Below are 71,275 nucleotides of genomic sequence, written 5' to 3'. Positions count from 1 at the left end.
GAGATCGACGATCCGGGCAGAATGGATCGGATCTGCGGATTGAGCATAATGGATAGGACTCCGATCCAATATGCTCAATCTGCAGATCCGATCCATCCTGCGGGGACGTCGGCTTTCTTTACAACTTACCTTTTTCTGGAGCGGGTCCAGGACAACTGTGCATGCAGGCACGATCAATCGATGATAGCAGTAGTTCTATCATTGATTGATCGTGCCTGAAACCGGGACATGCACAGTTGCTTCAGGGGGACATATCTACATGGGAGACACATCTTGCCAATACACCGGTGTCACCCCGCAGGATCGTCCACGTGCAACCTATACTGGGTGACACCGGACCCGTTCCAAGAAAAGGTAAGTTGCAAAGAGAGCCGACGATCCCCACAGGATGGATCCATCCGTCAGGGATTGGATCCATCCTGTGGGGATCGTCAGCTTGCTTTACAACCTACCTTTTTGTGGAGTGGATCCATGAACAAGATATGTCTAAGCCAGCAGGTCAAAAACTAGACTGTACAGTACATATCATTGCAGAAATGGTATTACTTTCTTATTTTTATACCAAAATGTATCAGTTTCCCACCAAGCAAGGAAAAAACCCAGACAGAATATCATCAGGGCTATCCACAACGCAGGATAAAGAAAAACAATACTGCATTTAATGACACTCCGTGTGTTTCCTTCCATGTTTCATCAAATTCTTCCATTTCTCTCTCCTCTCAAGGTGTCTCCAAGAAAAAACATTCATGCAAATCTAAAAGACGAGCTCAGGGTGAAGGGTCCCAGGATAGATCGCACATGAAACGTACAGATGAGCATGTACCTTGTCTATCTGTAGGAGGTGATCTTAGTTTGGCGACAGGTAATACAAGTGGTGGTAACAGTACCTCTAATGCCACATTGAATGGTGATGGATCTTCTCCTCGTTCTTCTAACACAGGTTCTTCACCAGATAGTCAGGCACATGTTACTTCACAGACAGGGATTGTCTTAGGTCAGGAACACAACAACCAACATACATCAAAAGGACTGTCACAGGGAAGGGGGTGGAGGGGGTGAGGGGTGCTAAACATGTTACACCTTAAATACAGGTGTAACATGTAACATGTTTAGAATGCTGAGAGGCTGCATGAAAGCATTCCTAAAGATAAACACAGCTGTGCCGAGAGTGCGGGCCCTGCGTACTACCGGCACAGTCACCAACGGCTAACGGAAAGCTTCCAATCTATATTTGCAATCAGGAGCTTTTCGATCATGTGACCACTGTGACAGCCAATCACGGTGGTCACATGATCTGAATCCCTGCCCCACCTCCCCTTATCTGAAACCCCTTAAAGGGCTGGGAGGCGCCGGTGGGAATATAGAATGCAGCAGTCAGGATGAGAGGAGGGAAAGAGGGGGGCAAAAAGAAAGGTAGAGGGGAAGAAAGGAGGGGGGGGGGAGAGAAGGGGAAAGAGAGGGGAAGAGGGTGGGGAGGGAGAGAGGGGAAGAGATAGGGGGAGGGAGAAGGGGGAGAGAGGAGGGGGAGGGAGAGAAGGGGAAAGAGAAGGGGGAGGGAGAGGAGGAGGAGAGAGAGGGGGGAGGGAGAGGAGGAGAGAGAGGTTGAGAGGAGGAGAGAGAGAGGGGGGGAGGAGAGGGGGAGAAGGAGAGAGAGGGGGGTGATGAGGAGAGAGAGAGAGGGGGGAGAGGAGGAAAGAGAGAGAGGGGGGAGGGAAAGAAGATGAGAGAGATAGGGGGATGGAGAGGAGGAGGAGAAAGAGAGGGAGAGAGAGGAGGAGAGAGAGGGGGGGAGGGTGAGGAGAGAGAGAGGGGAGAGGGAGAGGAGGAGAGAGAAGGGGGAGGGTGAGAAGGAGAGAGAGAGGGGGGAGAGGGAGAGGAGAGAGAGGGGGAGGGAGAGGAGGAGAGGGGGAGATAAGGAGAGAGGGGGAGGGAGGGGGGAGGGAGAGGAGAAGAGAGAGGGGGGTGGGAGAGAGAGGGGGGAGAGAGAGAGGGGAGGGAGAAAAAGAGGGGAGCAGGAGAGATGTGGGCACAGATGGGTGTACAAAGGTCTTCCAGTGGTATCTATACAGTGGTTACTCCTTCCATAGGACTCCGCTTTTTCCTCCTTCTGGACTCTTTCACACATGTGGTTGAGCCGTGATTTAGCTGACAGGGCAGTGGCTAGAGGTGTACATATGCTGAAGCTGAGATGCTTTGCTTTGGGGTTGCGTCAGTAATTATACCCCCTGTCACGGGTGTACGGACATTACCACCCACTGAACATGACCTATCCAAGTGAAAAGGGTTGTGCTACCACTGCGCTGCATCTGCCTGTAATGCATGTGGTTGCAGGGCAGTGGTGAAGCATTTAGGGGGTCAAAACAGGCAGTGAGGAGGTGACATATTGCCACCTCACCACCTGTCAAATGCTTCTGAAAAGTGATCTGAGTGTGGAAGGCTTTTCAAAAGGAGCGGCACTCTTTCCTGCACCTCAAAGCTCATTCATATGTGTGGAGAGATCTGCAAATGTCAAGAATGGGTATTCAGTATATATGTACTCACCAATTACTTCAATTGATAAAAAGAAAAAAAGGTGCTACTACCCATCTAAAGCTCATCCCAGGAACTAGGCCGGTGCATGATCCACAGTTGCTTATCCGTTCCAGAATTAAATGAAATCGATCCGCACTCCCGCCATTGTTCTAAAATCTTCGTTTTATTAAATCAACCACAGTAAAAACATCACAGGTACAAAACTTGATGCGTTTCTGCTTAACAAGCCTTAGTAATAACCCATGGGTTCCTCTATGGTTCCTGGGTCACTGGGAAAGCCATGCCAATGGATGCTGGGGCCCAATGTGACTCTGGCAGCCATCTTGGGTCGGGCATAGCCTTTTTAAGGCCCTGGATCCCAGGTTTGGCATTCATTTGCCAGCTGGTAAAGTAGGGACATGTACCCAGCCTTTTAGGGACAGAACTAGTAGTAGGGAAAGGTTCCTGATGGTTCCAAAGCTTGTAGACTTCACCTCCGCAACATCTCCAAGATACGCCCGTTCTTAACCTCGGAAACTACTAAGCAACTTATTCCCTCCCTGGTTATCTCTCGCCTTGACTATTGTAACTCCCTCCTCATTGGCCGACCTCATCGCAGGCTATCCCCTCTTCAGTCTATCATGAATGCTGCTGCCAGACTCATCCACCTTACTAACCGTTCTGTATCTGCCACCCCTCTCTGCCAATCCCTCCACTGGTCTCCACTCGGTGTCCTCCACCCCTCTCTGCCAATCCCTCCACTGGCCTCCAATCAGTGTCCTCCATCCCTCTCTGCCAATCCCTCCACTGGCCCCCATTCAGTGTCCTCCATCCCTCTCTGCCAATCCCTCCACTGGCCCCCATTCAGTGTCCTCCATCCCTCTCTGCCAATCCCTCCACTGGCCTCCAATTGCCCAATGGATAAAATTCAAAACATTAACAATAACATATATATTTATAACTCCGCCCCAAATTACATCACCAATCTTGTCTCCAAATATCACCCACACCGTCCTCTCCGCTCCTTGCAGGACCTCCTGCTCTCTAGCTCCCTTGTCTCCTCCTCCCATGCTCATCTCCAGGACTTCTCCAGAGCTTCCCCCATCCTCTGGAACTCTCTAGTCCAATTTATCAGACTATCGCCTACTCGGCTCACTTTTAGGCGATCTCTGAAAACCTCTCTCTTCAGGGAAGCCTATCCTGCCTTCAGCTAATAATGGAATCTTCTATTCCTCCTACCAGTCCATCCCCCACAGTTATTACCTTTTGTACCACTAGCCCCTCCCTCTTAGATTGTAAGCTCCCAGGATCAGGGCCCTCCTAATGCTCTTGTATTATTATTATTATTATACAGTATTTATATAGCACCAAAGGGTTTGCTCAGCGCTGTACAATAGCAAGGGGGACAGAACATGAGACAAGACAGAAACAATATAATACACGAGGGGTTCGAGGGCCCTGCTCTTTTGAGTTTACAATCTAGGAGGGAGGGGAAAGTGGTGCAGGAGGAAATGGCTGTGGGGAATGAAGTGGTGGGAGGAGTGGAGGAGGTCAGCTGCTAGGTGAGGGTGGGGTAGGCTTCCCTGAAGAGGTGGGTCTTCAAGGTGCGCCTGAAGGTGATGAGGGTAGGTGACAGTCTGATGGATTGGGGTAGGGAATTCCAGAGGATGGGGGAAGTCCTAGAGAAATCCTGCAATCGGGCGTGGGAGGAGGAGACCAGGGAGCTAGAGAGTAGGAGGTCCTGTGAGGAGCGGAGGGCACGGGTAGGGTAGTATTTGGGTATCAGGTCAGTTATGTAGTTTGGGGCGGCGTTGTGAATGGCTTTGTAGGTCAGGGTTAGCAGTTTGAATTTGATGCGCTGGGCAATCTGGAGCCAGTGAAGGGATTGGCAGAGGGGGGAGGCAGATGTGGAGCGGTTGGTGAGGTGGATGAGTCTCGCCGCTGAGTTCAGGATCCACTGGAGTGGGGATAGCGTTCGTTTGGGTAGGCCGGTGAGAAGGGAGTTGCAGTAGTCCAAGTGTGAGATAATGAGGGAGTGTACGAGTTGTTCAGTAGTGTCTGGGGTGAGGAACGTACGTATCTTGGAGATGTTGCGGAGGTGGAGCCTTCATGATCTTGATAGCAGCATTGTTGCTGTATTGTCTCTCGTTATATTGTAAAGTGCTGAGCAAACTGCTGGCGCTATATAAATCCTGTATAATAATAATAATAGGGACATGTACCCAGCCTGGTAGGGACAGAACTAGCAGTAGGGAAAGGTTCCTGATGAGAAGGGAAATCTTGCAACTTGGACCCCTGCCTGTTTGGGCAAAAGACAGCCAGGCAATGGTCTTCTCCCCTCTACAGAAGCTGACAGTTTGGCTGCATCCTGCTCTCCACCTGCTATTGAAACCATGAGTGTTTCCAGTTGGGCTGCCTTCCCACCGGGTTCTTCATGAACTGTCTGCATTATTTCAATACAAGTTCTCTCATTGCACTGGGACCGCGTTATTCCCGCCGCACCGTGCTGCACCCCACCTACAGACTAACGTCGTCATTTTGTCACAAACTAATGTTAACCTCCCTAGCGGTATGATTATTTCAGATTTTTGGTGCTGAAAGCGGTACCATTTTTTTTGCATGGAAATATGTTTTTTTTTTATTGTAGGCTGTAATTTTTAGGAATAACTCACTGAAATCTGTACAAACAAGAGTCTAGTAAACATCCCGGGGATGATAAAATTTGAAACACGAAATCATAAATTATAATATAATAAATAATCATAAAAATAATAATATAATAATAATAAATGTAATTCAATAATATAATCAAACCAAAAACACTTAAATTTGAAATAGAGCGCCAAGTTCGCACATCGCTGAGCAAAGTCGCAAAATCGTTTTCACTGTTTGATGACGAATTTCCCCCACCAATCATTATCACTCAATTCTGCAAGTGGTTCTGATTTACTATCGCTGTTCTCTAGCCGGTCTAAAACCGCGTCTGACCTAAAGGGACGCTTTTTGGACGCCATGGACGTTTCTCAGTTTCCAGGCAGAAAGAACAGTAAAAATGCAGGCAGGGCGCCGGACAAAGCACTCGGGACAAAATGTATGTGAAATGGTTTGATACAGGAATGTTATACTATGTGATTTTAGTGTATTCAGTGAATGTCACTTTTTGTCATTTTTGAATTTGACGCCGTTCCATCCCCCGTACGTCCCGATGCTCACAGGGGACGGAACCCAGATGACAGATGCCGGCATCCGCCGGATTACATTGCCGGGGACACTGCAGGAGGAACATCGCGGGAGCGCAGGACAAGGTAAGTGATCGAAGGATCGTGGAGCAGCGCCGTATAGTATTCCCGAGTGTAGCTCGGGGTTACCGCTTGTGGTACTGAAACCTTACCCTGAGCTACACTCGGGAATACCACCAGGGGGGTTAATGTACTTTCATTGGAAGAACTGCTATGCTAACTTTTTTTTTCATATATACTCCTCTTGTGTCCTCCTCGGAAGCTACTGCTGATCTTCTGCTGTGTACCAAAGAGGAGAGGAATTTGTGATTAGTCAAAACTAAACTGGGCTGGGCAGTTGGATCAGTGCGCAGAAAAGTAACCTGCACTTCTATATCCCAGAGCCAGCAATCAAAGTAATGTTTCAATACTAAGAAGACACTGATGAATATGACGCATGGGCAGTCTTTTCAGACATAGGGGTTGATTTACCAAAGGCAAATAGACTGTGAACTCTGCAAGAGCAAGAGCTTAGTAAATGAGGTGAAGCTTCCCTTTGCCAAGAATACCCAATCACATGAAAGGAAAATAAAAAAAGGGCATTTTTGCTTGCACGTGATTGGACGATGGAAGCCAGCAGAGCTTTTGCTCATTTACTAAGCTCTGGAGCAACTGCACTTGCAGAGTGCAATTGCACTTTGCAAAGTGCACAGTCTAATTGCCTTTAGTAAATTAACTCCATAGGGGTTGATTTACTAAAGGCGAATAGGCAGTGCACCATACAAGGTGCAGTTGCACTCTGCAAGTGCCATTGCTCCAGAGCTTTGTAAATGAGATAAAGATTCACTTTGCAAGGAATACCCAATCATGTGCAAGGAAAAGGGAAACAAAGCACTTTTGCTTGCAAAGAATTGAATGATGGAAGTCAGTAGAGCTTCTGCTCATTTACTAAGCTCTGGAACAACTGCTCTTGCCGAGTGCAACTGAACTTTGCAAAGTGCACAGTCTATTTGTGTGACGGGAGTCACTTTGGGTGGGGGGCCCATAGAACAAAGCTCACTTTGGAGAGGTGGGGAGACCCCCGTCTCAGCTCCCCATATCCCTATTATGTGTAAGTCACCCTGTGCCTGTTAGGGGTAGAGGGTGATCTGTCCTAATATTGGGGTGGGGGGTTGTGGATTGTTTAATGCCATGTGGTTGCATCCCATTGTTCTATTGTGTGTCTTGCTTGAGAGCAAACTATTATAAGATGTATGTGTTTATGTGTATTGGCTTGGTGGGGGGTGTCTACAGCAGCCCTCCCTTCTGATGGGACTGTCTGTTTGTGTGTCTCTTGTTACTAAATGTAGATTGCCCCGCCCTGTTCCATTATGCAGGGGGGGGTTGTTCCCTTGAATGTATATATCTTGTATCTGTGTTGAAATAAACTAGTCTACCTCCTGGTTTACTTCAAGACTGGTGTCGTCTAGTCTTGTATGGTCGGCTGTGGTGTCTGTGGTCGGTGTGCGGACAGGGAAGCGGTATCCTAACGGAAGTACCCAAGCGCAGTCTGGGTCGGTTCCGTTACAATTTGCCTTTAATAAATCGCCCCCATGGTCTCTGCTTACTCTGTCCCAGGCTCTGCAGCTGCTGCATTAGGTGCAATGGCTGTAGTTACAGCTTTGGCTGTATTATATTTTCCAGTACATGAACATTTCATTTGTAGACTAGCTGGTAATGTTGGATTAGATTGTAAAATGTAATATTTATTTTCTTACAGAACCTCATCGATTGTCTATTCAGAAAAATAATTTTGAGAATATACAGATCAATTATCAAAACCTGATTGAAGAAAAAATCACTGATCTCCTGATGAGGTGTCGGGAGAAGAATCAAAAGCCGAGTGATAACAAATTAAAGAAGGAATTTGAGAAGATGTGGAAGAAGACACTGAGAGATCTACAGAGAGGGAAATCCAAAACCCGCGTTGTCAAATCTATGTTTCAGCAGCTGATGAATGACATGAGCAATAAAGGATTAGCTTTAAATCAAGACTTACTGGGCATGAAGGACTTGGCTGATGTCCCGCAACCTGATTTCAAGATGGATGAGAAATATATTGACAGTGGATGGGTCAAGAAACTGAACAATTCACTTTTAGATGTATTTGGTATTAGGCAGAGAAAGGAGCAATTTAACAAAATAAATGATTTTGCTCATTCGCTTATAGGTAAGTGTAACAAATATATCAGAGGGAAGGTGGGCACTGGAGAGGACTATAATGACAACTTCTGCCAGGAATTACTTCATATGATCAACACAGAGTTTTCTAAACAGTTCAAAAGTCTTGGATTTTCCATGCAGTTTGAGCTGAATATCAAGATGCACATTCTGGGAAAGGCTTCCAGAGAGTTTCAAGAGATGCATGATAAATCCAGTACAGAGAACAGTCCAAAAGTGCGTTTGGGGAGACTGAAGCCTGGATATTTGAAAACATTTATAGAGACATTTCAGGAGAAAGATGTAAGCCAGACTAAAGCCAAAGAATTTATCGATCAATGCCTAAAACCAGCAATGAAAGATTATGTTGTTAGACATCTCGGGCAGAAAATAGTGGATATAGTGGTAAGCAACGGTCATCAGAAATTCAGCAAAAGATCGTTCTTACACCGTTTCTTCCTAGAGGAGCTCCTGGAAGAAATGTCATTCCAGAAATTCGTGCAGTTTATAGGCTCGTATGAGGAGTATACAAAAGACTGGATATTAAACTGCATTGAGCGACATGCAACACCACAAACCCTAAAGCCATTACAAGAAAACCTGCTTGGTGACGTGTACAAGAACATAAGAGCAGCTCTTGGGGAAGACACATGTCTCAATAGTTCCTCAGCCTCTGACCTTCTGAAAAGTGTATGTGAGATACTGAAGGAAGAATTAGTAATCCCACAGGATGCGGTGCAAGCGGTCGATTTCCTGAACACGGCTGATGTTGGCCAATTTTCATCTGATATTCAGCTCTTCCTCCAAGATACAGAAACAGAAGTCTTATCAGAGCTGCAATCTATGGATATAAAGTCTGTACTCTCCGGGATGCTGGTGAAGCCTCAGGATGAATTGTTCAAGAAGGTGGTTGGCTGTGGGAAGCAATGTCCATTCTGTGGTGTCCCCTGTCAGGCCAATGATGTGGAACACGAGGAACACTTTGCTACCGTCCATAGACCCGAAGGCCTGGGAAGACGCAGACTGACATTTAGCGGAGACTTATCTACTGATACATGTACAACATCCGTCACATCTGATGATACATTTAGCAATTTAGACACAGGATACCAATCACACCCATACAGGGAGTATCGTACATACTATCCGGACTGGGCCATCCAACCAGATCCCAGCATTGAGTGCTCAGATTACTGGAAATATATACTTGTGAGTTTTAATGAGGAGTTTACTAAAGAATACAAAGTAAGACCAGCAACAATACCAGATGACTGGAGGAGCATCACAAAAGAAAAAGCTCTGGAGAGCCTAAAGAATATGTAAACCCAACATTCCATGTCCCTGATATGTGCCTGTCGTATCATGTACTTGTATGAGAAAGTCTCCCGTTCTCTTTGTATTGCTTCCTTTGTGTGAAATCCCCGGAGTTCCTGCCAGTTCCTCTGTTTTCCTATCAAAAACTGACCACACTAAGCAGAAGAACACACCATGGTCAGTTCTCTAGTTGTGCTGGAAACTCAGCCAGCTCTCCTTCACTGATCAGACTTGTACTGACAACCCCCCTCCTACACAACCATTCATTGGGAAGATCAGTGTGCTGCTGTTTCTCCTCTCCCAGTTCTCTAAGCTTCCTATGCAGCTGTGATCACTAAAGAAAGGCTGTACTGTACTTTTTTTATATTTATGTATATACACAAATGTTTTACCTTTCATTTCTATTTTAAATTGAATGGGTTGTTTTATAAGGTGAAGGTTCACATATACTTTGAATAAACGTTTCCGAACATTTTTATATAAAAAAAAAATTAAACTATAATGTCTCATCCAAAAATGTAATTGCAGATAATTTGATTTTGCTGAAAATGTTCATGTTTACTGAAATGATAAATTAATCTTTGATATTTTACATATAAAGGTATGCGGTGTTATGAAAACCCTGAACATCTGATCACCTCTCACTGTACTACAGAATAAAGCAGAACTTCAATTCAGCATCCGTGTTGATAGATTTTATGAGCTGCGCCAAAACAGGCCATGTCAGTATCTACAGAACAGAAGCGGGTAAAAGTCTGCAACAAAGGTGCTCCAGTGCTCCATGTATCCTCGTCTCATGCATCTCTACTGGGATGCAGTGGCTGCGCGGACACAGCTGCTGATTCCTATTTGACAGTCATGCAAGTGTGGGTGCAAGTTCCCAAATGCAAACAGTATGCGATTGAGGATATGCACCTGCATGGCTGTCAATGTATAACCAGTTCAGGGGCGGACTGATCATTTGGAAACTCGGGTCAGTAGGGGGCCCCATGAGATGCCCCTGCTACCTTTTTCATAGGTTTTTTTGAGTTTGGGCAAAGACACAGGGGCCCCATGATCCCCTATTGCCCGGGACCAGTTGTTGTGTCTGTGCAACCACTACATTCCGGTAGACATGCATTGGACTGCCAGCATTTGGATGCAAGGAGCACCTGTACATCTAGGCGGCCCTTCATACGGGTGTACACTTTGGTACCAGCATATACGCTCCCAAAATTCTGCGCTCCGGCAAAAAATACAGTCTGGAAAAAGCCGCCTGCACATACTGCTCTATTATTGTGAACTAAACAAAGTACCTTGTCCCTTTTAAAACGTATATAAACAACTCAAGTGCATAAAAAGGCATGCATAAAATATTACTTTAAAAGAATACAAAAAAGGCATCATAGATGATATGTACAGTATATCAATGAAAGTAATGTGCAGAGGGCTGCTGTTAGAAACCATGGGGCCCCATACAGCCAACCTGACAGGGCCCCCTTCAAAAAAAACAAAACACAGTTTACTATGCTTCAGTTAGGAATGAACACCGTGAGTGATCAGTGCTGATCACTCAATTGTGTTCATTCAGGAAAGGAAGGGGCTAGTTAATGTGACAGATTTATCAGACCCTTCCCCCACTGTTCATTCTGAAGGATGCTATTGTGTGCTTGCAGCTGCCGGTGGGAAGGAGAGAAGGGAAGCCGGCATTGTGGGGGCCCAGGCAGCTGGGTGAATCTCAGATGTGTACAGGAAGGGTGATCGGCATAGTGGGTGTGGAGGAGGGCAATTACTGTAACCAATCCCCTGTATGGCTCTCGTTGCAGCAGCTAAAAACCAGTGGGAGGGGTCATCATTGATGTCACATGGGGTGGGGTCACATGCGTGATGTTCCCGAGTGGCACCGCCCCTTCCATTTTAAGAAATATCAAACAACCGGAGCAGGCAGATGGTGGAAGCCATCGTCGGGAGCGGAGCCTTTCTTTTAAGATCCTTTTTTCGGGGCAGCAGCGGCAGTGATGGCGGGCATCGTGATTGACGTTGGATCTACTGCGGGGGGAAATTCTTTGTTTTTTCTTTAATAAAAGACTGTCTTTTTTCACACTACACTTTTTGTTTTTTTGTGAATGTGTAGGGGTACCATGTACCCCATACTCATTCACATGGGGGGAGGGATCTGGGGGCCCCTTTTTTAAAGGGGGCTTCTAGATTCTGATAAGCCCCCTGCCCGCAGACCCCCACAACCACCGGCCAGGGATGCGGGGAAGAGGCCCTTGTCCCCATCAACATGGGGACAAGGTGCATTGGGGGGGAGCCCCCTTAGCTCCAAAGCAGCCCCCCATGTTGAGGGCATGTGGCCTGCTATGGTTCAGGGGGGGGCGCTTGTCCCCCCCCTTTCCTGACCTGCCAGGCTGCATGCTCAGATAAGGGTCTGGTATGGATTTTGGGGGGGAGCCCCACGCCATTTTTTTGTTTAAATTTTGGCGCGGGAGTTCCCTTCAAAATCCATACCAGACCCGAAGGGCTTGGAATGGATGGCAGGGGGGACCCCACGCCGTTTTTTATTATTATGGTGCTGGTTTTTAAATGTAATTACTGCTTTGTTTTCTTCTTCACTATAGCTCAGAAATTCAGCTGTCACTTTCTCCCCAGCTAAAAGAAAGAAAGTTTTCTTTTAGTTTATTTCCCTGGAGTTAATAGAAACAATGTTTCCTTTTAGTTTCTTGAAAGAAACTAAGTTTCTGTTAACTCCGGGGAAAGTGACAGCTAACTCTGTGAGCTATAGTGAAGAAAAAAAAAGCCGGTAATTGCATTTAAAAATCGGCACCGACATACACTTCGTATTGCGAAAAAAATTTGTAAAAAATGTGTACACCGAGGCATTGTTATTCAATAGATTTTCATTTGTAAACTGAAATTTACGTTAACCGAGGCGTTTGTAAACCGCGGTGCTCCTGTATATGGTATCGCTGCGATCGTCAAGAGTTGGAAAATTTATTTTGGGTTGTTCTCTGGTGGCAGCTATATTTAAAAAAAACTTTTTTTTCTACTATTTTGGGCCAGTTTTCCTTTCATAATAAAAAAAAATCAGGAGATATCCATTACCATTTACCACCAAATGAAGGCCCAATTTGTCCTGAAAAAAACACGGTATAATTCACCTGGATATACAGGAATTGTTATGATACGGACGGTTTTACTAACACAGGTCAAAGTTGCAAAATTGTGCTTAGGCATTTAGATTTGTTTTACCCTTAGGCGTGAAAGGGTTAAACTGCTAACAGCTATCCTAGGCACAACCCTGATAACCTGAGACCTGTCAAGGGGCCTAATCATAAATAATCAGGGATTTTTTCCTCCGAGAATAGGTACAGGTACTCATGGCTCGTCTCCACCCTCTACCCACCTCCGAGCACTGTCCTTCGGTTCCACCCCCTACCCACCCTGCAGTACCGCTCCTGTTAGACAACACAGAACCAAGTATCATTTTGTGGTGCTAAGTAATTTTTATGGAATTTGTTAATGATAACAAGAAAGTCAGTTAGATAGATCCCCTGCAGCTGGCAGCAATAGATCCCCCCAGCAACAATAGACCATTTCAGCAACAATAGACTCCTGCAGCAACAATAGTGTCAAGGTCCTACCTTTTTACCAGAGATTATGTTACTCCATGTGCTGGCATCCATCTTGGATTTCTGCAGAGCATGGTGGGAATCTTTTATGCCTTCAGGTCTCTGAGGTCCATCCCCCAGAGGGGTGTGGCTGATTACATATAAGCCTGTGTTCCGCACATGCTCTTTGCACTTGTGTCTTGGTGTCGCTGGTACTCTGTTCTGACTCTCGTGACTCTCCTGGAATCTGACTCGGTTTGTGACCTGACCATTCTTTGTGTTCTCCTTTGATCTGACCCTCCGTTGCTGAACCCGGCTTGTGACCTGTGATTCTCGTCTGCTGTCCTGTACCGGTTTTGTCTCGTTGTTGTTGACCCGGCCTGTCTGACTACTCTATTGTCTTTACCACTAGCTACACGCCATTGGCGGTGGCCATTACCGCAGCTGGGGTGCCTCGGGGGCCGCGACCTGGTTCCTGGCTGTGTCAAGTCCATCCCCACCATCAGGGGCCCTGGTGAAGGGCAGCCTGGGACTTAGACTCCGCGCCCTGAGGGACTTCGGTCTGTGGGTGGTGGTTGTCGTCAGCCTGTGCGTTACATTGATATTAGGCCTGCCTGTCCGTTTCCCAGCTCCTGCCCTGACAAATAGACCATTTCAGCAACAATAGACTCCTGCCAGCAATAATAGACCATCTCAGCAACAATAGACTCCTGCAGCAACAATAGACCATTTCAGCAACAATTGACTCCTGCCAGCAACAATAGACCATCTCAGCAACATTAGACTCCTGCAGCAACAATAGACCATCTCAGCAACATTAGACTCCTGCAGCAACAATAGACCATTTCAGCAACAATTGACTCCTGCCAGCAACAATAGACCATCTCAGCAACAACAGACTCCTACCAGCAATAATAGACCATCTCAGCAACAATAGACTCCTGCCAGCAACAATAGACTCCTGCCAGCAACAATAGACTCCTGCCAGCAACAGTAGACTCCTGCCAGCAACAGTAGACCATCTCAGCAACAATAGACCATCTCAGCAACAATAGATCATCTCAGCAACAATAGACTCCCTCAGCAACAATAGATCATCTCAGCAACAATAGACCATCTCAGCAACAATAGACCATCTCAGCAACAATAGATCATCTCAGCAACAATAGATCATCTCAGCAACAATAGATCATCTCAGCAACAATAGACCATCTCAGCAACAATAGACTCCTGCCAGCAACAATAGACCATCTCAGCAACAACAGATCTTCCAGCAGCCAACATCAGTAGACCTCTCCCTCAACAGTTGATCCCTCCCAACAACAACTGACTCCCCAGCAACAAAAGCCCTCCCCCCGAAACAATAGATCCAACAATGGCAGCAATAGACCCTCTTCAACAAAATATCCCCCGTTCAGTAACAATAGGTTCCCTCCAACAGTCAGCTTCAATAGACCCTCCAGCACCCTCCAACAACTCTTACCATTGGAAACGTTCAGTGCTAAAGGTGCCGGGACTGCGTTCCCCCACATTCCCGCTAAAAAAAATACGCTGTAAATGACTAATTGGAGGCAATAAAATCAGTTATCAGGAGTCACTCTATCCAGACCTACTAATGGATCGTAAAAGGTCACACCTAAGCATTTTCCACAGCATTTTGCAGAAACGCACTACAATCCATTTAACATGATTTCTTATGAGACACATTCACATCTCCGCGTTTTTTGGAAAGGGTCAGGGATGGACTTTTTTAAATGCAAAAAGTTGAGTTTTTGGATCTATAGACTTCAATGGAAACGCTGCAGAAAAGCATGTAGTGCGTTTTTGCTGCATTTTGCATTTTAATCTGCCTAGCAACAAGAAGAAAAAATGCAAAATGCATAGAAAATGTGTCAAAAACGCATGTGCAAAAATGCAAAACGCACCGCAAAAAGCACTGCAGAAACAGATCAATGGAAACTGCATAGGTGTGAACCTAGCCTTAAAGCGGAGCTCCACCCAAAAGCAGAAGTTCCGCTTTAAGGACTGCTCCCCTGCTCCCCATTAAGGATTGGCACCTTTGGGGAGCGGAGGGGGAGCGGGTACCCGAATTTGACAGGTACCCGCTCCCACTTCCGGTCCGATCGCCTAGGCGATCGGAAGTGGAAGGTGCCCTCCCCCCCTCCCTCCCTGTAGTCTTTTGGGACACGTGACAGATCCCAGAAGGCTACAGGACCATTCATGAAGTGCAGTGCTACTCACGCATGTGCAGTGGGTACCCGGCTGTGAAGCCGCAAGCTGTCACAGCCAGGTGCCCACACTAAAGATTCCGGCCTCCTGGAATACAGGACAGCCAGTGAAACGGGCTGCGGGGGACACACTGTGGGACCGAGGGACAGGTAAGTGGTTGTTTTTTAACCACCACCCGCCCGCCATATAGTAATATGACGGGCGCAAGGTAGTTTTTTCATTTTGGGAGGATGTCATATGACATCCTCCCATTCTCACCGTGCATGCGTGGCTCAGGGAGCACGCAGCGCGGCGATCGGCGGTGCGCTGTGTCCCTCAGACACAGCGGATCACCGATCCACAGAAAGAGCCGAAGATGTCGGTCATGTGATCAGCTGTGTCCAATCACAGCTGATCACATGTAAACAGGGAAATGAGGGAATCACCATTTCTCTCCTCACAAGCTGTCCCACTGACAGAGGAGAGCCGGTAATCGGCATTCTGCGGAGGGGACATCTACACTGATCATCAGGGCACTGATGATCAGTCTGCCCTGATGATCAGTGTAGCCCCAGCAGTGCCACCTGTCAGTGTCCATCAGTGCCAGCTGTCAGTTCTAAACAGTGCCACGTGCCAGTGCCACATCAATGCCGCATACCAGTGCACATCAATGCCACATATCAGTGCCAATCTGAGCTGCCGTTCAGTGTCACCATCAGTGCCAGTCAGTGCCACCTATCAATGCCAATCAGTGCCACCTATCAGTGCTGACAATCAGTGCCACCTATCAGTGCCAGTCAGTGCCGCCTATTAGTGCCAGTCAGTGATGCCTGTCAATGCCCATCAGTGCCACATACCAGTGCCTCCTCATCAGTGCCCATCAGTGCAGCCTATCAGTGCCCATCACTGCAGCCTGATTAGCGCACATCAGTGAAGGAGAAAAATCACTTATTTAGAAAATTTTATATCAAAAACTAAGAAAAAATTTTTTTTTTCAAAATTTTCAGTGGTTTTTGGTTTGTTTAAGAAAAAATAAAAAAAACCCCAAGGTGATTAAATACCACCAAAATAAAGCTCTATCTGTCACAAAAAATGATAAAAATTTGATATGGGTACAGTGTTGCATGACCGCGCAATTGCCATTCAAAGTGTGACAGTGCTGAAAGCTGGAAATTGGCCTGGGCAGGAAGGGGGGGAAGTGCCCGGTAGGCTAGGGGTTAAAAGTCAGCAGCTGCTGACTTTTATTTTTTGACAGGGTGAGCGGAACTCCGCTTTAAGGTCTCCAGCAGGAATCAAAAGAGATTCACTTAAAGGGGACCAAGTGCTCCTCACAGAGACTGTGTAACCGATCCGTCCAGAGACCGCAGCCAGTCCGGGGGAGTAGAGTCCAGGATCCATCCTATTTTAGGAATAGGAAGTTTGTCCTCCAAGCCGTCGCTTCTAGTCAAGTTAGGCATTCCATGAACCCCTAGACCCTACCCAAGATGTTTACCCCAAATAAAACCACAAAATCAAGCCCCTGGGCTGGTTACTGACACTAAATGGAAGTTGGAAAATGCTTGTTGCCTGGCTGTGCAGCTATGGGTATAGGAAGACCCAAAAACTCAGCGTCTCCTTGGGAGCAGGGGTGGACTGACCATTTGGAAACTCAGGCACTGCCCGAGGGCCCAGAGTCAGTAGGGGGCCCCATGAGATGCCACTGGTACCTTTTTCATAGGCTTTTTTGAGTTTGGTCAAGGACACAGGGGCCCTATGATCCCCTATTGCCCGGGGGCCCCATGAGTTGTCAGTCCACCCCTGCTTGGGAGGTAGTGCTACACCTGGAGCTCACTTTACTGGATATACGAGATTACACGTTCATGTCTCGTGTCACTTCTGCGGTCCTTCAGGCTGGATTACAGCAGAATTTGACTTTTCTGTGTTTTGAGTAGGAAATCGAAACTATCAACAGAATAATTACGTAGCTCCGGAGAAGTGATAGTAACGATACAGAAGACGAGTTCGCTCTCAAAGGAAGGTGAGAACACAATTTGCTTTCTAACTAAAGTTTAAAATGTATATAAAGCCAATTTTTTTTTTTTCGGGGGCAGAGAAGAGTTGAAGGTTTTTACTGATTGTAGGTCACTCAGGAGATCCGCCTCTCTCTTTGTCTCGGGGGCTATTGTTGGTGAGATACAAAATGTCTCCAGAACAAGAGGCAAGGGGAAATCTTCCAATGGGTAAACGTTCTGGTGACAACGGTCTTAGAAAGGATACCCCATGGGACAGAACCTCTGCGGGGGGGTTCCTCAAACAGAATATGAAGGGATACAGATAGAAGCAGACTTAGTGGGCCCCATGAGTCAGTAGTGGGCCCCATGAGATGCCCCTGGTACCTTTTTCATAGGTTTTTTTGAGTTTGGGCGAGGACACAGGGGCCCCATGATCCCCTATTGCCCGGGGCCCCATGAGTTGTCAGTCCGCCTCTGCTCCCTACATAATCTTTTTTTATAGCAGCGAAAGGGAAAACTACTTTAGTGACGGCTCCTAGTCTGCTGGGGCTGTTAATATCACATCCAAGATGGCGGCACTCAGTCTTTGCGGCAAAAGCATAACAAAAACGACTATGCGTTTCTGATGTGTTTTTGCGGCGGATCAGTATGAAAGAAGCCTTAATGAACTCCTGTTCCTCTGTAGCATCGGCACAGTGCCACCCGCAGGAAAGAAGAAAACCTGCACCTGCCTACAGGTGGATGACTGTAGATTATTATTATACAGGATTTATATAGCGCCAACAGTTCGCGCAGCACTTTATAATATAAGGGGGGCAGTACAATTACAATACATTTCAGTACAGAAGGAATAGGAGGGCCCGGCTCATGGAGCTTACAATCTAAAGGAAGGGGGAGGTGATACAAAAGGTGATAGCTGTGGGGGATGATCTGGTGGAGGTGACCCAAGTACAGTTCTTAGGTGGAGGAGGGGGAGGCTTCCCTGAAAAAGTGAGTTTTCAAAGATCGCCTAAAGGCAGACAGGGTGGGGGCAGACCGGACATACTGTGGTAGGGTGTTCCGGAGGATGGGAGAGGCTCTGGAGAAGTCCTGGAGGCGAGCGTGGGAGGAGGTGATGAGGGAGCTAGAGAGGAGGATATCATGGGAGGAGCGGAGCGAGCGATTTGGCCGATATCTGTGGATGAGAAATAACTCAATGTACCACTTTATGCTCTATTTTTCAGCAGTGTAGGATTTTTCGGACTGACCCCACATAGAAGAAAAATATATTTGAAATACTACAATTTTGGAAGTATTCAATACTCCCCCCACCCTCTCCATCACGACCAACAACGCCACCATCAGTCCCACCCCGCCAGCCAAAGTCCTAGGTGTCACTCTAGACTCAAACCTGTCCTTCCAATCCCATGTCCAATCATTGGCAAACTCATGCAGGCTCCACCTCCGCAACATCTCCAAAATACGTTCATTCCTAACCCCAGACACTACTAAACTACTCGTTCACTCCCTTATTATCTCACATCTGGACTACTGCAACTCCCTCCTCACCGGCCTAACTCATCACAATCTATCCTGAACTCAGCGGCCAGACTCATCCACCTCACCAACCGCTCCGCATCTGCCATCCCCCTCTGTCATACCCTCCACTGGCCTCCACCCCCCTCTGCCAATCCCTCCACTGGCCTCCACCCCCCTCTGTCATTCCCTCCACTGGCTCCACCCCCCTCTGTCATTCCCTCCACTGGCTCCCGATTGCCCAACGCATTAAATTCAAACTACTAACACTGACATACAAAGCCATTCATAACGCTGCCCCAAACTACCTCACCGACCTGATACCCAAATACCACCCAAACCGTAATCTTTGCTCCTCACAAGACCTCCTACTTTCTAGCTCCCTGGTCTCCACCTCCCACGCCCAACTGCAGGACTTCTCCAGGACTTCCCCCATCCTCTGGAACTCACTACCCCAATCCATAAGACTGTCACCTACCCTCCTCACCTTTAGGCGCACCCTGAAAACCCACCTCTTCAGAGAAGCCTACCCCACCCTCACCTAACAGCCAATCTCCTCCACTCCTCCTACCACTCCATCCCCCACAGCCACTTCCTCTTGTACCACTGCTCTGTTTTTATTTAGAAGGTGTGATTATATATATATATTTGGGATAGTTTCGTTTTTTCGTTAAGTGCTCTTCTAATTTTTTCACAATATTTTGTATGTATTTGACTGGTACCATCACATTAAGAAAATGTTATTTTTCTTTATTTATACTGTTTCTTGTGAAAAGACGTGATACAATGTAACAACATCATTGCTGACAAAGACACGCACCTATTATTATTATTATTATACAGGATTTATGGCGCCAACGGTTTGCTCAGCGCTGTACAGTATAGTGGGAGACAATACAGCAACAATACAGTTCAATATACAGTAAGAGGGATTTGAGGGCCCTGATCCTGGGAGCTTACAATCTAGGAGGGCGGGGTGAATGGTACAGTAGGTAGTAACTGTGGGGGATGGACTGGTAGGAAGAGTAGAGGATTCCAGAATTAGCAGAGGGCAGGATAGGCTTCCCTGAAGAGACGGGTTTTCAGAAATCGCCTAAAGGCAAGTAGAGTAGGTGAAAGTCTGATAGATTGAGGTAGGGAGTACCAGAGGATGGGTGACGCCCTGGAGAAATCTTGGAGACGAGCATGGGAGGAGGAGATAAGGGAGCTAGAGAGTAAGAGGTCTGCGAGGAGCGGAGAGTACGGTTTGGGTGATATTTAGAGATAAGATTGGTTATGAAAATTGTGGCAGTGTTGTGGGCGGCTTTATATGTCATAGTTAGTGTTTTGAATTTTATCCGTTGGGCAACTGGGAGCCAGTGGAGGGATTGGCAGAGAGGGGTGGAGGACACTGAGTGGAGGCCAGTGGAGGGATTGGCAGAGAGGGGTGGAGGACACTGAGTGGAAGCCAGTGGAGGGATTGGCAGAGAGGGATGGAGGACACTGAGTGGAGGCCAGTGGAGGGATTGGCAGAAAGGGATGGAGGACACTGAGTGGAGGCCAGTGGAGGGATTGGCAGAGAGGGATGGAGGACACTGAGTGGAGGCCAATGGAGGGATTGGCAGAGAGGGGTGGAGGACACTGAGTGAGGCCAGTGGAGGGATTGGCAGAGAGGGATGGAGGACACTGAGTGGAGGCCAGTGGAGGGATTGGCAGAGAGGGATGGAGGACACTGAGTGGAGGCCAGTGGAGGGATTGGCAGAGAGGGATGGAGGACACTGAGTGGAGACCAGTGGAGGGATTGGCAGAGAGGGGTGGAGGACACTGAGTGGAGGCCAATGGAGGGATTGGCAGAGATGGGTGGAGGACACTGAATGGAGGCCAGTGGAGGGATTGGCAGAGAGGGGTGGAGGACACTGAGTGGAGGCCAATGGAGGGATTGGCAGAGATGGGTGGAGGACACTGAGTGGAAGCCAGTGGAGGGATTGGCAGAGAGGGGTGGAGGACACTGATTGGAAGCCAGTGGAGGGATTGGCAGAGAGGGGTGGCAGATACGGAACGGTTAGTGAGGTGGATGAGTCTGGCAGCAGCATTCATGATGGACTGTAGTGGGGATAGCCTGCGATGAGGTCGGCCAATGAGGAGGGAGTTACAATAGTCAAGGCGAGATATAATAAGGGAGTGAAGAAGTTGCTTAGTGGTTTCCGGGGTTAGGAACGGTCGGGTGGATCTATGTTGTACACTTTCCCTCACAGGAACAGATAAGACAAGGTCTACGCAATGAAGTCCTTTAACAAATGGCTGGTAAGGCAAGGTTAGAATTTCCATCAACATCTTCTATTGGGTTTGTGATAATATGTCCTGTGGAGGCAAACGTGACCTGTAATCAGGGGCATCCCTAGGGTTGGTGTCACGCAGTGCGGTAACACGTGGTGACACCCCCTCCGACGATCCCCGCAGAATGGATCGGATCTGCGGATTGACCATAATGGATCGATCCATTATGCTCAATCCGCAGATCTGATCCATCCTGCGGGGATTGTCGGCTTTCTTTACAACTTACTTTTTCTTGGAGCGGGTCCAAGCAACTGCGCATGTCCCGGTTTCAGGCATGATCAATCGATGACAGAACTACTGTATCCGACCGTGTACCTTTGGTGAAGTAACCCCTTTCATGCCAATTTGCTTCAGGGGGGACATATCGACATGGGAGACACATCTTGCCGCTACAACGGCCTCCCCCAGGTCATTGACCCCCCCACATGTCACTGTCCTCCCCATGTCATCCCCCCCATGTCACTGTCCTCCCCACATGTATCTGTACTCCCCATGTCACTCCCCCCCCCCCCCCCCATGTCACTGTCCTCCCCACATGTGTCTGTACTCCCCATGTCACTCCCCCCCTATGTCACTGTCCTCCCCACATGTGTCTGTACTCCCCATGTCACTCCCCCCCCCCCCCATGTCACTGTCCTCCCCACATGTGTCTGTACTCCCCATGTCACTCCCCCCCCCATGTCACTGTCCTCCCCACATGTGTCTGTACTCCCCCATGTCACCCCCCCCCCATGTCACTGTCCTCCCATCATGTGTCTGTGCTCCACATGTCACTCCCCCCCCATGTCACTGTCCTCCCATCATGTGTCTGTGCTCCACATGTCACTCCCCCCCCATGTCACTGTCCTCCCATCATGTGTCTGTGCTCCACATGTCACTCCCCCCCCATGTCACTGTCCTCCCATCATGTGTCTGTGCTCCACATGTCACTCCCCCCCCATGTCACTGTCCTCCCATAATGTGTCTGTGCTCCACATGTCACTCCCCCCCCCCCATGTCACTGTCCTCCCCACATGTGTCTGTACTCCCCATGTCACTCCCCCCCCCCCCATGTCACTGTCCTCCCCACATGTGTCTGTACTCCCCATGTCACCCCCCCCCCCATGTCACTGTCCTCCCATCATGTGTCTGTGCTCCACATGTCACTCCCCCCCCATGTCACTGTCCTCCCATCATGTGTCTGTGCTCCACATGTCACTCCCCCCCATGTCACTGTCCTCCCATCATGTGTCTGTGCTCCACATGTCACTCCCCCCCCAATGTCACTGTCCTCCCATAATGTGTCTGTGCTCCACATGTCACTCCCCCCCCCCCCATGTCACTGTCCTCCCCACATGTATCTGTACTACCCATGTCTTCCCCCCTCCCATGTCACTGTCCTCCCCACGTGTCTGTACTCCCCATGTCACTCCCCACCATGTCACTGTCCTCCCCACGTGTCTGTACTCCCCATGTCACTCCCCCCCCCCATGTCACTGTCCTCCCATCATGTGTCTGTGCTCCCCATGTCACTCCCCCCCCCCATGTCACTGTCCTCCCATCATGTGTCTGGCTCCACATGTCACTCCCCCCCCCCCCCATGTCACTGTCCTCCCCACATGTATCTGTACTACCCATGTCACTCCCCCCCCCCCCGTGTCACTGTCCTCCCCACATGTATCTGTACTACCCATGTCACTTCCCCCCACCGTGTCACTGTCCTCCCCACATGTATCTGTACTCTCCTTGTCACTCCCCCCCCATGTCACTGTCCTCCCCACGTGTCTGTACTCCCCATGTCACTGTCCTCCCCATGTGTCTGTACTCCCCATGTCACTCCCCCCCCATGTCACTGTCCTCCCCACGTGTCTGTAATCCCCATGTCACTCCCCCCCATGTCACTCCCCCCCATGTCACTGTCCTCCCCACGTGTTTGTACTCCCCATGTCACCCCCCCCATGTCACTGTCCTCCCCACGTGTCTGTAATCCCCATGTCACTCCCCCCCATGTCACTACCCCCCCATGTCACTGTCCTCCCCACGTGTTTGTACTCCCCATGTCATCCCCCCCCCCATGTCACTGTCCTCCCCACGTGTCTGTACTCCTCATGTCACCCCCCCATGTCACTATCCTCCCCACATGTGTCTGTACTCCCCATGTCACTCCCCCCCATGTCACTATTCTCCCCACGTGTCTGTACTCCCCATGTCACTCCCCCCCCATGTCACTATCCTCCCCACATGTATCTGTACTCTCCATGTCACTCCCCCCCATGTCACTGTCCTCCCCACATGTGTCTGTACTCCCCATGTCACTCCCCCCCCATGTCACTGTCCTCCCCACATGTGTCTGTACTCTCCTTGTCACTCCCCCCCATGTCACTGACCTCCCCAAATGTGTCTGTGCTCCCCATGTCACTCCCCCCCCCATGTCACTGTCCTCCCCACGTGTCTGTACTCCCCATGTCACTGTCCTCCCCACGTGTCTGTACTCCTCATGTCACTGTCCTCCCCACATGTGTCTGTACTCCCCATGTCACTCCCCCCCCCATGTCACTGTCCTCCCCACGTGTCTGTACTCCCCATGTCACTCCCCCCCATGTCACTGTCCTCCCCACGTGTCGGTAATCCCCATGTCACTCCCCCCCATGTCACTGTCCTCCACACATGTGTCTGTACTCCCCATGTCACACCCCCCCCCCCCATGTAACTGTCCTCCCCACGTGTTTGTACTCCCCATGTCACCCCCCCCCCCCTCATGTCACTGTCCTCCCAAAACGTGCCTGTACTCCTCATGTCACTCCCCCCCCCATGTCACTATCCTCCCCACATGCATCTGTACTCCCCATGTCACTCCCCCCCCCCATGTCACTGTCCTCCCCAAATGTATCTGTACTCCCCATGTCACTCCCCCCCATGTCACTGTCCACCCCACATGTGTCTGTACTCTCCATGTCACTCCCCCCCATGTCACTGTCCTCCCCAAATGTGTCTGTACTCCCCATGTCACTCCCCCCCATTTCACTGTCCTCCCCAGGTCTCTGTACTCCCCATGTCAATCCCCCCCCATGTCACTCCCCCCCATGTCACTGTCCTCCCCACATGTGTCTGTACTCCCAATGTCACCCCCCACCCCCTATGTCACTGTCCTCCCCACATGTGTCTGTATGCCCCATGTCACTCCCCCCCCATGTCACTGTCCTCCCCACATGTGTCTGTACTCCCCATGTCACCCCCCCCCCCGTGTCACTGTCCTCCCCACATGCAGGGGCGGACTGACCATTTGGAAATTCAGGCACTGCCTGAGGGACCAGGGTCAGTAGGGGGCCCCATGAGATGCCCCTGGTACCTTTTGCATAGGCTTTTTTGAGTTTGGGCAAGGACACAGGGGCCCCATGCTCCCCTATTGCCCGGGGGCCCCATGAGTTGTCAGTCCGCCCCTGTTCAAAACAAATTGACTATGAGAACTAGATAGTGATGTCATATTGGACCATCAACACAGCAGACTATTAGGCTCAGTTCACACTCCCTCGACTTGGGATCTGAATTGTGAGACCCCAAGTCGCATGATATGTGAAATCCCATGTTAGTCAATGAGAGCTGTCCTAATTACCTCCTACTGAAGTCGCTCCGACTTTAGAAAAGGTTCTCATACTACTTCAAGGCGACGTCCATCTGACTTGTGCCCATAGACTTTAATGGAAGTCGCCTCCAAGTCGGATCTTCATCTATATTGATGTGATTTGGATCTGAAATTACAGGACGATTACCCAGACATTTCCTGAAAGTCACTTCAAAGTGGCTTCAAAGTCGCATCAAAGTAGTACTCAAGTCGCCAGGAAGTCGCCTGGCAAAGTAGTACCGTAAGTCGAGCAACTTTCAGGTCGCAGTAGTGTGAACCAAGACTTAACCTTTGGTCGAGTGTCTCAGCTTCCAGTGGATTTTTGCCATTTGGGAGATTGTGATTTCTTCGTTATTACCCGTCTTTGTGAGTAATATTATATTTTTAGTGTGTGTTCTCTATTCTATTTTGGAAGGGAGGATTAGACCCACACAAAGGTGAAACATGTTAGAGTAGGGTGGTCCTGGATGGGGCTGAAGTGTGCTTTATTTTGGTTCCATAAAGTTGGGTGCACAGAACTGACCTCATCGGAGTGTGGCTGTTTGTTTTCCATGAACTTTTTATTGAGTTAAGGTGCTGGAGAAACTCGGTTTGCCATTGAAAGTTATTATTGCCTTAAAATTGTGCAAAAGAATGATTAGGTGCAAGTCGTGTCAGGAAACAGATGGGAGGTTGTGGTTTTTGAGCAATGTTGAGCAGCTCTTCCCCTTTTCCCTGTATTTTGTACCCCTGGTGGAGTGAGCGAGCGGATTCACTATAGGGATAGCGCATGGATCACCTTCCACATTGTTATTTCATTTTTATTTACTTTTCCTTGTTCCCATTGGCTGCACGACAGCGAAACGTCCATGATACTCCTGTGGAAGCGGGAAATTTGAACTGCCAACGTAACAGCAAATTAAATCTCTGCTCAGGACAAGTGAAACTATCTGTACATCAGAGGAGAGGCTTCCCCCATCACAATGGAGGTATGTACAGAAAATAGCAGTTGATCCCACCAAAAATGTTGCGTCCTTATCAATTCCTGCACACTGAACTGATCAAGTTATCGTCCTTCACAATTGACTTCTGTGAATTTGTGTTCCTAGGCAGATTACATTTTCATGTACACCGCCCTAGATGACGCCTACAGTACATGTAACCCTGAAAATAAGAAAAGAAAAGGGGCGCACAGGCCTTGCGTATTACCTCAATAAATACTTTAATTGTAAAAAATAGTAGGTGTATACTCACAAACGACAAATGTAAATAGGTATATATGACCATTCGGGTACTTGGGCATTGCCTGAGGGCCCGGGGTCAGTAGGGGGCCCCATGAGATGCTCCTGGTACCTTTCATAGGCTTTTTTGGGTGTGGTTTGAGTGTGGGCGAGGACACAGGGGCCCCATGATCCCCTATTGCCCGGGGGCACATGAGTTGTCAGTCTGCCCCTGGGTATATCATGACCAACAATGGTCCATGGTCTGGAAAGGTGCACTAGTCCCATCCATTCATCTGAGGACATGGGTTGCTGCCACCCCTCTGGTGATAGACAGTCAGCTGTGTGTGCTGAGGAGATACCAGCTAGTATCCTGAAGAGCTCAGTCCATCTAGTTCTGTGTGAATGGACTCTGCTCAAAGAAAGAAGCTTTGTGCCTTTTTCGGCATCAAGTCCACGACCTGCCCCTGTAAGGACTTTGCTTACAGTTCTGCAGAAGGAAGTTTAGTGTCCTCATCCTTTTACATAGTTCATCCCCATCTTTATACAAAAACCCCTAAAAATAAAAACACCAAAAATAACTTCCCTGGACTGTTTAATGTGCCTGGCTGCAGGTAAATTCAGGAAAAGACCTCATGGACCTATCAAAGTTCTCGCTCCTAAGGGGGGGGGGGGGGGGTTGGGGTACCGCTACAATAAAGATGAATTAAATAGTTAATAGGCACTGTCTTTCTCTTCCATTAATCTGATTTATTGACCCCCCAGTGAGCTGACAAAGGTATCTGAGTCTATGGGCAAAGAATCCTTCTCTATCTGGATATCCTTTCCAGGCCAGCTCTCTCTCCAGGTAAACACTCAAGCTTCAGTTTGGTTCTTGAGCCTTCAGAACATGACTAACGCAAGGCCCAAAATTCCTTTCATACAAGCACACAAGGGCGTATTTACCAGGAGGCAAACAAGGCGTTTTTCTGTCTTAGGGGGGGGGGCATTTTGCACCTTCCCAGCAGGGGAACCCAAGCTAACTACATCCTAGCACCCAACGCACTCAATTTTAGTTAGGGAGTCAACGTCATAGAGCAGGGTCCCTGCACATAAAGGAATAAGAGTAGATACTGAGATTTAGACCTAACATATAAAACAAGAGAGGTGGTACTGTGCAACATCAAACATACAGAATAAGAACAGATACTGAGAATTAATCGAACATACATGACCAGGGGCGGACTGACAACTCATGGGGCCCCCGGGCAATAGGTGTTCATGGGGCCCCTGTGTCCTTGCCCAAACTCAAAAAAGCCTACGAAAAGGGTACCAGGGGAATCTCATGAGGCCCCCTACTGACCCCGGGCCCTCGGGCAGTGCCCGAGTTTCCAAATGGTCAGTCCACCCCTGTACATGACAGGACAATAGCCATCTTGCTGTGTTGATACATACGGAATAAGAAAGATACAATGATTTATGTCCCAGCAGGAAAATAATGGCGTGTTAATTTTGTTTCTTTCTCATTGTTTTTGTAATCGGCAGAGTTCAGAACTTCCCAGCCCATATATGATAAAGAAACTAATCCTACTGAGACATCTGCAAAAGCTGGATGAGGAGAGAATGACAAAATTTAAGAAGGCTCTTTGTCAGATAAAGCCTCCCTGTGGAGCTAAACCCATTAAGATGGAAAATCTCAAAGCTAAATCCATAGAGAAAATCATTGAGTTCATCTTCAGTTGGTGCACCGAAAGACGTGGAGTGTCAACCATCACAAAGGTTCTTAATGATATCAGTGAGAATCAGATAAGGGTGTCAATAGAGAGAGATATCAGGAATGGTGGGTACAACATAACTCCAAAGAATATATTCTTTATAAGGGTGACCACAAATGTCACCACCCTGTCTCTGATTTAACTGTTGGGTGCAACTCTTGAGCAAGGATAGAGACCATTGGCCTTGTATAGGAGAAACAAGAGCTTTCCGAGAGTTGAAATAACTCTTTAAAGTGTTACTTAACCCCAGACCCCGCATTCATTATATATATCCGCTCTCCCCGGACCCCGCATTCATTATATATATCCGCTCTCCCCGGACCCCGCATTCATTATATATATCCGCTCTCCCCGGACCCCACATTCATTATGTATATCCGCTATCCCTGGACCCCGCATTCACTATATCCGGTCTCCCCAGACCCCGCATTCACTACACCCGCTCTCCCCGGACCCCGCATTCACTATATCCGCTCTCCCCGGACCCCGCATTCACTATATCCGCTCTCCCCGGACCCCGCATTCACTATATCCGCTCTCCCCGGACCCCGCATTCACTATATCCGCTATCCCCGGACCCCACATTCACTATATCCGCTCTTCCCGAACCCTACATTCACTATATCTGCCCTCCCCGGACCCCTCATTCACTATATCCGCTCTCCCCGGACCCCACATTCACTATATCCGCTATCCCCGGACCCCGCATTCACTATATCCGCCGTCCCCGGACCCTGCATTCACTATATCCACTGTCCCCGGACCCTACATTCACTATATACACTCTCCCCAGACCCTGCATTCACTATATCCGCTCTCCCTGGACACCGCATTCATTATATCCGCTCTCCCCGGACCCCGCATTCGCTATATCCGCTCTCCCCGGACCCCGCATTCACTATATCCGCTCTCCCCGGACCCTGCATTCACTATATCTGGTCTCCCTGGACCCTGCATTCACTATATTCGGTCTCCCCGGACCCCAAATTCACTATATCCGCTCTCCCCGGACCCTGCATTCACTATATCCACTCTCCCCGGACCCTGCATTCACTATATCCACTCTCCCTGGACCCCGCATTTACTATGTATATCCACTCTCCCCGGACCCTGCATTCACTATATACGCTCTCCCCAGACCCTGCATTCACTATATACGCTCTCCCCGGACCCCGCATTCACTATATCCGCTCTCCCAGGACCCTGTATTCACTATATCTGGTCTCCCTGGACCCTGCATTCACTATATTCGGTCTCCCCGGACCCCAAATTCACTATATCCGCTCTCCCTGGACCCTACATTCACTATATCCGGTCTGCCCGGACCCCGCATTCACTATATCCGCTCTCCCCGAACCCTGCATTCACTATATCCGGTCTGCCCGGACCCCGCATTCACTATATCAGCTCTCCCTGGACCCTGCATTCACTACATCCGCTCTCCCCAGACCCCGCATTCACTATATCCGGTCTCCCCGGACCCCGCATTCACTATATTCACTCTCCCCGGACCCTGCATTCACTATATCTGGTCTCCCTGGACCCTGCATTCACTATATCCGGTCTCCCCGGACCCCGCATTCACTATATCTGCTCTCCCCGGACCCCGCATTCACTATATCCGCTCTCACCGGTCCCCGCATTCACTATATCCGCTCTCCCCGGACCCCGCATTCACTATATCCGCTCTCCCCAGACCCTGCATTCACTATATCCGCTCTCCCCGGACCCCGCATTCACTATATCCGCTCTCCCCGGACCCTGTATTCACTATATCCGCTCTCCCCGGACCCTGTATTCACTATATCCGGTCTCCCCGGACCCCGCATTCACAATATCCGCTCTCCCCGGACCCTGTATTCACTATATCCGCTCTCCCTGATCCCTGCATTCACTATATCCGCTCTCCCTGGACCCCGCATTCACTATATCCGCTCTCCCTGGACCCCGCATTCACTATATCTGCTCTCCCTGGACCCCGCATTCACTATATCCGCTCTCCCCGGACCCTGTATTCACTATATCCGCTCTCCCCGGACCCCGCATTCACTATATCCGCTCTCCCTGGACCCCGCATTCACTATATCTGCTCTCCCTGGACCCCGCATTCACTATATCTGGTCTCCCCAGACCCTGCATTCACTATATCTGGTCTCCCAGGACCCCGCAGTCACTATATCCGCTCTCCCCGGACCCTGCAGTCACTATATCTGGTCTCCCACAGTACACAGAACATGGAAATGCAATTAGTTTAGTAAATATAAACTGCTAAATACTTTTCTCATCAGCAGTATATAGCAATCTTGTGACTTTAGCAGAGCACTGGTTAAAGCTTGTAGGGGGAGTTTTATTTCTGCTCTAGGAGGATGCTGGACCCCTGACCTCTGTTTGGACAGTGCTGATTGGCCTTGTGCTGATCACATGCACTCTCCCAAGAAGAAAAAAACCCTTTCTAGCAATACACACTAAACTGAGCATGTGCATGCAACTGTTCAGTCTGTCTTATCAGGTGGACATGTGAACAAGAGGAGGGGCAGAGAAAACAGGACCAAGCAGCCTTTTTTCACAATGTATTAACCCCTTGGGTTCCACAGTGAGTATAACAAGCATGCTTTACTGCATCTACAGACTGATTGTACTGTTGGGGGTTTAGTAACACTTTAACTCACAGAGATTTTCAGTCTTCCAGCCTAAAACCTAATCTGTGGTGAGGCTATTCATTCCTTTCTCATATTGATGATAGAGAAGCAGGTACAGAAGCCTACATGAGTCACCTCCTCTTGTAAACACATTAGAGGATGCCCAGGTATTTGAGGATAGACACAAGAACATGAGAGATATTTGGCGCACTAAGATGAAAAAGATCAGATGTATTATGTGATGGCTACAGGGACTGACCATTCGAGCACTCGGGCACTGCCCAAGGGCCCGGGGTTTGTAGGGGGCCCCATGAGATGCCCCTGGTACCTTTACATAGGCTTTTTTGAGTTTGGGCAAGGACACAGGGGCCCCATGATCCCCTATTGCTCGGGGGCCCCATGAGTTGTCAGTCCGCCCCTGGATAGCTAGTATATTGACCACATGAGTAAAGTCCTTAAAGTCCAAAGGTGGTTGAGGGATAATCCAACAATGCTTCACTCACTGGCAGCCGATTTGAACAGAGCTAGAAGAGACTCTGTGTGATCCATAAAAAATAGAGAAGCAGCGCCATCTAAATGCAGTAAAAAAAGGCAAATATTTTATTTACAAAAAATTGGCAAATCACAATAGTAGTAGTCAAATGAGCGCTTGTCAAACTGGTGTCATCTGTTGTGCAACTACTGGCCGGTCCCAAAGCAAGCAGTTCTCCAATGCACTGTCCTTGGCTGTGCTGGTGGTTCCTAGTATTATAGTGCTGGCACTATAGGGGCGTCTTCACTGACCACCAATATAAAGGGGTCTTTCTTCCATTGATAACCGATGAAAGGTGGGCTTCTCTGCCAACCATCACTATAGGGTGCACATTTCTAGCTCTGTTCAAATCGGCTACCACTGAGTCAAGCATTGTTGGATTATCCCTCAACCACCTTTGGACTTTAAGGACTTTACTCGTGTGGTCACATTTCTACTGACCACCAATGTAAGGGGGCCTCCATCATTTACCAAAATGTGAGGGGATATTACCGTTTTCACTGTCTTCTTTCTTTATTACTGTTTGTTTAATTTTAATTTAACAATTACATAGTGTATGGAGGGTGTTAGAAATTATCTGCCTTGGGTATCAAATATGCCAAGTCTACCAAATTCTTTATTCATTTATGTCTCATTATAGCTACAACTTAGTGGTCATGCGAATATTCCATGAGCTGTAGATATACGGATTAAACACCCACTGGCTTTTTGCATCCTCCAGTAAGCAAGTTATGCTGGCGGTTCCTTGCTCTACCTAATCCTTTCTGAAGTTACAAAGCCAAGTTTGACAGCCTCATTATTCTCTATATTCTCTGTAATTTAAGTAAATTGAAAAAAATCTGTCAAGGAGATTTCCTCATATTGACTGCATATGGAACCTGTGAGATACATTACTAGTAATTTATATGTACACCAACCTACCAAAACCATTATTTATATTATTTGTAGCATTATTGGTGAAAGCTGTACACTCACCGGCCACTTTATTAGGTACACCTGTTCAATGGCTTGGTAACACAAATCGCCAATCCCATGGCAGAATTTAGGCATCTAGATGTGGTGAAGACGACTTGCTGAAGTTGAAACTGAGCATCAGAATGAGGAAGAAAAGTGGCATGGTTGTTGATGCCAGACAGGCTGATCTTGAGTGTATATGCATATCCTGTGTCTACACCTCAGCCCTATATTTCATGGAAGACTCACTTCCATTGGGTTATATTTTACTTTCCTCTCTCTGCCTCTCTATAGTATATAAATATCTATTTCCCTTCTTTGCTGTGAATGTTTTCATATTTTATTTATCTTTTTAGCTAACAAAACCAGAAAGATCATGGAATCTCAAATAAATGAGGGTAAGTAAGATTTGGAAACTAATAATGACTTGAGCTGTATTGTAGCATTACCGTGTTATTAGCCGTAGTAGTCATAGTGGTAGCAGGCAGGGGTGGACTGACAACTCTTGGGGCCCCCTGGGCAATAGGGATCATGGGGCCCCTGTGTCCTCACCCACACTCAAACCACACCCATAAAAGCCTATGAAAGGTACCAGGGGCATCTCATGGGGCCCCCTACTGACCCTGGGCCCTCGGGCAGTGCCCAAGTGTCCGAATGGTCAGTCCGCCCCTGGTAGTAGGAATAGTAGATCATTATATTAGTCAAATAGAATTCTGTGATATCACTAACTAATCTTAAAACAGCTCCCGCTGCCATTCTATGACCTATACTAAATAATCTGTAGAAGAAGGATGCTTATACTTACCTTGTTTTTTCCGGGCTGCTCCGGTACAGTCATGTGATCTCCCCTGTGTGAGCCAGCCCTGGCTACAAAGGGAGAAGAGAGAGCGCTCTGGCAATGGCTGGAATGCCTGATCGGTGACATCACCCATAGGCTTACTATGGACCATCCATTGGTGGTGCTCCATCCTCTCCCCTACAGCCACTGCTAGCAGACAGATGGGAGTCCACCATGTGACTGGAGAGGGCTGAAAATAGGTAAGTACTTCATATGCATTTTTCTTTAACAGGTTAGTTAGGTGTTAGGAGGGGGGTGGTACCAGCTTTAGGATTAGTTAGTGATATCCCAGAATTCCACTTTACAGCAATTTGCATGACATCATCCAGTGTGGAACTCAACCTTCACCCCCTAAATCAGTGTTTCTCATACTTTTGACAGTCAAGGCACCCTTCAAAATTATGGACAGTCCTGAGGCACCCTTCAAAATTATGGACAGTCCTGAGGCACCCTTTAAAATTATGGACAGTCCTGAGGCACCCTTCAAAATTATGGACAGTCTTGAGGCACCCCATTCTAAAATGGGGTGCCTCTAGACTGTCCATAATTTTAAAAGGGTGCACCACTCTGAAATGTGAAAAACTATTCTAATAGTTTTACATAACGCAGCAACATACACACACGTAGGACACCCAACATTGGAGGTGATTTATTCTTCCAAAGCAAATACACTTTTGCACACTGGTACTGACTAGTATTCCATTGTTTCCCATCTCCCTCACTAAGCTAATGAGACCCCAGCACTGATGGAGAGGGGCAGGGGAGGGTCAAACGTGGATGCTGTGCAGGCAGCTGATATCCTCCTTATCAACTGATGATGTCATTGGTTGTCTAGAAGGTCGTAATGGTGCACAATAAAGACCTGTGGCTTTGTGTAACTAAAAGGCAGGCTTGATCCACTCGCTGGCTTGTATAGTTTTGGCAATTTCGAGACATTTTGCCAAGGCACCCGTGAAGAAACCTCAAGACACCCCAGGGTGCCTGGGCACCCTGGTTGAGAAAAGCTGTCCTAAGTAATGCCGTCTCTACGGTCCTATGCTTCTCGGTTCTATGCTTCATGGGGAACTCACTCCTTTAGAGAATTATTTTATATTTTACACTCTTGCTATAATTTATAAATATATATTATTTTCTTCTGTGCTATAAAAGGTTACATATTGCATTTATCTCTTTAGCTTTCCAATCCACCAACACCGTGGCAACTGAAGAAACTGAGGGTAAGAGAGAATTGGTAAGATATGATTATTCTGCATAGAAACCAAACAGCTTCTAACTTCAGCTTGTTCAATTAAGCTTTGGCAATAAAACCTGGACGCTGATTGGTTTCTATGAAGAAGCGAGCCGAATTTTGCACTCTCCAGCTTTCAGTGCTCTTGTAGTCGTAGTAAATCATTATATTATTAAAGCTATTTGGATGACATCACCCATTGTACAAGTCCACCTTCACCTCCTAATGGTGGTCTTTTCAGTCCCATGCTTCCCAGTCCTATACTTCATGGAGAACTCCCTTCTTCATAGAGTTATGTTGTTCTCTCTCCTCTCTTCTCTCTCTCTCCTCTCTCTCCTTTCCTCTCTCTCTCTCCTCTCTCTCCTTTCCTCTCTCTCTCTCCTCTCTCTCCTTTCCTCTCTCTCTCTCTTCTCTCCTTTCCTCTCTCTTCTCTCCTTTCCTCTCTCTTCTCTCCTTTCCTCTCTCCTCTCTCTCGTATATACAATAAATATATATACTTTTTATTCTGTGCTCCAAAAGGTTACATATTGCATTTATCTCTTTAGCTGTCCAATGCAGCAAGAACATGGAAACTGAAAAAGCTGAGGGTAAGAGAAAATCGGTGACCGATGATGGCTTGATCCGTATTTTGGAATTACACAGTGTGATGAGCAGTCGTTGTAGTGGTTTTTTGCATATTTGTCACATTTACAGGATTCAGATCATCAAACAAATTTTAATTTTACACAAAGATAACCCGAGTAAATACAAAATGCAGTTCTTACATAATGATTTCATTTATTAAGTGAAAAAAAAAAAGCTGTCCAAACCTGGCTGGACCTATGTGAAAATGTAATTTCCCCCTAAACCCCCGATGCGTAACCCAAGTGCGCGTGAGCTTGAGGTCAGGAACTGATGGCCGGACATTCTCCTTCAGGATTTTCTGGTAGAGCGCAGAATTCATGGTTCCATCAGTTACAGCAAGTCCTTCAGGTCCTGTTCATACAGACCAGTGTTTCTCAACCTTTTTTTAGTTAAGGTACCATCTAAAATTACAGACAGTCCCGAGGCACCCTATAAAATTATGGACAGTCTTAAGGCACCCTTTAAAATGATGGACAGTTTTGAGGCACTCCATTCTAAAATGTGAAAACTATTCTAATAGTTTTATGTAACGCAGCAACGTCCACACATGTAGGATACCCAACGTTAGAGGGGATTTATTCTTCCAAAGCAAATACACTTTTGCACACTGGTACTGACTATTATTCCATTGTTTCTCTTCTCCCTCAGTTTTTCTCCATCACTGAGCCAATGTGACCCCAGCAGTGGCAGAAAGGGGCGGGGGAGGATCAAACTAGGATGCTGTGCAGGGAACTGACATCCTCCTTATCAACTGATGATGTCATTGGTTGTCAGGACGCCGGCGGCTAGAAGGTCATGATAGTGCTATTGCACTGAAAAGGAACCACAAAGCCTTTCTGTATAGAATTGACAAAATGAAAAGTGCAGCGCTACAAAAGTATTATAAGAAATAAATCTGTCCTCATAGCAGATAAAATGAATGACTGGCAATAAATGTCCAATACGGCAGTATCAAATGAGATGAGTAGTCCAAACATAAAGGAAAACTTCAAACAGCACTGATGTAATCCAGTATCCCAATGCGGAGGAATAGGTTGATTGCCCACTTACCAGAAGTGCAATTTTAATGCGCGTGTAAAGATCATATGTAGCCGGGGTCCTGTAAGGATACTGCCTGGTAATACACTGGTGGTCCCTCAATGGTGTGGGGATACCGGTCTGGTCAAATCACACTGCTCCTTAGATCCACACAGAAGCCTGAAATGCTGGGGCTGAGGTATGGAGGCTCAGTGCCAGGTATAAAAAGTAAAGGTGCTCATAGTGTAGTAATGTTTATTAAATCCAATGTACAAAATAATACACATACGCTAATGTGCCTGTAGCCTATAGATGATGGTAAAGGCTGCTATAAACACCTAAAAGCACTGACCAGTGAGAATCAAAGGGTGGCCACCGGACCTCCTGATCCGGCGGCGTGACGTCAAGGCGTGCGAGGGCTCCTCCTAGACGCATTTTGTGTCAATACATGTCTACTGTAGGGGTGATGCCATCAGTGCTGATCACATGCACCCTCCCAAAGAATAAAAAGCCATACACACTAAACTGAGCATGTGCAGTGACTCCTAGAGCTCTGTGCTATCAGCAGATGGATTCGGGACAGTATAAGTAGGGGAGGATCAGGAAAAACAATCAAACAGCCTTTTTACAGAATGCAGAGGATTAACCCCTCAGGTTCCACAGTGAGTATAACAAGCATGCTTTGCTACATATACAGACTGATTGCACTGTTGTGGGTTTAGCAACACTTTATGTTGGGGTGTTGGATCTTTTAGATGTACAAGGTTCTGTTAAAGTTTGTTGCTAGGTTTGCAAACTAAGGAATATGAAGACTGTTAATATACCCGCCACATATGGGATAGCTATATTTGATTCTCCCCATTTTTGGACTGTCCTTTGTTTTTGCTTCATCTTGTGGTTGTTTTGAAAAAGGCCCAATCTGGGAAGCTACAAACTTTTAAATCATTCCTGCTGTTAGGATTAATGTGTCTGTTATGGGCTCTGAGTGTCATCTTGGGGTAGCCTCTGTCTTGTTTTCACATACAGCTCTCACAAGATGCAGAAGTGTTATACATTTCATGATATGCATCACCAGGGGGCCCTGATTCGTAGGGACAGTTTAGCTTCACCCCTTTACCTAGAAAGTTGCTTGAAGTCCTTAGGGCTCTGGAGAGTCTTAGTGCTGAATTCCTTGAGAGAAAGTGTGTCTACCAGCTGTATTGTCAGAACCTATTTTGTAGGGACAGTTTAGCTTCACTCGATCAGCTAGAAAGTTGGTTAGGGCTCCTGAGAGTCATGGTGCCAGATATCTGGAGTGAAAGAGTATCTACCAGCTGCACTGGCAGAAGAGCTGCCCTGTAAACAGAAGAGTTACTCCAGTTAAGAGAACTATATATTAAGGATGGAATGCATTGTGTGGCCTCCTATATATAAGCACTGAACTCATGTTTTAAATTTGTCTGCTTCCATTGTTTCCCTACTGTTCAGAAGTAGATATAAAGACATTACCAAAATTAGTCTTCATCTCTTGATACCTCTGCTGCCAAGTAAGCACCCGCTACATATTTGGTGTTGTTGGTAGAGTGATGAATCAACTCTCTAGTTTGGCAGGTGTATCTAGGGAGTGATGATGGTGCCAGAACATGCTGAATCACTGAGACGTTCTGCTCCCCTGTATCAGTTATCTTTTACACACATCCCTAATTTGGCCATCAATTCCCCAGATAAAGGAGCATGCAGTGCAGCGCATTGTTAGTTTTGCCGAAATGGATTGGGCCACTTTGGAAACTAGTTGCACAGCTGGAGAGCTAGTATGGCAAATTACCAACTGTGGCAGAGCTCCTCAAGAAATTTTTCCGATTTGGAGTTAACAAAAATAAAGAGACTCTCACAAATTACAGTGGCCATACAGAAAGTGTGGAACCATCAGGAAGATAAATGTGGATCTATTTGCGCTGTGGTAGAAAATCTGGAGTAACATATGCATGATCAGTTTATCTCTGGGACCCAGGCAGACTGATTTAGAGCAGATGGCAATGTTACATTCTCAAATATCTTGCAAGAAGATAAAAAGCTGATCAAGAAGATGAAGACGTGACAGCCACCCAGGGGGCTGTGTTACCTTTGGCGTTGGACAATACAGTAGTCCCTCTACATTATCTGTAGTGGAGAATGCTGTCAAATTGTTAAACAAATCATTAGCTCCAATAATTGTGGGCAAAGCAGGGCCAAGCTTCATCAATGCACAAACTTTAAACTAGAGATTCCCATGACAAAGGGACAAACTGTGATGAGTACACTATCTAGCCCTCTACTAAAGTGGCTGCTTGTTGTCTGGTAGCAACAGCAGTTATGAATGGTCGACCAGAATGCTGTTTGATAGCTACTGGATCTGAGGCTATGGACTATGCCTTTTATCAACAACATTGTGAATAGTCGTAGACTTTGGACTCTCCCTGGATAGCGTTGAAGGCAGGTGTACACATTCCTGAGAATTAAAGTTTTCAGTGAAACGTGATTGTAACGGAACCGGTCCCCGACTGCGCTAGGGTATTTCATGCAGGAAATAGACAGCACCAGACTCTTCTTAAGACATGAAGTCAAATCTAAAGCGCTGAACAAACTGTTGGCGCTATATAAATCCTGTATAATAATAACTGCTTTATTTTAACACAAACACAAGATATATACAGAGGGAGGGGAAATACAACCAGGAACAGGAAACACATCAGCAAGTCATCCCCTCAGGGGGAAGGGTTTCCAGAAACACCCCCCACCAAACCAAGACACACAATAGAACAAAGGGATGCAGCACATGGCAGTGAACAATGAACAACCCCCCACCCCAATACATAAACATTACATCCCATAATAGTTTGCTAGAACAATGGCACGCAGCCACATGGCAGAGAACAATGAACAATCCCCACACCAATATTAGAACATTTCACCCTGTACTCCTAACAGGCACAGGGTGCCTTAGATATAAAAGGAACAGGAGGAGCTGAGATAGGGTTCCCCCCACCCCCAAAAGTCACTCCCGTCACAGTGATTAAATGGGAGTCGTAGTAACTATTGCTCTACTTTCCCAGACAACCTTTTTGTTCTAGGGATGAACTTCTTGTGAAAATTGCATTTCCTAAGGCTTCTTTGGGAGGCTTCAACATGACCACAGATGTATTCTAGAACTCAATTGAAACACGACTACTTACAGAGTCTTTTTAACACCTGTCAAGCCCTCCAGAAGCAAGCCACTTCAACAGAAAAGTTGGAATGGTATGCTTGCCCCCTCACAAAACTTTTCATTGCTTCCCCATGAAGAGCATGTTTCCCATTCAAGTGAGAAATAGAAAAAAAATTAAAAGGCACTATAGTAATTTATAACACCAAAGCAGAGCCCTGAAGCAAAAGACATATCATTGATACTTAGAAAACTGGCCATCATTCAGCAAGGCAAAGTTTCAGGTAATTTGGTTATCCTGGGTCTTGTGCATATTATGCTGCAGACTACCATTATGTAGTGTACCATTAAAAATGTGTCTGACACTCAATTCTAGCAGCTCTTAGGGCAACTGTGCAACAAAGGCATATGCAGTAACTTGTACTGAAGCATGAACTTGTGTTTTCCAGAGGGCCTGAGGACTGTGGGTGTTCCATGGCACTTGACCATTCCATACAAACCAGTGAAATAGCCCTTGTAAGGTAAAGGTTAGAGATGAGCGAATCGAAGTATACGAAGTGGAATTCGAGTCGAATATCGGAAAAATTTCGATTCGTGCCGAATCCGAAAAACAGCCTAATTCGGACGCGCGAATCGAAATTTTTCCGAAAATGGCGGCTGACATGTGCGGCGACGGAGCGGGGATGTCGGGGAAGGCGCGCAGACAAGGCGCGCTGCCCCATAATGCATTCCTCAACGACATGTGATCGCATCAGCCAATCAGCAGCCAGCCAGCCAGCACTGTGTAATGGTCGAGGTATATATAGCGGCCATTTTGGAAATCTTCATTTGCCTGCAGTCATTGAACAGAGGCAGACCGCTCTGTACTAGGGACAGGGACAGAGTTAGGGCCACAGAAACGAGAATTGGGGACAGAGAGAAGTTACTTAGGGACAGAGAACCATTACTCAGGGACACAGACTTGTTAATGAGGGCCACAGAATCGTTATTTAGGGACAAAGAAACGCTAGTTAGGGCCACAGAATTCATACTCAGGGACAGACAGAATTTTCACTCAGTGCCAGAGAATTGTTACTTAGGGCCACAGAAACGTTATTAGGGCCACAGAATTTTTACTCAGGGACAGACAGAATTGTTACTGAGTGCCAGAGAATTGTTACTCAGGGCCACAGAATTCATACTCAGGGACAGACAGAATTGTTACTCAGGGACAGACAGAATTGTTACTGAGTGCCAGAGAATTGTTACTCAGGGACAGACAGAATTGTTACTGAGTGCCAGAGAATTGTTACTCTCACAGACACAAAATTGTTACTTGCACAGACACACAATTGTTACTTGCACAGACACACAATTGTTACTCAGGGCCACAAAATTCATACTCAGGGACAGACAGAATTGTTACTGAGTGCCAGAGAATTGTTACTCAGGGACAGACAGAATTGTTACTGAGTGCCAGAGAATTGTTACTCTCACAGACACAAAATTGTTACTTGCACAGACACAGAATTGTTACTCGCACAGAGACAGAATTGTTACTCAGGGCCACAGAATTCATACTCAGGGACAGACAGAATTGTTACTGAGTGCCAGAGAATTGTTACTCAGGGACAGACAGAATTGTTACTGAGTGCCAGAGAATTGTTACTCAGGGACAGACAGAATTGTTACTGAGTGCCAGAGAATTGTTACTCTCACAGACACAAAATTGTTACTTGCACAGACACACAATTGTTACTTGCACAGACACACAATTGTTACTCAGGGCCACAGAATTCATACTCAGGGACAGACAGAATTGTTACTGAGTGCCAGAGAATTGTTACTCAGGGACAGACAGAATTGTTACTGAGTGCCAGAGAATTGTTACTCTCACAGACACAAAATTGTTACTTGCACAGACACAGAATTGTTACTCGCACAGAGACAGAATTGTTACTCAGGGCCACAGAATTCATACTCAGGGACAGACAGAATTGTTACTGAGTGCCAGAGAATTGTTACTCAGGGACAGACAGAATTGTTACTGAGTGCCAGAGAATTGTTACTCAGGGACAGACAGAATTGTTACTGAGTGCCAGAGAATTGTTATTCTCACAGACACAAAATTGTTACTTGCACAGACACAGAATTGTTACTTGCACAGACACACAATTGTTACTCAGGGCCACAGAATTCATACTCAGGGACAGACAGAATTGTTACTGAGTGCCAGAGAATTGTTACTCAGGGACAGACAGAATTGTTAATGAGTGCCAGAGAATTGTTACTCAGGGACAGACAGAATTGTTACTGAGTGCCAGAGAATTGTTACTCAGGGACAGACAGAATTGTTACTGAGTGCCAGAGAATTGTTACTCTCACAGACACAAAATTGTTACTTGCACAGACACAGAATTGTTACTCGCACAGAGACAGAATTGTTACTCAGGGCCACAGAATTCATACTCAGGGACAGACAGAATTGTTACTGAGTGCCAGAGAATTGTTACTCAGGGACAGACAGAATTGTTACTGAGTGCCAGAGAATTGTTACTCTCACAGACACAAAATTGTTACTTGCACAGACACAGAATTGTTACTCGCACAGAGACAGAATTGTTACTCAGGGCCACAGAATTCATACTCAGGGACAGACAGAATTGTTACTGAGTGCCAGAGAATTGTTACTCAGGGACAGACAGAATTGTTACTGAGTGCCAGAGAATTGTTACTCAGGGACAGACAGAATTGTTACTGAGTGCCAGAGAATTGTTACTCTCACAGACACAAAATTGTTACTTGCACAGACACAGAATTGTTACTTGCACAGACACACAATTGTTACTCAGGGCCACAGAATTCATACTCAGGGACAGACAGAATTGTTACTGAGTGCCAGAGAATTGTTACTCAGGGACAGACAGAATTGTTAATGAGTGCCAGAGAATTGTTACTCAGGGACAGACACAATTGTTACTGAGTGCCAGAGAATTGTTACTCAGGGACAGACAGAATTGTTACTGAGTGCCAGAGAATTGTTACTCTCACAGACACAAAATTGTTACTTGCACAGACACAGAATTGTTACTCGCACAGAGACAGAATTGTTACTCAGGGCCACAGAATTCATACTCAGGGACAGACAGAATTGTTACTGAGTGCCAGAGAATTGTTACTCAGGGACAGACAGAATTGTTACTGAGTGCCAGAGAATTGTTACTCTCACAGACACAAAATTGTTACTTGCACAGACACAGAATTGTTACTCGCACAGAGACAGAATTGTTACTCAGGGCCACAGAATTCATACTCAGGGACAGACAGAATTGTTACTGAGTGCCAGAGAATTGTTACTCAGGGACAGACAGAATTGTTACTGAGTGCCAGAGAATTGTTACTCTCACAGACACAAAATTGTTACTTGCACAGACACAGAATTGTTACTCGCACAGAGACAGAATTGTTACTCAGGGCCACAGAATTCATACTCAGGGACAGACAGAATTGTTACTGAGTGCCAGAGAATTGTTACTCAGGGACAGACAGAATTGTTACTGAGTGCCAGAGAATTGTTACTCTCACAGACACAAAATTGTTACTTGCACAGACACAGAATTGTTACTCGCACAGAGACAGAATTGTTACTCAGGGCCACAGAATTCATACTCAGGGACAGACAGAATTGTTACTGAGTGCCAGAGAATTGTTACTCAGGGACAGACAGAATTGTTACTGAGTGCCAGAGAATTGTTACTCAGGGACAGACAGAATTGTTACTGAGTGCCAGAGAATTGTTACTCTCACAGACACAAAATTGTTACTTGCACAGACACAGAATTGTTACTTGCACAGACACACAATTGTTACTCAGGGCCACAGAATTCATACTCAGGGACAGACAGAATTGTTACTGAGTGCCAGAGAATTGTTACTCAGGGACAGACAGAATTGTTAATGAGTGCCAGAGAATTGTTACTCAGGGACAGACACAATTGTTACTGAGTGCCAGAGAATTGTTACTCAGGGACAGACAGAATTGTTACTGAGTGCCAGAGAATTGTTACTCTCACAGACACAAAATTGTTACTTGCACAGACACAGAATTGTTACTCGCACAGAGACAGAATTGTTACTCAGGGCCACAGAATTCATACTCAGGGACAGACAGAATTGTTACTGAGTGCCAGAGAATTGTTACTCAGGGACAGACAGAATTGTTACTGAGTGCCAGAGAATTGTTACTCTCACAGACACAAAATTGTTACTTGCACAGACACAGAATTGTTACTCGCACAGAGACAGAATTGTTACTCAGGGCCACAGAATTCATACTCAGGGACAGACAGAATTGTTACTGAGTGCCAGAGAATTGTTACTCAGGGACAGACAGAATTGTTACTGAGTGCCAGAGAATTGTTACTCTCACAGACACAAAATTGTTACTTGCACAGACACAGAATTGTTACTCGCACAGAGACAGAATTGTTACTCAGGGCCACAGAATTCATACTCAGGGACAGACAGAATTGTTACTGAGTGCCAGAGAATTGTTACTCAGGGACAGACAGAATTGTTACTGAGTGCCAGAGAATTGTTACTCAGGGACAGACAGAATTGTTACTGAGTGCCAGAGAATTGTTACTCTCACAGACACAAAATTGTTACTTGCACAGACACAGAATTGTTACTTGCACAGACACACAATTGTTACTCAGGGCCACAGAATTCATACTCAGGGACAGACAGAATTGTTACTGAGTGCCAGAGAATTGTTACTCAGGGACAGACAGAATTGTTACTGAGTGCCAGAGAATTGTTACTCTCACAGACACAAAATTGTTACTTGCACAGACACAGAATTGTTACTCGCACAGAGACAGAATTGTTACTCAGGGCCACAGAATTCATACTCAGGGACAGACAGAATTGTTACTGAGTGCCAGAGAATTGTTACTCAGGGACACCTAATCGTTGAATTAAATAGTATGTCAGACAACATGCAGAGGAGTGGCAGAGGAGGCAATGTTTTAGGAGCGAGCAGACGTGGCAGCAGAGGAAGGGGTCGAGGCAGCAGTATTCGCAGCCAGAGGCCAGTGCTCCCGGTGTCATCCAGCGGTCGTGTCTCCACCGACAACCCTGCCGTCATTGATTGGTTGGCTCGGTCGTCTTCCTCTTCCCAGGTCACCTCTGACACCTACAGCCAACGGTCGGTGGGTACGTCAGACACAACCGTTAGTTGGCATGGCCCGGGAGCAAGCCCACTGAAATCACGTGTCCTCTACCTGCCCCTGTCCTTTGCTGTTCCCTCACCAAGCGAAGTATCGCATGCTGTGGGCTCAGCCCCACTGTACAGTGAGGAAGAGCTAACAGAGGGCGGTCAGGAACGGGGGGAGACATCGGCCTTTTCAGCAGCCAAGCGAACAAGTACTGGCGAGGAGAGTGGCTCGGTAGCCGGTCTAGAGACAGGTCTGTCTCCTGACCCAGACGCAGCCGAGGGGGCTAGTAGTGAGGCGGAGACCGTACTTGATGATGAGGAGGTTGATCGCACTTGGCTGCCTCGTCGTCATCAGGCAATTTCTTCCGCATCATCAGGAGAAGAGGGTGCCAGCTTGGCAGCGAGCGAAACAGTCGGTGGGTTGCCCAGGAGGCAGCAGGGTCGCATCAGTGTCAGTGGAGCCAAACGTCCACGGAGTAGAGCACCAGCTCCACTGCAGCCTACCACCACGGCCAGTAGTGGTGCCGGTGCGCACGGAGGAAGTAGCAGTCAGCCAGTGAAGAGTAGCGGGGGCAAAGTTTCCTACTCGGTGGTGTGGCAATTTTTCGTCAAGCCGCCCGAGGAAGTAAACGTAGCCGTATGTCGACTATGTGGCCAGAAATGCAAGCGTGGCCAGGGGGCCCATGTTGGGACTACAGCGTTGCGTCAGCATATGCAGCGTCACCATTCGGTGGCCTGGGAAAACCGTGATAAAGACACGGCGGTTCTGCCTGCCCCAGCCCCCGCTCCATCACCCGCTCCGTTACTTGCTCCGTCACCCGACGTCGTCAATCGCCCTCTATCAGCCAGTCAAGGCTCCAACACCTCTGCTGAGGGGAGTTGTCGCTCATTGGCATCTTCCGCTCGTTCAGATGCTCCTTCTCCTGCTACTCCTCTTCTCGGATTCCGTCAACAGTCTTTCTTGGAATCCGTATCCAAGAGACAACAGTTTGCGAGCACGCACCCGACGGTGCAAAAGCTGAACGTCCTCCTGTCCAAGTTGCTGGTGCTGCAGTCCCTCCCTTTCCAACTGGTGGACTCAGCACCTTTCCGAGAAATGATGGCTTGTGCCGCGCCGCGGTGGAGAGTGCCAAGCCGTCATTTCTTTGCCCAAAAGGCAGTGCCAGCCCTGCATTCACATGTAGAAGAGATGGTGGGCCAGTCTTTGAGCATGTCGGTCTCTGCCAAAGTGCACGGCAGCGCCGACGTGTGGAGCTGTAACTACGGTCAGGGACAGTACATGTCATTTACGGCCCACTGGGTGAACGTGGTGCCGGCACAGCCGCACCAGCAACTTGGACAGGTCACGACGCTTTTGCCTCCACGTTTGCACGTCCTTGGTCCAGCAAGCATGTCCGCCTCTACCACCTCTTTTTCCGCCGTGTCCTCAGCCGCCACCCCCGTGCCAAGTCCCATTACCCGACCGGCATATCACATGTGCAGGGCGCAACGGTGTCACGCTGTGCTGCACCTGGTATGCCTTGGCGAACGTAGTCACACAGGGGAGGAACTGCTGAGTGTAATGAACAGAGAAATCGACAGATGGCTGTCTCCGCGCAAACTAAAAATCGGAACCATGTTGACTGACAACGGAAAGAACATGGTGTCTGCTCTGCGTCAAGGAAGGTTGTGCCATGCGCCATGCATGGCTCACGTGTTCAATCTGGTTGTCAAGCGGTTCCTAAAATCCACCATCCCACTGCAAGACATCCTTAAAATGTCACGTAAACTGTGCATGCATTTCAGCCATTCCTACACCGCAAAGAACACCCTCATTGAGCTGCAGCGGCAGAACGGAATTCCACAGCATCGCCTGATCTGCGACGTTGCAACAAGGTGGAATTCAACCCTACACATGTTAGACCGCCTTTACGAGCAGCGAAAGGCCATCACCGATTTCCTGATGTTACAAGCGGATAAAGGTACTCCCCTGTGTAACTTAGATGTCAGCCATTGGCAGCTCATGCGTGACACCTGCCGCTTGCTCAGGCCCTTTGAGGAGGCCACGCTATTCGTGAGTCGGCAGGACTATGGGATGAACGACGTCATTCCTCTGTTGCACGTCCTGGAACAAATGCTGTTAACAATGGCTGGTCAGGGTGCGGTAGACGTGGCGCACAGATGTCAACGCCACATGACCCCTGTGGGGGCAGGACAGGAAGAAGAGGAGGAGGTAGAGGAGGACATTTGTGCTCAGGAATTATTGAGTGAAATGGGTGGTTTTTCCACTCAGCGGACAGGAGTGGAGGAGCAGGAGCATCTGGTAGAGGAGGAGGAGGAGGAGACAGAGGACCCAGACGCACCGTGGCAGTATGCTGTGGAGATGGAGGCAGGGAGTCCCTCGCATTCCTTGGCACAAATGGCCCATAGCATGCTCGGTTGCTTGCGTAGCGACAGCCGAATAATAACCATCAGACAGAGGGATGACTTTTGGCTGTCCACCTTGTTGGACCCTCGCTACCGGTCCAAAATGGTGGCCTTTTTCACACCTGCTGAGAGGGAGGCCAAAATTACGTACTATAAAAACCACCTATGTAGTCAGTTGGTCTCTGCCTTTGTGCGCCAACGTCCATCCTCAGACACTGTGGGCCCTGTGCGCTTGCGTTCCGCTGGCATGGCAGCAGGGGAGGGGTGGGGTGGTAGGAGCAGTGGCAGCTCCACCAGCAGCGGCTGCCTCAGTCTGCAGTCGATGATGAGTAGCTTTCTTCACCAGCGCAGTGAGGAAACTACTAACCAGCCGCAGCAGCAGCAGCAGCATCAGGTGGACCTGGAGCAGGAGCTCAAACAACAGGCTTGGGCATACTTGGACAGCACCCTGCCAACCGAGGTAGACAATCCCCTTGACTACTGGGCAACGAAACTTGACCTTTGGCCCCAACTAGCTGAATTTGCCCTTGAAAGGCTGTCATGCCCGGCCAGTAGCGTGGCATCGGAGCGCGTGTTTAGTGCGGCAGGAGGTATTGTAACTCCGCGGAGGACACGACTGTCCACCCAAAGTGTGGAGAGACTCACGTTTGTGAAAATGAATCAGGCGTGGATTAGTCTGGATTTCAAACCACCAGTTCCTGACACAACTGACTAAATCCGCCATGAATCATGCCTCAAACATGTGCCACTTTCAGGTCTCCTCACACTGCTGGTGTGTTGAATTTTTTGACATAGGGTGCTGGCAGATTACGGGCCTCCTATAGCTGCTGCCAGGCCCCTAATCTGCCATAGGCCCCTATATACCACCTCCTCCTGCTGCTGCCAGGTCCAGAGTCTCTCATGGGTCCCTGTACGGCCTCCCATTGCTGCTGTCTCCATCGCCACACTCTGCTGCCATGTGCCACTTTCAGGTCTCTTCACACTGCTGGTGTGTTAAATTTTTTGACATAGGGTGCAGGCAGATTACGGGCCTCACATAGCTGCTGCCAGGCCCCTAATCTGCCATGGGCCCCTATATACCGCCTCCTCATGCTGCTGCCAAGTCCAGAGTCTCTCATGGGTCCCTGTACGGCCTCCCATTGCTGCTGTCTCCATCGCCACACTCTGCTGCCATGTGCCACTTTCAGGTCTCTTCACACTGCTGGTGTGTTAAATTTTTTGACATAGGGTGCTGCAAGATAACGGGCCTCACATAGCTGCTGCCAGGCCCCTAATCTGCCATGGGCCCCTATATACCGCCTCCTCCTGCTGCTGCCAAGTCCAGAGTCTCTCATGCCATGTGCCACTTTCAGGTCTCTTCACACTGCTGGTGTGTTTAATTTTTTGACATAGGGTGCTGCAAGATAACGGGCCTCACATAGCTGCTGCCAGGCCCCTAATCTGCCATGGGCCCCTATATACCGCCTCCTCATGCTGCTGCCAAGTCCAGAGTCTCTCATGGGTCCCTGTACGGCCTCCCATTGCTGCTGTCTCCATCGCCACACTCTGCTGCCATGTGCCACTTTCAGGTCTCTTCACACTGCTGGTGTGTTAAATTTTTTGACATAGGGTGCAGGCAGATTACGGGCCTCACATAGCTGCTGCCAGGCCCCTAATCAGCCATGGGCCCCTATATACCGCCTCCTCCTGCTGCTGCCAAGTCCAGAGTCTCTCATGCCATGTGCCACTTTCAGGTCTCTTCACACTGCTGGTGTGTTTAATTTTTTGACATAGGGTGCTGCAAGATAACGGGCCTCACATAGCTGCTGCCAGGCCCCTAATCTGCCATGGGCCCCTATATACCGCCTCCTCATGCTGCTGCCAAGTCCAGAGTCTCTCATGGGTCCCTGTACGGCCTCCCATTGCTGCTGTCTCCATCGCCACACTCTGCTGCCATGTGCCACTTTCAGGTCTCTTCACACTGCTGGTGTGTTAAATTTTTTGACATAGGGTGCAGGCAGATTACGGGCCTCACATAGCTGCTGCCAGGCCCCTAATCAGCCATGGGCCCCTATATACCGCCTCCTCATGCTGCTGCCAAGTCTAGAGTCTCTCATGGGTCCCTGTACGGCCTCCCATTGCTGCTGTCTCCATCGCCACACTCTGCTGCCATGTGCCACTTTCAGGTCTCTTCACACTGCTGGTGTGTTTAATTTTTTGACATAGGGTGCTGCAAGATAACGGGCCTCACATAGCTGCTGCCAGGCCCCTAATCTGCCATGGGCCCCTATATACCGCCTCCTCATGCTGCTGCCAAGTCCAGAGTCTCTCATGGGTCCCTGTACGGCCTCCCATTGCTGCTGTCTCCATCGCCACACTCTGCTGCCATGTGCCACTTTCAGGTCTCTTCACACTGCTGGTGTGTTAAATTTTTTGACATAGGGTGCAGGCAGATTACGGGCCTCACATAGCTGCTGCCAGGCCCCTAATCAGCCATGGGCCCCTATACCGCCTCCTCCTGCTGCTGCCAGGTCCAGAGTCTCTCATGCCATGTGCCACTTTCAGGTCTCTTCACACTGCTGGTGTGTTAAATTTTTTGACATAGGGTGCTGCAAGATAACGGGCCTCACATAGCTGCTGCCAGGCCCCTAATCTGCCATGGGCCCCTATATACCGCCTCCTCATGCTGCTGCCAAGTCCAGAGTCTCTCATGGGTCCCTGTACGGCCTCCCATTGCTGCTGTCTCCATCACCACACTCTGCTGCCATGTGCCACTTTCAGGTCTCTTCACACTGCTGGTGTGTTAAATTTTTTGACATAGGGTGCAGGCAGATTACGGGCCTCACATAGCTGCTGCCAGGCCCCTAATCAGCCATGGGCCCCTATATACCGCCTCCTCATGCTGCTGCCAAGTCCAGAGTCTCTCATGCCATGTGCCACTTTCAGGTCTCTTCACACTGCTGGTGTGTTTAATTTTTTGACATAGGGTGCTGCAAGATAACGGGCCTCACATAGCTGCTGCCAGGCCCCTAATCTGCCATGGGCCCCTATATACCGCCTCCTCATGCTGCTGCCAAGTCCAGAGTCTCTCATGGGTCCCTGTACGGCCTCCCATTGCTGCTGTCTCCATCACCACACTCTGCTGCCATGTGCCACTTTCAGGTCTCTTCACACTGCTGGTGTGTTAAATTTTTTGACATAGGGTGCAGGCAGATTACGGGCCTCACATAGCTGCTGCCAGGCCCCTAATCAGCCATGGGCCCCTATATACCGCCTCCTCATGCTGCTGCCAAGTCCAGAGTCTCTCATGCCATGTGCCACTTTCAGGTCTCTTCACACTGCTGGTGTGTTTAATTTTTTGACATAGGGTGCTGCAAGATAACGGGCCTCACATAGCTGCTGCCAGGCCCCTAATCTGCCATGGGCCCCTATATACCGCCTCCTCATGCTGCTGCCAAGTCCAGAGTCTCTCATGGGTCCCTGTACGGCCTCCCATTGCTGCTGTCTCCATCGCCACACTCTGCTGCCATGTGCCACTTTCAGGTCTCTTCACACTGCTGGTGTGTTAAATTTTTTGACATAGGGTGCAGGCAGATTACGGGCCTCACATAGCTGCTGCCAGGCCCCTAATCAGCCGTGGGCCACTATATACCGCCTCCTCATGCTGCTGCCAAGTCTAGAGTCTCTCATGGGTCCCTGTACGGCCTCCCATTGCTGCTGTCTCCATCGCCACACTCTGCTGCCATGTGCCACTTTCAGGTCTCTTCACACTGCTGGTGTGTTAAATTTTTTGACATAGGGTGCAGGCAGATTACGGGCCTCACATAGCTGCTGCCAGGCCCCTAATCAGCCATGGGCCCCTATATACCGCCTCCTCATGCTGCTGCCAAGTCTAGAGTCTCTCATGGGTCCCTGTACGGCCTCCCATTGCTGCTGTCTCCATCGCCACACTCTGCTGCCATGTGCCACTTTCAGGTCTCTTCACACTGCTGGTGTGTTTAATTTTTTGACATAGGGTGCTGCAAGATAACGGGCCTCACATAGCTGCTGCCAGGCCCCTAATCTGCCATGGGCCCCTATATACCGCCTCCTCATGCTGCTGCCAAGTCCAGAGTCTCTCATGGGTCCCTGTACGGCCTCCCATTGCTGCTGTCTCCATCGCCACACTCTGCTGCCATGTGCCACTTTCAGGTCTCTTCACACTGCTGGTGTGTTAAATTTTTTGACATAGGGTGCAGGCAGATTACGGGCCTCACATAGCTGCTGCCAGGCCCCTAATCAGCCATGGGCCCCTATACCGCCTCCTCCTGCTGCTGCCAGGTCCAGAGTCTCTCATGCCATGTGCCACTTTCAGGTCTCTTCACACTGCTGGTGTGTTAAATTTTTTGACATAGGGTGCTGCAAGATAACGGGCCTCACATAGCTGCTGCCAGGCCCCTAATCTGCCATGGGCCCCTATATACCGCCTCCTCATGCTGCTGCCAAGTCCAGAGTCTCTCATGGGTCCCTGTACGGCCTCCCATTGCTGCTGTCTCCATCACCACACTCTGCTGCCATGTGCCACTTTCAGGTCTCTTCACACTGCTGGTGTGTTAAATTTTTTGACATAGGGTGCAGGCAGATTACGGGCCTCACATAGCTGCTGCCAGGCCCCTAATCAGCCATGGGCCCCTATATACCGCCTCCTCATGCTGCTGCCAAGTCTAGAGTCTCTCATGGGTCCCTGTACGGCCTCCCATTGCTGCTGTCTCCATCGCCACACTCTGCTGCCATGTGCCACTTTCAGGTCTCTTCACACTGCTGGTGTGTTAAATTTTTTGACATAGGGTGCTGGAAGATAACGGGCCTCACATAGCTGCTGCCAGGCCCCTAATCTGCCATGGGCCCCTATATACCGCCTCCTCATGCTGCTGCCAAGTCCAGAGTCTCTCATGGGTCCCTGTACGGCCTCCCATTGCTGCTGTCTCCATCACCACACTCTGCTGCCATGTGCCACTTTCAGGTCTCTTCACACTGCTGGTGTGTTAAATTTTTTGACATAGGGTGCAGGCAGATTACGGGCCTCACATAGCTGCTGCCAGGCCCCTAATCAGCCTTGGGCCCCTATATACCGCCTCCTCATGCTGCTGCCAAGTCTAGAGTCTCTCATGGGTCCCTGTACGGCCTCCCATTGCTGCTGTCTCCATCGCCACACTCTGCTGCCATGTGCCACTTTCAGGTCTCTTCACACTTTAGTTGTGTTGAATTTTTTGACATAGAGTGCTGCAAGATAACGGGCCTCACATAGCTGCTGCCAGGCCCCTAATCAGCCATGGGCCCCTATATACCGCCTCCTCATGCTGCTGCCAAGTCTAGAGTCTCTCATGGGTCCCTGTACGGCCTCCCATTGCTGCTGTCTCCATCGCCACACTCTGCTGCCATGTGCCACTTTCAGGTCTCTTCACACTGCTGGTGTGTTAAATGTTTTGACATAGGGTGCTGCAAGATAACGGGCCTCACATAGCTGCTGCCAGGCCCCTAATCAGCCATGGGCCCCTATACCGCCTCCTCCTGCTGCTGCCAGGTCCAGAGTCTCTCATGCCATGTGCCACTTTCAGGTCTCTTCACACTGCTGGTGTGTTAAATTTTTTGACATAGGGTGCTGCAAGATAACGGGCCTCACATAGCTGCTGCCAGGCCCCTAATCTGCCATGGGCCCCTATATACCGCCTCCTCATGCTGCTGCCAAGTCCAGAGTCTCTCATGGGTCCCTGTACGGCCTCCCATTGCTGCTGTCTCCATCACCACACTCTGCTGCCATGTGCCACTTTCAGGTCTCTTCACACTGCTGGTGTGTTAAATTTTTTGACATAGGGTGCAGGCAGATTACGGGCCTCACATAGCTGCTGCCAGGCCCCTAATCAGCCATGGGCCCCTATATACCGCCTCCTCATGCTGCTGCCAAGTCTAGAGTCTCTCATGGGTCCCTGTACGGCCTCCCATTGCTGCTGTCTCCATCGCCACACTCTGCTGCCATGTGCCACTTTCAGGTCTCTTCACACTGCTGGTGTGTTAAATTTTTTGACATAGGGTGCTGGAAGATAACGGGCCTCACATAGCTGCTGCCAGGCCCCTAATCTGCCATGGGCCCCTATATACCGCCTCCTCATGCTGCTGCCAAGTCCAGAGTCTCTCATGGGTCCCTGTACGGCCTCCCATTGCTGCTGTCTCCATCACCACACTCTGCTGCCATGTGCCACTTTCAGGTCTCTTCACACTGCTGGTGTGTTAAATTTTTTGACATAGGGTGCAGGCAGATTACGGGCCTCACATAGCTGCTGCCAGGCCCCTAATCAGCCTTGGGCCCCTATATACCGCCTCCTCATGCTGCTGCCAAGTCTAGAGTCTCTCATGGGTCCCTGTACGGCCTCCCATTGCTGCTGTCTCAATCGCCACACTCTGCTGCCATGTGCCACTTTCAGGTCTCTTCACACTTTAGTTGTGTTGAATTTTTTGACATAGGGTGCTGCAAGATAACGGGCCTCACATAGCTGCTGCCAGGCCCCTAATCAGCCATGGGCCCCTATATACCGCCTCCTCATGCTGCTGCCAAGTCTAGAGTCTCTCATGGGTCCCTGTACGGCCTCCCATTGCTGCTGTCTCCATCGCCACACTCTGCTGCCATGTGCCACTTTCAGGTCTCTTCACACTGCTGGTGTGTTAAATGTTTTGACATAGGGTGCTGCAAGATAACGGGCCTCACATAGCTGCTGCCAGGCCCCTAATCAGCCATGGGCCCCTATACCGCCTCCTCCTGCTGCTGCCAGGTCCAGAGTCTCTCATGCCATGTGCCACTTTCAGGTCTCTTCACACTGCTGGTGTGTTAAATTTTTTGACATAGGGTGCTGCAAGATAACGGGCCTCACATAGCTGCTGCCAGGCCCCTAATCTGCCATGGGCCCCTATATACCGCCTCCTCATGCTGCTGCCAAGTCTAGAGTCTCTCATGGGTCCCTGTACGGCCTCCCATTGCTGCTGTCTCCATCGCCACACTCTGCTGCCATGTGCCACTTTCAGGTCTCTTCACACTGCTGGTGTGTTAAATTTTTTGACATAGGGTGCTGCAAGATTACGGGCCTCACATAGCTGCTGCCAGGCCCCTAATCTGCCATGGGCCCCTATATACCGCCTCCTCATGCTGCTGCCAAGTCCAGAGTCTCTCATGGGTCCCTGTACGGCCTCCCATTGCTGCTGTCTCCATCGCCACACTCTGCTGCCATGTGCCACTTTCAGGTCTCCTCACACTGCTGGTGTGTTGAATTTTTTGACATAGGGTGCTGGCAGATTACGGGCCTCCCATTGCTGCTGCCAGACATGTAATCTGCCATGGGCCCCCGTACCGACTCCTCATGCTGTGACGTTGCAACAAGGTGTAATTCAACCCTACATATGTTAGACCGCCTTTACGAACAGCTAAAGGCCATCACAGATTTCCTGATGTTAAAAGCGGATAAAGGTACTCCCTGTGTAACTTAGATGTCAGCCATTGTCAGCTCATGTGTGACACCTGCGCTTGCTCAGGCCCTTTGAGGAGGCCACGCTATTCGTGAGTCGGCAGGACTATGGGATGAATGAGGTCAAATCGGCCATGGGCCCCCGTACCGCCTGTTCACGCTGATGCTGGTCCCACAGTGTGACCTGAGTCCCTGTACGGCCTCCCATTGCTTCCACTCTGCCATGTACCTCTTTGAAATCTCCTCACACTCCTGCGGTTGTCCATTTTGTCATAGGTTGCTGGCAGATTAGCGGCCTCCCATAGGTGCCGCCAGGCCCCATATCGGCCATGGGCCCCCGTACCGCCTGGTCACGCTGCTGCTGGGCCCACAGTGTGACCTGGGTCCCTGTACGGCCTCCCATTGCTTCCACTCTGCCATGTGCCACTTTGAAATCTCTTCACACTCCTGCGGTTGTCCATTTTGTCATAGGTTGCTGGCAGATTAGCGGCCTCCCATAGGTGCCGCCAGGCCCCATATCGGCCATGGGCCCCCGTACCGCCTGGTCACGCTGCTGCTGGGCCCACAGTGTGACCTGGGTCCCTGTACGGCCTCCCATTGCTTCCACTCTGCCATGTGCCACTTTGAAATCTCTTCACACTCCTGCGGTTGTCCATTTTGTCATAGGTTGCTGGCAGATTAGCGGCCTCCCATAGGTGCCGCCAGGCCCCATATCGGCCATGGGCCCCCGTACCTCCTGGTCACGCTGCTGCTGAGCCCACAGTGTGACCTGGGTCCCTGTACGTCCTCCCATTGCTTCCACTCTGCCATGTGCCACTTTGAAATCTCCTCACACTCCTGCGGTTGTCCATTTTGTCATAGGTTGCTGGCAGATTACAGGCCTTCCATAGGTGCCACCAAGCCCCATATCGGCCATGGGCCCCCGTACCGCCTGGTCACGCTGCTGCTGGGCCCACAGTGTGACCTGGGTCCCTGTACGGCCTCCCATTGCTCCCACTCTGCCATGTGCCACTTTCAGGTCTCCTCACGCTCCTGCTGGTTTCCATTTTGTCATAGGTTGCTGTATGGCCTCCCATTGCTGCTGCCTCCACCGCCACACTGTGGCTCCAAACACTGGTTTTGGCCCCGTGACTGGCCAAAGGAGTGAAGTGTGCAGTGATTCTAAGATCGACGGCACTCATCTGCATGTCATACTGACAGACAGTATTATTTCTCTTCCCCAGCAGACTCCAAGGGCATTGAAATTAAAGGTACAGTGTTCTGCACTAATATTAAGTCTCTCTGAAGCCTAGAAACACCCTTTTTTAAGTTAAATTCACAGCGAATTTATTCGACTCGAATCGAATATTGTCCACGAATTCGCCGAATCAGTCGAATCGAATTTTTCATTTCTTCGCTCATCTCTAGTAAAGGTATCAGAATATTCTCCCTGCTCTCTGTAAAGAGGTCAAAGATGTACTCCAGAAGATGTTGGAGGGTGGTGTAATCGGAGGGCCTGTAGTTCCTTGTGTGTTCCAGTAGCTTTTGTTTGAAAAAAAGAGGGTGGTCTATGCTTCTGAATGTCCCTGATGGACCCTGATGAAGTCACGGGACAGTGACGTAACGCATGGGTCTATTAGCGGTGCGTGGTGATGGTCGCTGCCATTTTGGTACACCCTGGAAGTATAAGTATCAATGCATGTGTTTGAGGCCTGAATTCAACTGATGTGATGTAAGTGTTCATTTGGCATTTCTCCATTAAAGTTTTTGCTTTAAAATTACTACACTATGGGGGCACTCTCTCTTTTTCCTCTGGGGTGCGTCTGAGCTGGCTGATGTTCCTGTGAAAAGGATTACCAGGTTCAACACTACTGAAATCACTATGGTCATATGGTGAGGAAGGCCATATTCCTGTGATCGGTGTGATTCTATCATCTTGGATATCTATTAAGGGTCCTGGGAGTGTGGGGCCTGAAAGCTGTGTGGCCCCTTGGGGTCTTGGCGTGGAGGTGAGGAGGCATTTTAGCCGCTGACGGATTTATCATTCATTTCACATAGTTGCTTTGTTTGGAGTTGGCGGTCTATTTACATGGACTTTATGCTGATTTGATGATCACTTATGTTTAATTTGATGGTCACTCGTTCTTTGTTATATGTCACGTTGCTTTAATTATTTTTTGTGCTTATTGACGCACATTTATTTCCACTGAGCGTTTTTCACTTTCATCAATCTTGATTATAAGGTGCATTTTAGTTTCATGCACCTTGTATGATTTGTTTTGCACATATATTTTTTTGCTTTTTGATGTTGTCAGTTTTCTTGTCACGACGCTGTTTGTGCCCTTTTATTTAGGACGTGTTAGTCCTATTATGTTGAATACATTATTTATAGAGATGAGCGAATCGAAGTAGGCGAAGTGGAATTCGTTTCGAATATTGGAAAAATTTCGATTTGCGCCGAATCTGAAAATTAGCATACTTCGGATGCGCGAATCAAAATTTTTCCTAAAATGGCGGCGACATGTGCGGCGACGGAGCGGGGATGTCTGGGAAGGCGCGCAGACAAGGCGCGCTGACCCATAATGCATTCATTAATGACATGTGATCGCATTAGCCAATCAGCAGCCAGCCAGCCAGCACTGTGTAATGGTCGAGCTATAAATGGCGGCCATTTTAGAATTCTCCATTTGCCTCCAGTCATTCAAGAGAGGCAGACCTCTCTGTATTAGGGACAGAGTTAGGGCCACAGAAACGTTACTTAGGGACAGAGAATCGTTACTTAGGGCCACAGAATCGTTACTTAGGGCCACAGAATCGTTACTTAGGGACACAGAATTGTTACTGAGGGACACAGAATTGTTACTTAGGGCCACAGAACCGTTACTTAGGGCCACAGAAACGTTACTCAGGGACACAGAATTGTTACTGAGGGCCACAGAACCGTTACTTAGGGCCACAGAAACGTTACTCAGGGACAGAGAATCGTTACTTAGGGCCACAGAATCGTTACTTAGGGCCACAGAATCGTTACTTAGGGACACAGAATTGTTACTGAGGGACACAGAATTGTTACTGAGGGCCACAGAACCGTTACTTAGGGCCACAGAAACGTTACTCAGGGACACAGAATTGTTACTGAGGGCCACAGAACCGTTACTTAGGGACACAGAATTGTTACTCAGGGACAGACACAGAATTGTTACTGAGGGACACAGAATTGTTACTGAGGGCCACAGAACCGTTACTTAGGGCCACAGAAACGTTACTCAGGGACAGAAAATTGTTACTGAGGGCCACAGAACCGTTACTTAGGGCCACAGAAACGTTACTTAGGGCCACAGAATTGTTACTCAGGGACAGACACAGAATTGTTACTGAGGGACACAGAATTGTTACTGAGGGCCACAGAACCGTTACTTAGGGCCACAGAAACGTTACTCAGGGAAACAGAATTGTTACTGAGGGCCACAGAACCGTTACTTAGGGCCACAGAAACGTTACTTAGGGCCACAGAATTGTTACTCAGGGACAGACACAGAATTGTTACTGAGGGACACAGAATTGTTACTGAGGGCCACAGAACCGTTACTTAGGGCCACAGAAACGTTACTCAGGGACACAGAATTGTTACTGAGGGCCACAGAACCGTTACTTAGGGCCACAGAAACGTTACTTAGGGACACAGAATTGTTACTCAGGGACAGACACAGAATTGTTACTGAGGGACACAGAATTGTTACTGAGGGCCACAGAACCGTTACTTAGGGCCACAGAAACGTTACTCAGGGACACAGAATTGTTACTGAGGGCCACAGAACCGTTACTTAGGGCCACAGAAACGTTACTTAGGGCCACAGAATTGTTACTCAGGGACAGACACAGAATTGTTACTGAGGGACACAGAATTGTTACTGAGGGCCACAGAACCGTTACTTAGGGCCACAGAAACGTTACTCAGGGACACAGAATTGTTACTGAGGGCCACAGATCCGTTACTTAGGGCCACAGAATTGTTACTCAGCGACAGACACAGAATTGTTACTCAGGGACACAAAATTGTTACTGAGGGACACAGAATTGTTACTGATGGCATCAGAACAGTTACTTAGGGCCACAGAAACGTTACTCGGACACAGAATTGTTACTGAGGGCCACAGAACCGTTACTTAGGGCCACAGAAACTTTACTTAGGGACACAGAATTGTTACTCAGGGACAGACACAGAATTGTTACTGAGGGACACAGAATTGTTACTGAGGGCCACAGAACCATTACTTAGGGCCACAGAAACGTTACTCGGACACAGAATTGTTACTGAGGGCCACAGAACCGTTACTTAGGGCCACAGAAACGTTACTTAGGGACACAGAATTGTTACTCAGGGACAGACACAGAATTGTTACTCAGGGACAGACACAGAATTGTTACTGAGGGACACAGAATTGTTACTGAGGGCCACAGAACCGTTACTTAGGGCCACAGAAACGTTACTCGGACACAGAATTGTTACTGAGGGCCACAGAACCGTTACTTCGGGCCACAGAAACGTTACTTAGGGACACAGAATTGTTACTCAGGGACAGACACATAATTGTTACTCAGGGCCACAGAATTGTTACTGAGGGCACAGAACCGTTACTTAGGGCCACAGAAACGTTACTTAGGTCCACAGAATTGTTACTCAGGGACAGACACAGAATTGTTACTGAGGGACACAGAATTGTTACTGAGGGACACAGAACCGTTACTTAGGGCCACAGAAACGTTACTCAGGGACACAGAATTGTTACTGAGGGCCACAGAACCGTTACTTAGGGCCACAGAAACGTTACTTAGGGACACAGAGTTGTTACTCAGGGACAGACACTGAATTGTTACTGAGGGACACAGAATTGTTACTGAGGGCCACAGAACCGTTACTTAGGGCCACAGAAACGTTACTCGGACACATAATTGTTACTGAGGGACACAGAATTGTTACTCAGGGCCACAGAATTGTTACTCAGGGACAGACACAGAATTGTTACTCAGGGACACAGAATCGTTGAATTAAAGAGTATGTCAGACAACATGCAGAGGAGTGGCAGAGGAGGCAATGTTTTAGGAGCGAGCAGACGTGGCAGCAGAGGAAGGGGTCGAGGCAGCACTAGTCGCAGCCAGAGACCAGTGCTCCCGGTGTCATCCAGCGGTCGTGTCTCCACCGACAACCCTGCCGTCATCGATTGGTTGGCTCGGTCGTCTTCCTCTTCCCAGGTCACCTCTGACACCTACAGCCAACGGTCGGTGTGTACGTCAGACACAACCGTTAGTTGGCATGGCCCGGGAGCAAGCCCACTGAAATCACGTGTCCTCTACCTGCCCCTGTCCTTTGCTGTTCCCTAACCAAGCGAAGTATCGCATGCTGTGGGCTCAGCCCCACTGTACAGTGAGGAAGAGCTAACAGAGGGCGGTCAGGAACGGGGGGAGACATCCGCCTTTTCAGCAGCCAGGCGAAGAAGTACTGGCGAGGAGAGTGGCTCGGTAGCCGGTCTAGAGACAGGTCTGTCTCCTGACCCAGACGCAGCCGAGGGGGCTAGTAGTGAGGTGGAGACCCTACTTGATGATGAGGAGGTTGATCGCACTTGGCAGCCTCGTCGTCATCAGGCAATTTCTTCCGCATCATCAGGAGAAAAGGGTGCCAGCTTGGCAGCGAGCGAAACAGTCGGTGGGTTGCCCAGGAGGCAGCAGGGTCGCAGCAGTGTCAGTGGAGCCAAACGGCCACGGAGTAGAGCACCAGCTCCACTGCAGCCTACCACCACGGCCAGTAGTGGTGCCGGTGTGCACGGAGGAAGTAGCAGTCAGCCAGTGAGGAGTAGCGGGGGCAAAGTTTCCTACTCGGCGGTGTGGCAATTTTTCGTCAAGCCGCCCGAGGAAGTAAACGTAGCCGTATGTTGACTATGTGGCCAGAAAGTCAAGCGTGGCCAGGGGGCCCATGTTGGGACTACAGCGTTGCGTCAGCATATGCAGCGTCGCCATTTGGTGGCCTGGGAAAACCGTGATAAAGATACGGCGGTTCTGCCTGCCCCAGCCCCCGCTCCATCACCCGCTCCGTTACTTGCTCCGTCACCCGACGTCATTCGCCCTCTATCAGCCAGTCAAGGCTCCAACACCTCTGCTGAGGGGAGTTGTCGCTCGTTGGCATCTTCCGCTCGTTCAGATGCTCCTTCTCCTGCTACTCCTCTTCACGGATTCCGTCAGCAGTCTTTCTTGGAATCCGTTTCCAAGAGACAACAGTTTGCGAGCACGCACCCGACGGTGCAAAAGATGAACGTCCTCCTGTCCAAGTTGCTGGTGCTGCAGTCCTTCCCTTTCCAACTGGTGGACTCAGCACCTTTCCAAGAAATGATGGCTTGTGCCGCGCCGCGGTGGAGAGTGCCAAGCCGTCATTTCTTCGCCAAAAAGGCAGTGCCAGCCCTGCATTCACATGTAGAAGAGATGGTGGGCCAGTCTTTGAGCATGTCGGTCTCTGCCAAAGTGCACGGCAGCGCCGACGTGTGGAGCTGTAACTACGGTCAGGGACAGTACATGTCATTTACGGCACACTGGGTGAACGTGGTGCCGGCACAGCCGCACCAGCAACTTGGACAGGTCACAACGCTTTTGCCTCCACGTTTGCACGTCCTTGGTCCAGCAAACATGTCCGCCTCTACCACCTCTTCTTCCGCCGTGTCCTCAGCCGCCACCCCCGTGCCAAGTCCCATTACCCGACCGGCATATCACATGTGCAGGGCGCAACGGTGTCACGCTGTGCTGCACCTGGTATGCCTTGGCGAACGTAGTCACACAGGGTAGGAACTTCTGAGTGTAATGAACAGAGAAATCGACAGATGGCTGTCTCCGCGCAAACTGAAAATCGGAACCATGTTGACCGACAACGGAAAGAACATGGTGTCTGCTCTGCGTCAAGGAAGGTTGTGCCATGCGCCATGCATGGCTCACGTGTTCAATCTGGTTGTCAAGCGGTTCCTAAAATCCACCATCCCACTGCAAGACATCCTTAAAATGTCACGTAAACTTTGCATGCATTTCAGCCATTCCTACACCGCAAAGCACACCCTCCTTGAGCTGCAGCGGCAGAACGGAATTCCACAGCATCGCCTGATCTGCGACGTTGCAACAAGGTGGAATTCAACCCTACATATGTTAGACCGCCTTTACGAACAGCGAAAGGCCATCACCGATTTCCTGATGTTACAAGCGGATAAAGGTACTCCCCTGTGTAACTTAGATGTCAGCCATTGGCAGCTCATGCGTGACACCTGCCGCTTGCTCAGGCCCTTTGAGGAGGCCACGCTATTCGTGAGTCGGCAGGACTATGGGATGAACGACGTCATTCCTCTGTTGCACGTCCTGGAACAAATGCTGTTAACAATGGCTGGTCAGGGTGCGGTAGACGTGGCGCACAGATGTCAACGCCACATGACCCCTGTGGGGGCAGGACAGGAAGAAGAGGAGGAGGTAGAGGAGGACATTTGTGCTCAGGAATTATTGAGTGAAATGGGTGGTTTTTCCACTCAGCGGACAGGAGTGGAGGAGCAGGAGCATCTGGTAGAGGAGGAGGAGGAGGAGACAGAGGACCCAGACGCACCGTGGCAGTATGCTGTGGAGATGGAGGCAGGGAGTCCCTCGCATTCCTTGGCACAAATGGCCCTTAGCATGCTCGGTTGCTTGCGTAGCGACAGCCGAATAATAACCATCAGACAGAGGGATGACTTTTGGCTGTCCACCTTGTTGGACCCTCGCTACCGTTCCAAAATGGTGGCCTTTTTCACACCTGCTGAGAGGGAGGCCAAAATTACGTACTATAAAAACCACCTATGTAGTCAGTTGGTCTCTGCCTTTCTGCGCCAACGTCCATCCTCAGACACTGTGGGCCCTGTGCGCTCGCGTTCCGCTGCCATGGCAGCAGGGGAGGGGTGGGGTGGTAGGAGCAGTGGCAGCTCCACCAGCAGCGGCTGCCTCAGTCTGCAGTCGATGATGAGTAGCTTTCTTCACCAGCGCAGTGAGGAAACTACTAACCAGCCGCAGCAGCAGCAGCAGCATCAGGTGGACCTGGAGCAGGAGCTCAAACAACAGGCTTGGGCCTACTTGGACAGCACCCTGCCAACCGAGGTAGACAATCCCCTTGACTACTGGGCAACGAAACTTGACCTTTGGCCCCAACTAGCTGAATTTGCCCTTGAAAGGCTGTCATGCCCGGCCAGTAGCGTGGCATCGGAGCGCGTGTTTAGTGCGGCAGGAGGTATTGTAACTCCGCGGAGGACACGACTGTCCACCCAAAGTGTGGAGAGACTCACGTTTGTGAAAATGAATCAGGCGTGGATTAGTCTGGATTTCAAACCACCAGTTCCTGACACAACTGACTAAATCCGCCATGAATCATGCCCCAAACATGTGCCACTTTCAGGTCTCCGCACACTGCTGCTGGGTTCCATTTTGTCATAGGGTGCTGGCAGATTACGGGCCTCCCATAGCTGCTGCCAGGCCCCTAATCTGCCATGGGCCCCTGTACCGCCTCCTCACGCTGCTGCAAGGTCCACAGTGTCTCATGGGTCCCTGTACCGCCTCCCATTGCTGCTGCCAGGCCCCTAATCTGCCATGGGCCCCCGTACCGCCTCCTCATGCTGCTGCAAGGTCCACAGTGTGTCATGCCATGTGCCACTTTTAGGTCTCCTCACACTGCTGCTGGGTTCCATTTTGTCATAGGATGCTGGCAGATTACGGGCCTCACATTGCTGCGGCCAGGCCCCTAATCTGCCATGGGCCCCTGTACCGCCTCCTCACGCTGCTGCAAGGTCCACAGTGTGTCATGCCATGTGCCACTTTCAGGTCTCCTCACACTGCTGGTGTGTTTCATTTTGTCATAGGGTGCTGGCAGATTACGGGCCTCCCATAGCAGCTGCCAGGCCCCTAATCTGCCATGGGCCCCTGTACCGCCTCCTCACGCTGCTGCAAGGTCCACAGTGTGTCATGCCATGTGCCACTTTCAGGTCTCCTCACACTGCTGGTGTGTTTCATTTTGTCATAGGGTGCTGGCAGATTACAGGCCTCCCATAGCTGCTGCCAGGCCACTAATCTGCCATGGGCCCCTGTACCGCCTCCTCACGCTGCTGCAAGGTCCACAGTGTGTCATGCCATGTGCGACTTTCAGGTCTCCTCACACTGCTGCTGGGTTCCATTTTGTCATAGGATGCTGGCAGATTACGGGCCTCACATTGCTGCGGCCAGGCCCCTAATCTGCCATGGGCCCCTGTACCGCCTCCTCACGCTGCTGCAAGGTCCACAGTGTGTCATGCCATGTGCCACTTTCAGGTCTCCTCACACTGCTGGTGTGTTTCATTTTGTCATAGGATGCTGGCAGATTACGTGCCTCACATTGCTGCGGCCAGGCCCCTAATCTGCCATGGGCCCCTGTACCGCCTCCTCACGCTGCTGCCAGGTCCACAGTGTGTCATGGGTCCCTGTACCGCCTCCCATTGCTCCCACTCTGCCATGTGCCACTTTCAGGTCTCCTCACACTCCTGCTGGTTTCCATTTTGTCATAGGTTGCTGGCACATTACAGGCCTCCCATAGGTGCTGCCAGGCCCCATATCTGCCATGGGCCCCCGTACCGCCTGGTCACGCTGCTGCTGGGTCCACAGTGTGACATGGGTCCCTGTACCGCCTCCCATTGCTCCCACTCTGCCATGTGCCACTTTCAGGTCTCCTCACACTCCTGCTGGTTTCCATTTTGTCATAGGTTGCTGGCAGATTATAGGCCTCCCATAGGTGCTGCCAGGCCCCAAATCTGCCATGGGCCCCCGGACCGCCTCGTCACGCTGCTGCTGTGTCCACAGTGTGACATGGGTCCCTGTACCGCCTCCCATTGCTCCCACTCTGCCATGTGCCACTTTCAGGTCTCCTCACACTCCTGCTGGTTTCCATTTTGTCATAGGTTGCTGGCAGATTACAGGCCTCCCATAGGTGCTGCCAGGCCCCAAATCTGCCATGGGCCCCCGTACCGCCTGGTCACGCTGCTGCTGGTTCCACAGTGTGACATGGGTCCCTGTACCGCCTCCCATTGCTCCCACTCTGCCATGTGCCACTTTCAGGTCTCCTCACTCTCCTGCTGGTTTCCATTTTGTCATAGGTTGCTGGCAGATTACAGGCCTCCCATAGGTGCTGCCAGGCCCCAAATCTGCCATGGGCCCCCGTAACGCCTCGTCACGCTGCTGCTGGGTCCACAGTGTGTCATGGGTCCCTGTACCGCCTCCCATTGCTCCCACTCTGCCATGTGCCACTTTCAGGTCTCCTCACACTCCTGCTGGTTTCCATTTTGTCATAGGTTGCTGGCAGATTACAGGCCTCCCATAGGTGCTGCCAGGCCCCAAATCTGCCATGGGCCCCCGGACCGCCTCGTCACACTGCTGCTGGGTCCACAGTGTGACATGGGTCCCTGTACCGCCTCCCATTGCTCCCACTCTGCCATGTGCCACTTTCAGGTCTCCTCACACTCCTGCTGGTTTCCATTTTGTCATAGGTTGCTGGCAGATTACAGGCCTCCCATAGGTGCTGCCAGGCCCCAAATCTGCCATGGGCCCCCGTACCGCCTGGTCACGCTGCTGCTGGGTCCACAGTGTGACATGGGTCCCTGTACCGCCTCCCATTGCTCCCACTCTGCCATGTGCCACTTTCAGGTCTCCTCACACTCCTGCTGGTTTCCATTTTGTCATAGGTTGCTGGCAGATTACAGGCCTCCCATAGGTGCTGCCAGGCCCCAAATCTGCCATGGGCCCCCGTACCGCCTGGTCACGCTGCTGCTGGGTCCACAGTGTGACATGGGTCCCTGTACCGCCTCCCATTGCTCCCACTCTGCCATGTGCCACTTTCAGGTCTCCTCACACTCCTGCTGGTTTCCATTTTGTCATAGGTTGCTGGCAGATTACAGGCCTCCCATAGGTGCTGCCAGGCCCCAAATCTGCCATGGGCCCCCGTACCGCCTCGTCACGCTGCTGCTGGGTCCACAGTGTGTCCTGGGTCCCTCTACCGCCTCCCATTGCTGCTGTTTCCATCGCCACACTCTGCCATTTGCCACTTTCAGGTCTCCTCACACTCCTGCTGGTTTCCATTTTGTCATAGGTTGCTGGCAGATTACAGGCCTCCCATAGGTGCTGCCAGGCCCCAAATCTGCCATGGGCCCCCGTACCGCCTGGTCACGCTGCTGCTGGGTCCACAGTGTGACATGGGTCCCTGTACCGCCTCCCATTGCTCCCACTCTGCCATGTGCCACTTTCAGGTCTCCTCACACTCCTGCTGGTTTCCATTTTGTCATAGGTTGCTGGCAGATTACAGGCCTCCCATAGGTGCTGCCAGGCCCCAAATCTGCCATGGGCCCCCGTACCGCCTGGTCACGCTGCTGCTGGGTCCACAGTGTGTCATGGGTCCCTGTACCGCCTCCCATTGCTCCCACTCTGCCATGTGCCACTTTCAGGTCTCCTCACACTCCTGCTGGTTTCCATTTTGTCATAGGTTGCTGGCAGATTACAGGTCTGCCATAGGTGCTGCCAGGCCCCAAATCTGCCATGGGCCCCCGTACCGCCTGGTCACGCTGCTGCTGGGTCCACAGTGTGACATGGGTCCCTGTACCGCCTCCCATTGCTCCCACTCTGCCATGTGCCACTTTCAGGTCTCCTCACACTCCTGCTGGTTTCCATTTTGTCATAGGTTGCTGGCAGATTACAGGCCTCCCATAGGTGCTGCCAGGCCCCAAATCTGCCATGGGCCCCCGTACCGCCTGGTCACGCTGCTGCTGGGTCCACAGTGTGACATGGGTCCCTGTACCGCCTCCCATTGCTCCCACTCTGCCATGTGCCACTTTCAGGTCTCCTCACACTCCTGCTGGTTTCCATTTTGTCATAGGTTGCTGGCAGATTTCAGGCCTCCCATAGGTGCTGCCAGGCCCCAAATCTGCCATGGGCCCCCGTACCGCCTGGTCACGCTGCTGCTGGGTCCACAGTGTGACATGGGTCCCTGTACCACCTCCCATTGCTCCCACTCTGCCATGTGCCACTTTCAGGTCTCCTCACACTCCTGCTGGTTTCCATTTTGTCATAGGGTGCTGTATGGCCTCCCATTGCTGCTGCCTCCACCGCCACACTGTGGCTCCAAACACTGGTTTTGGCCCCGTGACTGGCCAAATGAGTGAAGTGTGCGGTGATTCTAAGATCGACGGCACTCATCTGCATGTCATACTGACTGACAGTATTATTTCTCTTCCCCAGCAGACTCCAAGGGCATTTAAATTAAAGGTACAGTGTTCTGCACTAATATTAAGTCTCTCTGAAGCCTAGAAACACCCTTTTTTAAGTTAAATTCACAGCGAATATATTCGACTCGAATCGAATTTTTTCCACGAATTCGCCGAATCAGTCGAATCGAATTTTTGAATACTTCGCTCATCTCTAATTATTTATGTTCACTTGTTGACTATTGTTCACGTTGTATTTCATCACAATCTATATTGCACTTAGTTTGATCTGGGTTCAGGCCTTCACATTTTTATCTATTATTTATGTTCACTTGCTGATTATTACTCATGTTGTCTTTGTCACAGTTCATATTTCACCTAATTAGGTCTGGATTCAGGCCTTTATACTTATCACCTCTGTTTTGGGGTTATTTTTTCTGTTTCCCCACTCTTCGAATTATTGTGTCCTTAGTACTACTGATATTAGCGTAACACCATTTTATTTGTTATGCTTCTGAATACTTGTCTTCATCAGGATGCCTACTTGTTACCCAAGGTAGAGAGGTCTTTAAGGTCCCCAGGGAAGGCCTGTTTCTTTTCTACCTTGGATTTAATAAGAGGATACTGACAAATGCTGGTCAAGGAGGAGGATCATGAAAAGCCTGTCTTTATAGCTACCATGGACTTGTTTGAGTTAATTTGAATGCTTTTTGGTTTAATTAATACTCACAGTGGTTTTGAAAGGTTAATAGGGCACTGCTTAGGAGACCTTCATTTTTACTTAGTTCTTATCTATTTGGATGATATTATCACATTCTCCAAAACCTGTGGAGAAAGCCTTCAACATTTAGATGAGAAATTTTCCCACTGAGTCATTTGGACTCAAACTCAAACCCAGTAAGTGTTATCTGTTGCAAAATCCAATAAAATATCTGGGACATACCTCTGAAGCCAAAGGAGTATCCCAAACCCCCAAACCATCATGGAATTACACTCGTCTTTATAGCTGGTGGGCTACTATTGCTGGTATTTACAAAAGTTTGTTTGAATTGTTGCCGACTTGGAGACAGACGATTAGTTCACAATCCCAAGCACAGCAGTGCCAGAAAACTAGAAGTGGGAATCGAATTTGTGACGTGTAGAACAACAACATTTAAGACTGCCCAGTATAAGATATTGTTTCAGAAAAGGAAGCTGGGCTCCAGAACCCAAATCCGGTGCACCTTTGTGTTTTTACTGGAGGCTCCTTACTGTCTCCACCAGAAACAACAGACTCAGATTTTGGGAAGATGAACCAGGTGTTGGAGATTCCTCTGGAATGATATCTGCCTAAGGTAGAAGCCCTGAGTGACTCCCTTTGGAAAAACAATGGCTGGCCAACTTTGCTCCACTTTTGAATGATTAACTAGTTGTGAAAACTTTGGTTAGCCAGGCTTGCTCTATTGTGATGATCAACCTGTGATCACTAAATTATTTCCAGCTTGCCTTTTAATAGTAAACAAAGCAGTCACATGCCCACTGCTTATTATTGGCACTAGAAGGAGCCCAGTTTAGGACTGACACGGGAGATCATGTGACCGGAACAGGCTGAAAATAAATACGTATACAGATCTTTCTTACGCAGGTTAGTCAGATTAGGGATTAGAAGGGGGAAGGGAGTATTTTTAAGAATAGTTAGGTAAAGCCTCAAATTCTACTTTAAGCTTCACCCCTTCAGTTAGGGATTCCTTAGGGTTCTGGAGAGCCATGCTGCTGGATCCATCAAGGGAAGGTATGTCTACCAGTATTTATCAGTATCTATCAGTAATGAGAAGAGTTATTACCAGCAAAAGAACCATATATTTAAAATATTACTAAACCCACAACAGTAAAAACAGTCTGTAGATGCAGTAAAGCATGCTTGTTATACCCACTGTGGGACCTAAGGGGTTAATCCTCTGCATTGTGTAAAAAGGCCATTTGATCCTGACTTCTCTGCTTCTCCTCTTGTTCAAATGTCCACGCCTTATCTCCTGATAGGACAGACTGAACCATAGACATTCTGCACATGCTCAGTTTAGTGTGTATTGCTAGAGAGGTTTTGTTTTTTTCTTGGGAGAGTGCATGTAATTAGCATAGGGTCAATCAGCACTGTCCAGACAGAGGTCAGAGGTTCTGCATCCTCCTACAGCAGAAAGAAAACTCCTTCTACAAGCTTTAATCAGTGTTCTGCTGAACACTGATAGAATTCACAAGATTGCTATATACTGCTGATGAGAAAAGGTATTTAGCAGTTTATATTTACTAAATGAATTGCATTTCTATGCTGTGTGTACTGTGGGAGACCGGATATAGTGAATGCAGGGTCCGGGGAGACCAGATATAGTGAATGCAGGGTCCGGGGAGACCAGATATAGTGAATGCGGGGTCCGGGGAGAGCGGATATAGTGAATGCAGGGTCCTGGGAGAGCGGATATAGTGAATGCAGGGTCCGGGGAGAGAGGATATAGTGAATGCAGGGTCCGGGGAGAGAGGATATAGTGAATGCAGGGTAGGAGCTGGTACTGCAGCCCACACAGCAGGTGTGCCACAGCACCACCAGTGCTAAGTCTTTTCCTGACGGGTGTGGTCGCAAGGTGGAAAGCTCTGCTGAGCTCCAGGAAGGCCCGAGAAGCCTGGGGCTAAAGTGCCCTGCTCAAGCCCAGGGAGGATGGCGGATCCTGGGCCTGAGTCCAACGGTGGGAGACCCCCGGAGGGGCCTAGTACCAGTCCTGGCTTCCCATCTGTGGAGGACCTGGGAACAGCCCCAAAGAAGGGGGAAGGATACGCAGAGTATAGAGGTCGGGTAGCTGCCCGGATAAAGACCGTGGAGAAAGAGGAGGCCAAGCTGGTCAAATTGAGCATGGAGCTCAAGAAGATGCACTCCAGTTATGATCGGGTCTGGAGCTCAAAAAGACAGGCCATGAAGCCTGGTCTGGAGGTCTTAAAGCAGCGGGTCTCCATCCAAGAGAAGTATGTGGCGGCCCTCAAGAGAAAGAGCGGAGTCTTGAGGGAGAAATATGCAAACGATAGCCGCTTTAAAGCAGCTAGGAGCAAGTGTGTGGCGGTGGCAAGAGGCCCTGTGGACAAGGTCTCCTCCGTGGAGGAGCTGTCGGAGTCATCAGTGATGGGAGGTGAGCCGATGCAGGGGCTGGCTGAGCCCGCTGTAGTGATTTCGGAAATGGCGCCGGCTAATACGGAGGACGCCGAGGCCATGTATGAGTCGGGCTCCCTCCCCCTCGGGCAGCAGAGCGCGGATTGGGGAATGCAAGTGGAGGAGGCGGAGACCGCGGGAAAGCTCAGCTTTGTCCAGGAAATGGAGCCGGCGTTGAGAAGTGATCACTTCCATTTCACTTCCGAGGATTCCGGAAATGAGGAAGAAAATGTGCCGCGTAAGCCGGCTAAGCTGGTGAAGAAGGACCGGGCATTTTTTGTCCAACTGGGGAGCTCCGTGTCAGTAATAGATGGTGTGCTGATGGCCGAAGGTGTGCTGCAGGACTCTGCAAAGTCTGGTGGTGATGTACCAATGGACATCCCTGCGGGTAATATGTCTGGGGCTATACCTATAGTGCAGGCTCCTCCTGCAGTGCATGGTTTGGGTGGTCCGGGTTCCTCTGTCCCCCTGGTGCAGGCTCCCGTTGGCTCCGCCCCCTTGAAGGCTGTGGAAGGTGTTGGGGTTGTGTCTGTCCCGTTGGGGTCCCCATCTGGTGGGCTGATTTCCCAAACCCTAGTCCCTGCGGGTCAGGCACTGCTTAGTTCCCCTGTAATTGTTTCTGAGGTACAGGTGCGGGCCTCCCAGGGCTCTGCTTTGTCCAGTCACCCTTCTGGTAGTCCGGGTCCCCAGGTTCAGGGGTCGAACCCGGTGGTCCCTGGTCCTCAGGTTCAGGCTCCTTCTGTTGTCCTGGCTGCGGTCTCCCCGGACCCTGCTCCCTCTGTTAGGAGTACCCCCGCAGTTTCATCCACTTTAATCTACTCGGCGGTGGTTAGGGGTGGGCAGGGGCCGGCCAGGCCAATGCAAGCTAGGGCGGGCAACCTACCGACTGCCCGCAGAAATGTCCCATTAAATGGACAGGGTAGGGCCCCCCTTTAGGTCAGAGGGAAGTGATTGATCGTATTCTTGAGATGGGCTATAAAGCAACAGATTTGTTTGCTTTCATTGCCCCAGTCGGTACGGGCGAATACGATGTATCTTTTATGCGGCCGGAATTGCTAGATCTTTTTTGGCAAAGATATGATTCCATCTATGCCCATAGCCCGAGGTGGGTTGGTCTGTCCCCAAAATTGATATCTCGCCAGAACGTGGTCAAGAAAATCACGGTTGTGGTGAGAAATGAGTCGATCCCCCCTGCAGATATTGTGGTGTGGCTGGGGAGATATGGGGATGTTATGGCGCCCCTGAGTAAAATTACGGATGAAAGGGGGATCTGGACAGGCGGGTGGACAACCACCGTCCGCTTGAGGGTGGAGGGGAATGTGCTCCAGCATATTCCTTCCTCTACCTTCCTTGGCAGGGATAGGTTAATAATTTTTTATCCCGGCCAACCGCTGGTATGTCACCGGTGTGGTGCCAAGGGGCATTTTGCCGCTACCTGTCCTGTGATGCACTGCTCCTTGTGCCAGGAGATTGGGCACCTGGCCAAGGATTGCAGCGTAATAAGGTGCAACTTGTGTGGTTCTGTGGGGCATTCCTATATCTCATGTCCTGAAGCCCTCCGTAACATCTCAGATAGGGTGATAATAGCTGAATGAGACAGGCTGGATGCCGAGGATGTGGCGGAGGAGGTAGTGAAGGCCAATGTGCCTTCTGAGGCAGGCCTTGGGGAGGTTTCTGTGGTCCCTGAGGTTGCCTTGGTTGAGTCTACAAACCTAGTTAGGATTCCAGTAGTATCATCCGTGGTGTCCATCCCCCTTCAAAAGAAGAGAAAGAAATTGGTGGAGGCAGCCAAAGGGGCTGGGGTGGTGGAGGTTACAGTTGGGCCTTCTGTGTCCATTCCCCCGGTTCTCCTCCCGCTGCGTCGGGATAAGGTGCCTGATAAGGTATCCCAGGCTCCTGTTCAGGGAGGTCAGGTGGGGGTCCAGGTGGAGGAAGGGTGGTCCACAGTTAAGAAGGGCAATAAGCCTGTCCTTTCCCCAGCGGGGTCGGTCTCCTCATTAGAGGTAGGGGATCTGGTTCTGGGGAACAAGTTTGGGACTCTGTCTGGGGAGGAGGAGGAGTCAGGTGATCCTATTTCCCCGATGGAGGATGAGGACGAGGGGGGGTCTCTGAAGAGGTCAAGGGACCTTTCCAAGAAAACCAAAAGGAAGGTTAAGAAGCGCCATTCTCAATTACCTTAATGGCAGTTCCCGCTCCGATAAAGGTGGCAACCATTAATGTTGCCAGCATAAAATCTGTAAGTGCTAGAGAAACGGCCTTATTTTTGCTCAGCAGTATTGATGCTGATGTTTTATTTTTGCAGGCGACCCGGTTGTGTAGCTTGGCTGACATTTATCTGGTCAAAAGGGAGTGGAGGTGTGGTCCATCTTTCTGGT

The 71,275-nt window shown here is 49.4% G+C and overlaps 1 protein-coding gene across 1 annotated transcript; it reads left to right on the top strand.

Moving 5' to 3' along the window:
* The first annotated feature begins 25,290 nt into the window (after window positions 1–25,290).
* Window positions 25,291–67,050, top strand: LOC149441578 (uncharacterized). The gene is made up of 5 exons (XM_089657156.1): window positions 25,291–25,431; window positions 27,187–27,481; window positions 33,555–33,596; window positions 34,153–34,194; window positions 66,914–67,050. The coding sequence occupies exons 1-5, from the start codon at window positions 25,426–25,428 to the stop codon at window positions 67,048–67,050; spliced, it is 522 nt and encodes a 173-aa protein (XP_089513282.1). The 5' UTR covers window positions 25,291–25,425.
* Window positions 67,051–71,275: the final 4,225 nt, after the last annotated feature.

Source organism: Staurois parvus, unplaced genomic scaffold, assembly GCF_062004578.1.
Source record: "Staurois parvus isolate SC_StPar_1 unplaced genomic scaffold, SC_StPar_1.0 ptg000972l, whole genome shotgun sequence".
NCBI lineage: Eukaryota > Metazoa > Chordata > Amphibia > Anura > Ranidae > Staurois > Staurois parvus.
This window is presented reverse-complemented; position numbering and strand designations above follow the sequence as displayed.

What these genes read in the sequence shown, in the direction of transcription:
- LOC149441578 (XM_089657156.1), top strand. An exon ending in GGCAACTGAAGAAACTGAGG is followed by an intron (nt 33,597 to 34,152) that starts GTAAGAGAGAAT and finishes TTATCTCTTTAG; the next exon opens with CTGTCCAATGCAGCAAGAAC. An exon ending in GGAAACTGAAAAAGCTGAGG is followed by an intron (nt 34,195 to 66,913) that starts GTAAGAGAAAAT and finishes ATATTGTTTCAG; the next exon opens with AAAAGGAAGCTGGGCTCCAG.